Here is a 67,897-nt window from a genome sequence, read left to right as displayed (position 1 = left end):
GCTTGTGTGTGCACACCCATGCACTCATAGCCATGTGCACATGTGTGCCCTGAGCCACTCCTGGACTGGACCCGGGTCCACACCCAGGTGGTGGCTGAACCCTCTGATGCCTGTGGGCCTGTTGAAACACTCGAGAGTTTCCGGAGCAGGTTTCCTTGCAGGGCACCATGACAGAGGAGGGGGTGGGGAATGGGCCAGGGCTTGTGTCTGTGTCTGCCACCTACTGGTTACCAGTGCTGTATGACCTTGTGCCAGTTCCTCCCCTGTCTGAGCCACAGAGCAGAGACTAAAGGGACCTTCCTGGCAGGGCTGGGATGCTGGAGTGGGGCAGCATGGGGCTGCGTGGGCCTGCAGTGTGCCCACTCACTGCCACAGGACCCTTCAAGGACGGGGAGAGGTGACAACCGCAGGGCAGGTCTGAGGCTGTCCTCTACCCCGACCCCAGGGCCCCTCAGGCTGTGAGGGCTCAGGCAGGGGTGGGTACGGCCGTGGTCACTGCCCCTCCCGGAACAGCTGGAGCAGAGGTCAGAGGGGCTGTTGTGATTCTGGGGGCTGGACCCACGTGCACGGTCTGAGCTCCGCAGGCTCGCGTCTGGGCGCGTCTGGGCCACATCCTGAGCTGGCCCCTGGCACCATGGGCTCGACCCTCCGAGGGCTCAAACTCTCGGGCCGACTGTGGACCCGCCCGCGGGGACAGGGAACCCAGGGGTCCACGCCGGCAGATCCTGCTGGCCCACGACCACAGGCGCGCGGGGTCCGGCGGCTCAGCGCCCCCTGCCCCAGGTCCATGAAGACCCGGGCTGTGCGTCGCCCCCGCGCCCGCCCCCTGGTGGTCACACGCGGCATGACCTCGACGCGGGGCAGGCGGGCGGACGGAGGCTGGACCCGGGGTGGGGCGGGGCCGACGCGGCCCTGACACCGGGGGTCGCCTACCTCCCCCACCCCCCAAGTAATACAGCTCAGCACCCACCGAGCGGCGGGGCGCGCGTGGGCCACCAGGCGCCTCTGTGGCCATCGCGCACCGCGGTCTCTGACGGCTCGTCGCTGTGGTCGTGGGAGCCTGCCTGCTGGTGCCAGCGTGGCCTTCTCGCCTTCCTCCGCACCCCTTCTGTTTCGGGGTCTGATAGACGCCCCCGGCCGGCAAGACGGTGGAGACGGGCACGGGCAGAAAGGAATCCAGGCCCGGGCCTCGGCCTGCGCCGCCGGCAGAGCTGGACTGCGGGGTCCCCCGCCCCGCCCCAGGCCTGCAGGTCCCGGCCCCTCTGCCCGGCGTCACCGACCACCCTCTCCACGCGCAGCCATCGAGCGGAGCCGACGTCCGAGCCCTCGCAGTCGGAGCCCCGACGGACATCCACCCCACCCCACCTCCGCCTGCGACCCTGGAGAGCCCCAGGACTGGCCCCAATCGCTGCATCCCCCGCCAGCCCCTTCAGTGCCCCCGGGCCGACAGGGGGCGCCCTCGGACCAGCTGGGCTTGGTGGGAGAATGGGGACGGGGAGGGGGAGAGGGAAGGATGCGCTCAGCTCCTGGGCAGCCCAACTGCATGTCCCTTATCCTGCGCAGCCTTGTGTCCTGCGTTCCAACCCACCTCCCCAGCCCAGATTCACCTGCCCTAGGCCCAACACCTCCCCAGCCCCTTAGCTGTTGCCTCACAAGGCTCAGCCACTCTGCAAACACACCGTGGCCCCTTTGGGAACACTGAGAGGGGTCAATCGGCACCCTTGGTGGAGGTTTCCGCCCGACGATGAGCTCCAGGAGGGGCTCCTGAGCCCAGACCTGCATCCTTACCGAGCTCTGACAACATGTTTGGGGCATATCTGGTCAGCACCTGTCCCTGCCATGCTGTGTACTACGTGACTGGAGGCCTGGGCCTGGTCCAGGCTGGCAAGGGGCGGGGGCCAAGGGACAAGCTCCAAGGCTACAGTCAGCGCCTGAGGCCCGTCCAGGCCCTTCAAAGGGCCCGTGGGCGGTGGCAAAGTGGAGGCTCTTTATGGTTTTCCTGCTGGGAGAGGAACCTAGCTCAGGAAGCCATTGTCCCCACACAATGGACCCGGCTGGGACCCCTGAGGGCAGGGACCCCAGGCTGGTAGGGCCCAACCCTGATCTCAGCCCTGACCCTGACCTCCACCCTGACGCTGACCCATCACTGACACTCATTCTGCAGTGCCTCTGTTACTGTCACCCCAGCTGACCCTGGCCAGGGAGAGCCATGACCAGGGTGGGGAGGTGCTCCTGGGGCAGCTCCAAGGGTCCTTGAGGGAGCAGGCACCCTGCAGCCCAGGCCATCTTGCAGGCAGGGTGGGTCTGAGCAGAGTCAGAGGTGCAGATCACCATCTGTTACAGGTGCAAAGTGCACAGGGCCAGCCCACTGCTATGCTAGAGGCCCATGAGGCCCTAGCTGGACTGAGGTTGGGGCAGGCCATTGTGGGGCAGAGGCCTGCTCATGCCTAGCCAGTTGGAGGCAGAGCCCATTCTGCCAGACAGTGTGGGAATGCTCCTTTCCTTGGTGGCCAAGGGACCTTTGTGCCAGCCCAACCAAGCAATTGCATTCCCCCATTTGGAGGTCACAGTGACTAACAATGTTGTCTGCCAGGTGCCCGCCTTGGCAGGGCCTGAAAAAAATGACACTGGCCTGACCTGGCTGCGGCACATCTCAGGGGGCTGACCACCGTGGTCCCTGCCCCTAGCTACAACAGCCTAGCAGAGACAAGACGGCTGCTTCAGGTACATCCCTGGCATGGGAGGACATGAGTCAGACTGGCAGAACTGCAGTGTCCAGCAGGGCCTGACTGCAGGTGACCACAGGTCCCAGCAGATGGAGGTGGACCCAGAAGTTAAGCCCGACTCTGTAAGCAGGGGGAAGGGCCGCTTGGTCCTGCCCATCAGGCGGTGCTGCAGGATGGTGGGTGGATGCAGGGGGTGGGAGGGTGAGTCTGAGGAGGGCTTCAGTGCATGTGTTTGTGTTGCCATCCCTCTTGCAGGTTTTGCATGTGTGTGCACATGTGTGCATGTGTCTCAGTGTCATGAGGAGGGTGTGCTCCAAAACCTGCAGGAGCCTGGCTCAAGGGAGGGGGAGGCATCGAGGGAGGGCAGGAGCGCACTAAGATGGTGGTCCTTTTGCCACTTACACAGGGTGTTAACTAATGCAGGGAGGGGGCCCTGTGTGGTCAGACCGAGGGAGCCTCCCCAGGCCTCCTCTAGCCCCTCCCTAACTTCAGTTCCCATCCTTGTCCCCAGGTGCATTGGGCGAGGGGTGCATTGGGGTGAGGGTGGAGAGTGGGTTCTGCTGAGAGTCCGTAAAGCTCAGAGAGAAGGGCCATGGAGCAGGGGCATTCATGAGGGGAGGGGCCTGCAGAACCTTCGAGAGGCCCCAGGGTGGGAGTTGTGTAGGGGTTAGGCCAGGAGGGCTTCCCAGAGGTGGAGGGGTCCATGCTGGGACCTGAAGGAGGAGCTGGCCAGGCCCAAATGGGGCACAGAGGTCCCAGGCTTACAGAAGAGGCAGGTGGGCCTGCTGACCTGGGACTCAGGTGACAGAGGGCGTGTGAGGGCAGGGCTGATGGGGAGAGGCAGGCAGGTCCCCATGGTGAAGGGCTGTGAGGGCCTCTGAGAGTGGGAGGGGTTGAGGTCCCCAGAGGTTTGGGGGTCAAGCTCATTATGGGGCGGGGGACAGCCCAGCCCATGGGTAGGGAGCAAGTGCGTGGCCCAGAGGTGGTGTGTGCTTGGCTCTGGCGGGCCTTGCAGCCGTGGCCAGATGCGGGGGGACAGGAAGATGGGGCTGCCTCAGCTCGGCTGGCTGGGGTCAGGGAGGGAGGGACGAGGGCTTCCTGAAGGCGGGACCCTAAAAGGTGCGGAAGACGCTGGTGGGTGGAGAATGCAGAAGAGAAGAGAGGGAGCTATCAGAGCCAGAGCAAGTCCAGGCTGCCCGAGGGGGCCTGCTGCGCACAGCTGGGAGCTGTCGTGCCCTCCAGAGAGCGGGGCTCAGAGCGGTCCTGCCAGCCAGGTGGGGGCGGGGTGAGGCCGGGGCATCCCCATGCCTGGCTCTGGATGAGTCACTGCTGACCCGGCGTCCCGGCGCCGAGGGGTCCCAGGCTGTGCTGGCTGCAGGAAGCAGTGAGGGCTGATAAAGGGAAAGTCGGAAGCCGCCGGGCCTCCTCCTTCCTGCGGCCACGCAGTGGGGCTTGGTGCTGGGTGGGCATCTGCTCCTGAGGGCCCAGGCGTCTGTGGCCCAGTCTGGTTGGGCTCACAAAACAGAACACAAACGTGATCAGTGACCCGCCTGGCCATACCTGCAGAGGGTGTGGCGCGAGACATCCCAGTGGGGTACGAGGAGGCCGGCTGCAGCTTTCAGGCAGCAAAGGGCTTTGGATCAGGGGCAGAGTGGAGAGGACGGTCTGGGCGGGGACACTGCCAGGCCCGGGCCAGGTAGGCGGAGGGCGTGGCAGGTATGTGTCCACCTGGCCAGGCTGCAGAAGGGGCCCAGGAGTATCCAGGAGATGGGGATGTTCAGGGCATGTGAGAGGGGCAGATGGGCACCTGCTCCTTGGATGGCATGACCCCAGGCCGGGCAGCCCTGCTGAGAAGCACCTTTGCCACGTGGGCAGCCCTGTGGCACCCCCCACTACTGCAGTCTTTCTGCACCCCAGCATCCTGCCACACTGTGGCCACAGCCACCCAGTCCCCCAGCAAGGCCACAGCATGATCATGCTCACCACCACTGCCACCCAGGGTGGTCCTGTGTCCCCAGGGCCACACCCCCAACACCATCTACCAGGTACCACCATCACCGCAGTCACCCCCACGTGGCCCAACCCCAGGGGACCTGGCAAATAGTCACCACGTGGGTGCTCTCCCTGCCAGGGCTGGCCTCCACAGCCACTACCACCATCATGGCCTCAAGCAATGCTGGGGTCCCCAGGATGGCTGAGGCCACCTCACTAGAGCCTCCTTCTTGAGGGGAGGCTCTGCCCGTGGCCTGGCATGCCCTCCATCCCCTACTGTCCCCACCTGTGCTTCCTGGACTCCTTGCCCTTCCCCCATACACCAGGCTGTCCCCTGACTCTGGTCTGTACCCCTGCCACTCTTTCCACCTGCTGTGCCTTTTCTGTGTCCCCTCCTCCTCTGGCAAAGTCAACACAGTGTCACTTCCCCCAAGAAGCCTTCCTTGCTAGCTCTCCCCACCTCATGGCCCCTCTCCTGGGTCCCTGCAGTTAGCCAGCGTCCCTCTGTCCTGACTGCACACCTGTGTCATCCCTGTCCTGGGGCGGCTCCCAGCTGGCCAGGGGCTTCTTGAGGGAAGGGCCTGCCAGCTGGCAGGAATAAAGCCAGGAGGAAGCACTGTGGGCTGGAGTCTGCCTGGGGCCTTCCAGGACCGGAAGTGAGCCTGGGCCACCTCATCCTGCCCAGGAAGAAAAGGTCGGCCTCGGTTTCCCCAAACCTCTAGTTCTTGCCCCCATCCTCAGCCCCCAGCCCTAGGCTGACTTCTGTCCCCTCCCACTCCCCCGTGACTCTCTAATCCTGGGCAGCCAGGTGCTGGGCTCCTCCAGGAAGACGCAGGAACAACTTCCCCTGCCCGGACACACACACCCTGCCACTTGCCCTAATTACAGCTCTGTGCCTGCCCCACTCACAGAGCCTCCCAGATTAGGGTGGAGACGAGGTGCACCTGGGCCCCCAGAGCCACCACGGGGCTGGCTCCTGATCTCAACTCCATGGCTCAGGCCTGGGAAGGGGGGCGACTCTTCACTTGGAGCTGGCTGCCACGGTCCGGCCTCTGCACACCCAGAGCTGCCCAGGGCCCCGGGGAGAGGAGGAATCCCCAAGGAGCATCCGCAGGAGGCCGCCCGGACAGTCCTGCAGGGTCCGGGTGAGCAGGAGCGTGGCCTGTCCCTCCCGGCGGCCCTGCGGCGGAGGGTGCTGTGCCTGGGGCAGCCCCTCGCGGGCGTGAGGACGGGGCCGCCCCCGGGCACGGAGAGCCGCCGGGGACCCTCCCGCTCAGAAGGCCACGGGCCGGCCTTCCGGGCTGTCGTCCCACCCAGGACCACGCGAAGGCGGCGCAGCAGAGCGCGGACGTCCCGGACCCTATGACGTCCCGGGCTTTCCGCGGGGAAATACCGCGCGTCACGCCCGCTCCCGAGCGCGGCGTCCTCCGCGGGGGCCGGGGCCGGCTCCCGGGATTGGTCGCCGAGTGGCCGGGGAGGGCGCGCCGGCTCCCCATTGGCCCGCGGCTGGCTCGCGGCACCGCCCCCGCGCGGCCGAGCCGAGCCCGGCGCTCCCGGCCGCCGAGGTCCCGGAGCCCGGAGCCCGGAGCCCGGGCCGCGTCCGCGGAGGCCGGGGAGGGCCGGGCCGGGCCGAGCGTCCGCCCCCGCGCAGGGCGCCGCGGAGCAGGGTCTTATCGGCGCGGGCACCTGGCGGCCTGTCCCTGCGCGAGCGCCCCGGCCCAATTCAATGGCCATTGTCCGCCGGTCCCTTTGTTCAGGAGGCGGCCACTTCCTGCAGGGCTGAGCTGGGGGCGGGCAGGAAACCCTCCGAGCCCGGGCCCAGACGCGGAGGCCGGCCCAGCCCGGGTGGGAGGCTGCGGTGGACCCGCCCCGGGCCCGGGGCTGGGGGTGCGAGGCTGGGGTCCCCGCTCGGCCCGCTCCTTCTGGGTGTCACCTGCGGCCTGCAGGGCGCGCGGATGAGCCGGGATGTCGGCCCCTAGGGGGGCGGTGGCGGGGCCCGCGCTCCTGAGATGGTCCTGTGGAGCTGGGGGAGGGGCAGAGGGAGGGGAGGAAGGTCCTCAGACAGAGGGTGCCCCGCCCAGGTCTGCTGGCTTCCTCCGAGCCCTGGCAGGGTGACAGGCTCAACGAGGTGAACAGCATCAGGCGGCACTCGTTTCAGGCGGTGGAACCCTATCCCCCTGCCTCCCGTGCAGGAGGACCTACCCTGGACCTGGGGAGAGGGAGCTGCCGTGGCCAGGCTTCCTGTCCCTCCTTCCCCTGGCTCTGCCGTGCTCCTGGCCTGCTGCCTGCAGTCCCCGGGGCCCACACCAGGCCTCCCTGCTCCTGGTCCCCTCTGCTCCACGGCTGCCCACTCACCAGGCTCCAGCCAGCACTCTGATTGGCCAGGCTTTGGTCCTGTGCTCTCCCACAGCTGGGAGTGGGGTGTGTGGGAGCTGGTGGGAGAGGGGAGTTGGTCCTCAGCACTGCACCTGAGGCCACCGAGCCAGTTGGGGTAGGAGGGTCACGGCCTCTGCTCACTTTCCCACCTGCGTGCAGGTCTGTAACAGTGCCCTGGAGTCCCTTGAGAGTCCTTTCTCTGCTGCTCGCACACTGCCCACCCTGCAAAGCCCTCTCATGACTCAGTGCAACTCAATCAGAAAACAGAAACTGCCACAGGTATCTCAAAAAGCAGAATTTAACATGAGGAGTTGGTAATGAAGGGCTTGGAAAGGCTGGAGGAGCCCATGGTTGCTGTGTCCCCACAAGCTGGATTCCTGCCACCATCATCACCACCACTATGCCTGACCACCCACTGTTGCTGCCACCACTGTTGCCAGAGGCTGCCAGAAGCTGGCCAGACTTCCATGGACAGAGCCCATGAAGAAGGCAGCCAGAGAGGTGTCTGGGAAATGGGGGTGGCAGGCCTCCCTGGGGGTAGAGAGGGTCTTCCCATGCCCTCCAGCTCACTGAGCAGTGGGATTGGGAATGGCTGGCACATGGTGTTCGGCACCCCTACCCTCAGTTTCTCCCTATGAACCCAGGAAGGCTCCTGGCAAGCTGATGGCCACCCCAGCCCGGCTCCTTGTCCCTGGGGCAAGTTTCTGAGCCTCCTTAGCCATGACATGGGGTTTTGTGCAGATGAAAGGAGGTTCAGAGGGGGAGCATCTATATAGTGGTGGAACTTACAGGCTCCTTACAGATGGCAGCAAGTGTTCCTGGAGGGCCTGGGCCCCCACCAGGGAACTGTGGAGGCCGTAAGGTTTAGGAGAGGGTGGTAGGGGCCTGAACTTGAATCCCCTGTGTTAGTTCAGGTCTTCTGAAAAGTGGAAGTCAAGTCGGGATCTCATGTGGAAGACATTTAGTGGGGGAGCTAGAGAAGCAGGGAGAGCCCAGAACATGATGCAGGGACCCCCTGGGAAAGGAGGGGAGGTCGGAGGGCTGGGTGGGAAGAGCCTGAGACCTAGGCAGCCAGGCCTCAATGCCAACACCATGCGGATCCAGAGCTGGGCAGCTGGGCCGCCTCTCACAGCCCACACCTGGTGGCAGGAAGGCCCAGAGAAGGGCCATGTGTGTCCCCAAGAGCAAGGCGGTCCCGCCAGCCCTTTGTGCTGTGAGGCTCCTAAGGGAAAGCGCAGATGATAGAAGAAAGAGGTCAGCTGGGGCAAGAACCGGAAGACCAGGGCTGGAGGGGCAGCCCAGGGGCAGTGGGCTGGAGGTGGTCACTGAGCTGCCTCGTGGGTGGCATGAGCCCCTCAGCGCTGGGGACTACACAGAGGTTGAAACAGAGCTGGGGAGATGGCCTGGCAGGGGCTGGGTGCCACCGAGGAAGGTCGCAGAGCTGGACAATTGCGTTGTGGGATTCTCCCGGAACACAGGGGGACGGATGGGAGCAGCAGCTGTGCTGTCGGGTGTGGGGTCACAAAGATTGGACAGGGAGGATCAGCAGCATTGTCGTGCGTCTGTCCTTCACCCTAGTCTGGGGACACCCTCCCAGCAGGGGGTGCAGGTGTCAGATCTCCCCCTGGGGCTCTGCCCCAAACCTCTGCTCCAAAAGGGGACCCTGGGGGTGCCCTCAAAGTCCTCTACCGTGAGGGACTGTCCCCACTCCCTGGGCCACTCAGGATCACACTGAACCCAGGACCTGCTGGTAAATTCAGCTGCAGCCCCTGCATGGTGGCCCTCATCGGCTGTCACCACTTGGCTTCCCCATGTCCAGGGGCACTCCCCTGCCCCGTGCCCTGTGGTCTCCACACTCTCCCCTCGCACCCGGTCCATTCCTCTGCTGCCTCTGTCCTGGTACCCGTGGCCTACCCATGGCACAGCACCCCTTGGCATCCAAGCCCTCAGGCACCCCATTCCTGACTTCTCTGGGGCAGGGACCCCCTGAGCACTCTGCCCTTAGACCTCCTGTCCCCCAAGCAGCTTCAGTCCCCACTAGCTGCACAGAGCTGTTAGCACTCTAATCTGGGCCCCTCCTCAGGAAGCCCCCCATGCCGTCTGCCAGCCCCATTGATGCCTGTGCAGCTCTGGCCCCTCAGCCTGTGTTCAGACTGCTGGGGTGGAGCTGCAGTCCGGGAGGGTAGGGGCTCAGAGGGTGGCCGGCAGACCCTTGCCTGGCCCTGGGGGGCCTGGGGGTGGGGAGGGGCCCTCTGGGACCCAGGCCTGGGGGTGTGGGCTGGGGCTCCACAGGGCCCTCTCTTTGTGGGAGGTCTCTGCGTGAATCACCCCTTCAGACACAGGCACAAATGCAGGAAGTCGCCATTCTATTAAGCTCTATTTTCTCTCACAGAGGGGAAAGTCTGTCACACGAAGGGCATTGTTCCGTGGGCTAGTGCTTTCCGGGTGGGCTCACTGTGCAACGGGGGCTGGGGCTCCTGCCGGTGCTGGACTCTGGACTGAGCTGTTTCCCTTCGAGACCCAGGGGCGCCTAGAGGTGGGGAATGTGGGGCCTTGGTCCAGCCACCAGCCCCAGGTGACACAGCACGTCCACAAAGTGGGGTTAGGGGTTACCAGAGGCAGGGGCTGGGTCAGTCCAACTGAGGTCAGGGGCTGGGATGGGGGCCGAGGCGGGGGTAGGAGGAAGCCCCCTTGTCCTGGACACTACTTTCCCAGCTCAGCAAGCTCCATGGTGGAGCCTGGGTGTCCAGGCTGAGGAGGAGTTGGAGGTGACCATGTCTTCCACCTCTGGCCATGTTCCCTGCCCTGGGCCACTCCAGAGCCACCTCATGTCTGAGTTCTGCCCCTCAAGCCTTTGGCCCCAGATCCTGGCTATCCCCTGCTCCAGCTGGGCCAGCTCCCTCCCCTGACACACCAGAGGGCACTGGCCAAAGCCCACTCTCTGGAGAGGTGGTTTCTGCTGGGCTGGGAAGTGGCCCCACAGCCCCTTCTCCACGACCCCCCACCCTGGCCTCACCTGCCCCAGGTGCCCCCAGCTCCCCCAGCCCATTCTGGGGACTCGCTCCCAAGCTGAGGGCCATGGGGTATCACGGGGGACACCCAGAATACACGTGCACTGATGCACACTGGCTCACAGGCACGTTATCACATGTGTGCACACGCGTGCACACACACGCGCATCTCTCTATTGTGTCCATATTCCCCTGAGATAGTCAAGAACAAACAGACCGACAGAGGGTGCAAGACCAGGTGAGAACTGTCCACAAGGCAGAACGTGGCAGGTGGGCAGACAGGGCCCCCGTTCCTGGCACCACGGACCACTGCCAGCTCCTGCAGACCCTGGGTAGTAGGGCCAGAATGCCACAGCGACGTGCAGCTGGCTGTGGTGTCACCACCACCGCCATCTACTGTTCCACTCCCTGGGGCATCAGCTCACAGCCCCAGAAGAGATGGGCGCCAGGTGCCCACCTGTTCTGGGTGGGACCGATGGACAGACCAGAGAAGAAGGACCTGAAAGAGGCTGATTAAAACACAAAAAGGTAGGGGCACAGGAAGCCGGAGGCAGGAGCAGTCCCAGAGAACCGCTGGAGACGCGGATCCTACAGGGGATTGAACTGCTGAACCCCGAGGTGCCCCGAGGAAGGGATCTCATCCTGCTGCCCAGAGGAGAACAGGTCACTGGAGGTGGGACTCTTTCAGGAAACCAAGTGTGAACACTCCCCTAAAGAGGCAAGACTCGGGTGGGAGGACTCTCGGGGGCCAGGTGGGACAGCGAAAGGGGAAGGAGCTGAGTGTCCCTAGGGGACCTCCTGGGTGCACTCTGGATGGCCACTGGTACCCACTCAGCCCACCTGCACTGCTGTTCCTGGGCTCTGCTTGGGGAACCCTGGGTTTTCTCAGCCCCGCTCACTGTGGCCCCACCATGTGGTGTCTGTGTGTGGCTCAACAGGGTCTCCCCCGTGGCTCGGGCCCCTGGGCCCCACTGTGTCCTCTCCCCCACCCAGGCTCCTCCTCTCCTGCAACTGCCACCACTCTGGACGACAGCCAGCTGAAGCCCCTTGACCTACCATCTCCTGTTCCCCCAGCGACATGCAGCTGCCGTGACCTCCTGCTCACCTTGACCTTCCATGGCTCCCAGCGCCCTTGGGGGAAGCACCAAGCGCGGCCTCCCAGCCTTGGCCTCCCCGTCAGGACAGTCTTCCTTCCTCCTCCTCAGTCCTTCAGGTCTCTGGGGAACATTGCGTCCTCAGTGAGGCTGTCCCCCCACCCCAGCCCCTCGTCTATCTACCTCTTGGCATCCTTGTCCTAACTCCCTGTGACTTCAAGCCTGCAGGGCCTGCCCTGAACCCCCAGTCTGAGCACCCTGCACACAGTAGGCACTGGGTGAAAGCGTCTGACTTCCTCTGTCTGTCCTACGTTTCCATCTCTGAGCAACTCGCCCATTCTGTCCCCAGCTCCCCGTTTACAGTGTGTGTGGATAGTGCCCTGGTGGCATGGCCCTGGCCTAACGGGAGGGCCCCAGAGCTTGTGGACAGCTGGGGCTGGGTGGCCAAGCCAGCATGGAATGTTCCCAACAGTTTCACTGATGTATGTTTTTCTTTTTTAAAAAAATTGAACTGAAATTCACACCACTGTTTTACAGGGTGCGCTTCAGTGGCTTTTTTTCTTTATTGTGGGTGACTGGTACAGGGAGCCGAACCCTTGACCTTAGTGTTCCCAACACAGCGCTCTGACCAGCTGAGCTAAGTGGCCAGCCCTCAGCAGCATTCAGTACATTCATAAGATCGTGCAACCGCCACCAGAACATTATCTAGTTCCAGAACATTTTCTTCACCCCAAAAGGAAACCCAGTTCCCGTTAAGCAACCATTCTCCATTCTCCTGTCCCACCTCCCGCTCCAGGCAATCCTAGCCTGTTTTCTGTCTCTATAGATTTATCTGTTATGGACATTTCAATAAACAGAATCATATTGTATTAGTCCGTCTCTTGCTTATAAAAATATACCCAAGACTGAGGAATTTATAAAGAAATAAAGTTTATTCTTTACAGTTTCAGAGGCTGGGAAATCCAAACTCCAGGGAACATATCTGGTGAGAGCCTGGTTGGTGGATGGTGAGTCTGCAGCCACACACGACATCCCATGGTGAGTGGCCTGAGCAAGACAGCTGACCTGCTCTCCTGCTCTCCTTATAAAGCCATCAGAACCACGCCCTTGACCACCATTAACCCATCAACTTATTACTCCAGAAGTGGATCAATCCATGCACTAGGGCATGATCCTCACAATCTAATCACCCCCCTTTTTTTTTTTTTTTTTTGGTGGCTGGCCAGTATGGGGACCCGGAGCCTTGACCTTGGTGTTCCCAGCACCGCGCTCTCCCAACTGAGCTAACCAGCCAGCCCTTTGTTCACCTCTTAAAGGCCCCACCTTTCAATTACCATAGCAGGACTTCCCACCCTCAACGCTGTCACAGGGGGGACTAATACGTGAAACTCTGGGGGACACAACTCGACCCATATCACATATATGACCTTTTGTGTCTGCCTTGGTTCACTCAGCATAACATTGAGCTTCATCCACCCTGTAGCAGGTATCAGATTCCACTCCTTTTTATGGCTAACAGTCCCTTGTATATCTATACCACATTTTCTTTATCCATGCATCTAGTGATGGACCTGGGTTGTTTCCACCTTTGGCTACTGTGTACAGTGTTGCTATTACAGGTACCTGTTTGAGTCCCTCTTTTTGATTCCTTTGGGTGTACACCTGGAAGTGGACTTGCTGGGCCAGAGGGCAATTCTATGCTTCGCTTTCTGAGGACCTGCCAGGCCACTCCCACAGCAGCGGCACCTTGCTGATATTGTGACACACGCACTCTGCAATCTACACTGCGAGCCACCTCAGCTTGGGTTAGGAGGAAAACGTCACTCCCTGGTCCCAGTATGAGGAAAAGAGTGCTGTGGGGAGCTGCTGGCTTTCCCAGGTGCGCCTCACTGGGCGTCCTGCTTGGCAGGCCCAGGTGGGCTGGCTGAGGGCAGGCGGCTCCCCGGCCCGTGGGGCCATGCCCGTGCCCTTGCCTTAGCCTGTGATCTGCCCTCCTCCTCCACACAACCACAAGCAGGAAGTGGCCTGGGCTCAGGGAGGGAGCTGCGTGCACAGGAGGAAGGGACCCCCTGGCCGTTGGGTGGGGTGGGCTGGCTTCCTGATGGGCTCTCTGGTGGGTGGGTTGGCGGGCTCTCTGGCCCCTGGGACACTAGGTGGTCAGGCCAAAGCTGGGAAACACAGCCCCTACAGAGTGACGGGAGGCAAGGGGTGATAGTGTCTTGGATGACGGCGTAGGCACCACGCTTCCCAGTGTTAAGACCTTGTGACGTCCCCTCTCCTTGAATTTGGCTGGCCCAGGATTTCTTTCTGACCTACAGGATGCGGCAGAAATGACACCTGATGACATCCCAGGTCGGGTCATAAGAAGCCTAACAGCTTCACCTGACCTGAGAAAACCATACTGTGAGGAGGCTCAAGCCAGCCCTCAGCTGTTCCAGCCACCCAACCGAGGTGCTAGAGACGGGGAGAACCATCCTGGCCGGTCCACCCTGTGTGGCCTTCAGATGACTCCAGTCCCGGCTGAAACCTGATTACAACTACAGAGAGACCTCAGGCAGAGCTGCCTCACTGAGCTGGGGCAATCCACACTCGGGGAGAGATACTAACGAATGGGGGCTTCGAGTCACTAAGTTTTGGGGTGCTTTGTTACATTGCCATAGTTGACAGGAACATGGGAGTCAATTTCACGTCCAGGTGTCCAGCCCCACTTGGGCCACCCCCCTGGGGCCAGAGTTCTGAGAGCGGGCGTAGGTCAGGGCTCAGAGACAGCTGGGGGACTCAGCTCCCCGCCCCACCGTTTTTACCTATCCCTGGGGAGACAGTGGTGGCATTTGGAGGGGGTCCTTGGGATCTAACCCCAAGGGAGAATTCCAGCTGCCTGGGGCCCTTCCACAGCAAGGGCTGGGTGTCAGGGGGCAGGACTTCTTGGAAGAGGGACAGCCCCAGAGACAGACTGGCGGCTCCTCCCAAATGGGCAGGTGCACAGGTAAAGCCAGCCCCCAGCTCCCCTCCCCCAGGAACGGCGAGGGGAGGGCGCGGCTCTGCCGTCCTCTCTCTGCAGCCCCTCTGGCCTGGCCCTCCTTCCAGAGCCGTCTCTTCCGATCGGCTTGGAAAGGTGTCTACACTCCCCTACCGCGCGCAGCCCCGAGTTCTCCTGCTGTCGCCCGGCTCCGCTCGGCAGCCGTGACCCCGGGGCCGCCCCGCCCCCGCCGACCTAATCCCGGGGTTGCGGTCAAGGCCCGGAGGGGGAAAGCGTGCGCTCGGCTCGTCTCCCGCCAGAGCTGCAGGCCCTCGGCCCCGACCCCGCACGGGGGTCTCCGCACCCCGAAGCCCTCGCTCAGCCCACCAAGGGGTCCCACGTCCCGCCCAAACGCCGTGCCCGGCCCGGCCCTGCTCGCACCCGCTGCGCCGCCGCCCCGCCCCCGCCCGGCCGCGCCGTCCCCGCCATCCCCGCCGTCCCCGCCCCGCGCGCACTGGGCATGCCCAGAGCCGCAGTCACGCGTCCGCCGGCTCGTGTCCGGGGAGGACTCTGACACGCGCGCCGCCATGGAGCGCATCGAGGGGGCGGCCGTGGCCCGCTGCGCCGACTCGCCCTTCCTGCGGCCGCTCACGCTGCACTACCGCCAGGTGAGGCCGCCGCCCGCGCCCGCGGCCCGCTCGCCCCGCCCCGGCCCGCCCCGCCCCGCTCGCCCCGCCCCGCTCGCCCCGCCCCGCCGCGGGCCCCTCCCCTCCCCAGACCACGCCCCCTGCCCGGCACCCCGCACCCGCCCGGCGGGACGGAGAGATGGACATCCGACGGGGACCACTCATCCCTTCGAGGAAGTATTGCTGGGCCCGGGCCCTTCCTGCCCTCGCCATCTGTCCCCTTTTGCAGTGAGACTCATTGGTTGCCCTGGGGATTAGGGAAGGAAGGCTTCCTGGAGGGGGTGGCTTTTATGCTGTGACTTGAGGGAGGAGATAGCTGGGCAGAGGAGAAAGGAGAATGGGGCGCAGAGGCTGGGAGGGCAGAGGCAAGAAAGGGAGCCTCTCAAGGCGGGCTTCCTCCTGGCGGGGCTTGCGGGGGGGGGGGGCATCTCCTTGGATTCTTCAAGAGCCAAGGACACCTGGGACAGCAAGGCCATGCTGCCTGGCTTGGCACTGGGCACAGAGTAGAAATATTCCTTGGCCTCCTCCCGCCACCCTATCTAGTGATTTACTGAGCCGTAGCGGTCTTCCTCCTAAACGCCTCTCCATGTCCCCCCTGTCTGGGTAGGACCCCCACCTGCTGTGTGCTGGCTCCGCCTGCACCCGGCGTATGGCCTCCTGCTAGAGTCCCTCCACGCCATTTCTCTGCAGACTTCCCAGCCACAGCCAGTACTGCTCCTTATTGAGGCTCCGGGTCAGATCAGGTGGTCCAGGTCGTTGGTGCCCCTCTGCCTGCCTGCGCCTGGAGCATCCTTCCTTCTCCGTCACACCCAGGCCCTTGTCTCTGGCCAACTCCGTGAAGCTCTCTTGACCCCAGCCCTGTGGCCCTCACTTCCCCTGTTGCGGTAGTCCTGTTGGCTCCGAAGGACAGGGAATTCCTCTGTCCAGGATGAAGCCAAGTTGGCAGTGCTGGCCTGGGGGGCAGCTGGAGTCAGTTGAGAGACAGAGGGTGGGGACATTGGACCGCTGCCCTTTTCCTTGATGTTGGCCTGCGGCAGGGGGACTGGTGGACGTGGGAGTACCTGATTGTGGCTGCACAGCCCCCAAGGGCTGAGGTTCTGGGGGCAGCAGGTGGGTGCAGGGTGGGCCAGGCAGGTGCCCACCGCAGTGCTCTGTCTTCTGCCTCCTGTGAAGTGCCGCAGGGCAGCCTGCGCAGCCTCGTGGGCAGCCCACCAGTGCATTTCCACTGATGGGCGCGGGTCACCACAGCTGAGCTGGTGCTGGCGGCAGGCTATGGTGGACAGCTGGGGGGCTGGGGCAGCATTCCCTCAGGGTCCGAGGGACATAGACTGGGCAGTGTATGCCACCAAGGGGCATCTGCAGCCCTTGGTTATTTGCCACATCTTGCTGGGAAGGCCTGGTGGACAGACAGACAGCCCAAAGGCAGGGGACCTTGTGGCTCTGAGGGGATGGGGCCATGTTTACGCCCCAGATTGGTGCCTCCTTCCCAGGGCCTCAGAGCGCCTCTCTGGATTTTCTACTACACCTCACCCTGGCTGGACCTAAGGGTCTGATAAAGTTTTTGGTCTTGAGCTGAGAGGGTCCCTGAGACCACCATGGGATGACACTGAGACAGTCAACGCGGGGGGCGGGGGAGGACAGCAGGCTCATGGCAGACTACAGGGAGGTGGGGGGGCAGGTCTTCCCTGAAGCCTGTTTTGGGTGGGTGGCTGGCCCCGGGATGGCCGGATTTCAGGCAGGCCTGGACTTGCCTTGCGGAGGCGGTGCCTCAGTGGCCTCCTGGGCAGCCTGACTTGCTCAGGACATCAGCTGTCCCCTCCCCTTGGAAACCCAGGCTGCTACTACCCCTCCCAGGACACCTCTGCCTCCAGAGCAAGCTCAGGCAGATATTGCTAACTCTCCTTAGACCCTGCCTGGAATGCCCTTCCCTGGAATGTCACCTCCTCCAGGAAGTCCTCACGGAGGCTGTCCGTTAGTGTCCTCCCTCTTCTGCAACCCCAGATGCACTTTTTGTGTCTCTGGTGCTCGGGCCTATGTCCATTTCATGGTCTGGAAAGATCCCCCAGCATGGGGCAAGCAATTGGCCAGGGCCTCAGGGCCTACTCGGACCAAGTGGCAGATGGGCCAAGCATGCTGGAGATGGTAGCCAACAGGGAAGGGCCCTAGGGCCCTCGTCCAGCCCCCAGATGGGATCCTGTCTTGCCCAGTGGTATCCAGCTGTTGGGATTTGGGGCTCCTCCTACCACCTGCCTCATACCCAGATCCCCACTGGCAATGGTCCTGTCTGCCCCAGCAGGCCCTGCTTCCTCCGTTCACTGAATGCTGCCCAGGGTCCTGGGAGCCTGCTGGGGCAGGGTGGGGGAGCAAGAGGGTGGAGGGAAGGGGCAGAACAGCAGGGCTACGGGATGCGCAGGAGACAGCGTGAGCCTGAAACCATGCTGGGGACGGGGAGGGGGTCCCACTGTTCAGGCACCACATTGAATCACCACGTCCTGAGGTGTGATCTCTCACCTAGCTTGGGTGCCACCCTGCCCCAGCTTTTCCTGGTGCTGGCCCCTCCTGTCCTGTCTGCTTCTGTCCCGTGGCCCGAGGGAACTCCAGCAGTAGATACCTGACTTCTGCTCTGCCCACTTGGGATGCTCTGTGCCCTGCTGATGAGGCATCATGTCCATGGTCCTTTCCACACTTGGTGACAGCATATACCTCCTTGCAGCCCCTCACACTCAGCCTGTGCCAGGTGGTGGTTCGTGCTGTGACTAGGATGCCTTTTCCTGCTCTTTGCCCTGGTTTTCTGCCTCACCCCTCTGGAGAATCAGGTTGTCCTTGACCTTCCTGCCCAGCCCAGGCCACTTCCTCCACCCCGCCTGCTGCAGCTCCACGCTCCCCATAGACCCCGGCCCTGAGCAGGTCTTCCTGGTTAGGATCTGGCCTCCTCCGCTCCCCAGAGCAGCTCTAGCCACGCTGGCAGTCCTCTGGCCCATTCTGACCACTGCCCTGCCTCTTTCAGAACGGTGTCCAGAAGTCGTGGGACTTCATGAAGACACATGACAGGTGAGAGACTGGCCTCGCTGCTGGGGAAGCCCCAGACTGATTCCCATGCAGACACCGGGGCCTGGGGAGATGGGGCCCCACCTTGCCCCATCTTTCTGCTCCTCTCGTGGTCTCCTAATGTCCTCCTCTCGGCTCAGCCTTCGGTTTTCCTTTCACGGAGGCTGAGTCAGGTCCTGGCTCAGGCTGCCTGGACCATGGTGGCCAGCAGGGCCTCTTGGAGCAGGGAGAGGCCATCCTCATGCTCTTGTCTCCCCAGCATGTGGATACGGGCTGGATGGCGGTGTGGCTCCAGGAGTTTGGCTGTTAGGCAGCTGTCCAGCAGGGGCCGAATGTCCTGTCAGTCACCCGGCCTCCGCTGCTGCCACCCGTGACCTACCCAGCTGCCCACGTGTCCCTCCCTACCCCCCACCCCGTCCTGTCCTGCCAGCTGGAATATTGTATGTCTAAGTCCTGGCCTGACTGTGTGACTCTGGCCATCTCTGGCCCTGCCTGGGCCTCAATCTCCCCATATGAGTAAGGGGCCCAACTTTCTTGGGCTGTTGTGGGGGAGGTGGGATAGGCATGCTGGGAACAGGAAGAAGGGAGCCAGGGCCCCAGGGAGGTGAGGTGCGAGGGTTGCTACTGTGCTTAGCACTGTTCCCTCACTTCCAACCCTTTGTAGCGTGGCCATTCTTATGTTCAACTCTTCTCAGAGGAGCCTGGTGTTGGTGAAGCAGTTCCGGCCAGGTGAGGCACGCTGGGGTAGGGCGTGGGGGTGGAGAGGGGGGCTCTGTAGTGTTACCTTCAGGCCCCTGTGGTCCTGAGGGTCTGAATGCAGATGTGAGGAGGGGGCTCCAGGGGAAACTGAGGCCCGGAGAGGGGTTCTGGTCCAGAGTGGGTCACATGGAGGTGGCCACTACATGGCTGTGACCATGGTCTGTCTTCCTCCACCCAGCTGTGTATGCGAGCGAGGTGGAGCGCCACTTCCCAGGGTCCCTGGTGGCCGTGGACCTGGATGGGCCCCAAGAGCTGCAGCCGGCACTGCCAGGCTCCGCGGGGGTGACGTTTGAGTTGTGCGCCGGCCTCGTGGACCAGCCTGGGCTCTCGCTGGAGGAGGTGGCATGCCAGGAGGCGTGGGAAGAGTGCGGCTACCGCTTGGTCCCCTCTGAACTGCGCCGGGTTGCTGAGTACAGGTGAGGCCCAGGGACAGGACAGATGCCTGGGAGGGAGTGAGCGCCCCATCCCCTGGGGGATGCAAGCACATGGACGGCTCCGTGTCTTTCAGCATGGGACTGGGGGAGGGTTGGATGGAACGCGCCTCAGATCTTAAGCCAGGCCGGAACCTGGGGCTCCGGGGCTCCTTCTGGAATATGCTCTGCCCCATGCCCCCACCCTGCAGCCCCCAGCCGCGTGGGGCCAGGCTCCGGGTGGCAGCTGCTGCTGACAGATGCCTCTACTTCCTGTGGGATTAAGCACCGGGCGCTGGGGGTGGGGGTGAGTCACAGCCCTGCTCTCAGACAGTGGCCCAGGAATGGGGGAAAGGCCCAGTCCTGGGCTGAGGAGGGTGGCTCCGGCTCTCCTGGGGAAGGGGAAGAAGCCGGAGCCTGGGTTTCAGGACCTCCTGACTCATGCCCCCCATGAGGCCTGCCGCTGGGGCTGCCCTCCTAGGACAGGATGTTGGGGTGAAGCCCATCTCCTGCCCCAGCTGAGGGTCTCACAGTGCACCCCCAACCCGAGCGCCAGCCTCTAGCAGCCTTCTGCAGAGGCCGGGGCCCACTCCCTCTGGGGGAAGGGCTCAGGGATCTCTGCCATCCCTCAGCCCAGCACTTGGGGCACTCAGTGTTGGGCCTGGAGCTCTCCTTCCTCAACAGCCCCAAGGACCTCACCCAGGTTACCCCTGGCTGGGGGGTGGGCTCCATGTTAAAGGCAGGGTTTCCATGCTAAAGGGCCAAATGTGTTGGATGTGAAAGGCAGGACTTGGTTTTCTGCAGGTGTTCTCCTGCAGTGTGGCTGGCAGTGCCCGTGGTACCCTGGCCTCCCAGCCCATGGTACTGGAGGTGGGAGGATCCCGAGGGGCCTGACCTTGCTTAGGGCTTTGGCTAGTGGGCCAGTGGGGCAGGCAAGGATGGAAGGCAGGTGGGAGGCACTGGGGACGGTTTGGGGTCCTCCTGGAGGAGGTGAGCCTCGGTGGAGTCCTGGCAGAAGGCCACATGCCAAAGGCCCACAGGCAGGCCGGCCCGTGGCTCACTCGGTAGAGTGCGGTGCTGATAACACCAAGGCCACGGGTTCGGATCCTATATAGGGATGGCCGGTTTGCTCACTGGCTGAGCGTGGTGCTGACAAAGGCCCACAGGCGAGTGGACAAGCAGCCCTGGCTGTGGTGGTTCCACAGGCAGGGCCTTGGGGCTGTGGCCTGATTCTGAGGGTGCTGGAGAGCCAAGGAGGGCTCTGGACAGTGGGCATCCTACTCAGATTTGCATTTTGGAGAGGAAGGTGTGACTGTGGGGAGGCAGGACCAGAGGTGGGGGTGCGTAGAGGTCAGGGCAGCTGTCCCTGTGGGCTTGATGGGGCGCTGGACAGACAGCGGAGCCCACCCAGCCTGTAGCAAGGCCCGTGGCTTCCTGTCTGTGGTGCCTGAAGTAAGCCAGTCCACTCACAGCTTGTCACAGGTGACAAGGGAGGCCGGGGACTCGTATTGAGCACCCAACTCAAGGCAGTATGGGATCGAGTGAGGGGAGAGCCCGCCCTGGGAGGGAGCAGCATCCGGCTTGGCCAGGCGTTTCCTTCTTGGGCTGGGCCAAGGCCCGGTCTGTCTCCTTCACAAGCCAATGGAAGCCGGGGCTGGAAACCCCACAGACCCCCTGCTTCCATCAAAGGTGCAGGTGTGGCCACTGGTAGAAACGGGCCATCAGGAAGGGGTCCATGGGAGATAGGGGGCTGGAGGATGAAGAAGCAGCAGGGGTGAGGTTGGTCTGGGTGGGCCCCGTGCCTTGGGGATGGGGAATGGAAGCCCCCAAATCTGCTCCCTGCCCCTTGTGTTAGGCCCTTCTCTGAGGGTGGCCTCCACCCTGTAAGCCACTGGCTGGCCTTGGCTTATGCCAACCAACACCCCTCCTGGGGCGAACCAGGCCTCCCTTGCCCTGCACATTTTCCCAGACACCCATTGATCCTCCCTTCTCCCCAAATCCATACCTGGCCCATCCCCTCCTATTCCAAAATGCAGCCAGGCCCCTCTGCCGCCCCATCCTCATGGCCAGCAGTCACCTCTGCCCACGCAAGTCTGGGCAACTGCCCTTGGCCTGTGTGCCTGTCCCCTCCTGGCTGCGAACAACCTTCCTCTCAACACTGCCCACTGAGGGAGGGGGCTCCCTCTCACCCCTTCACCTTGGAACCAAGGGGCCTGGCCCTGGGGACCTCCCTGCCACCCCACTAGCCACTGCCATGCCGTGAGCCCTGTTCCCAGGCCTGGGCCTCCTTGACACATGCTGTCTCCAGTCTGGAACTCGTGTCCTGCAGGTGCCTGGTGGGGTCCCTTACAGGCCTCATGGGTTTGTACTTGGTTCCCAGCCAGCCTGGAGACGTTGGGTGCAGACTGGGGTCTGGCACGGGCCTCAGCAGCCTGGCGAAGGAGGGGACAGTGGGTTGGGTCCACCAAGGGTAGGAGGCCCTGGCTGGGGACCCAACAGGAGTGGAAGGCAGGGGCTGTCTGTGCTGCAGTGCAACATGCCACAGACTTAGTGGCTTTAGGCAACACCTGTTGACAGCCTCACGGTTCCCGTGCATTGAGAGTCTGCGTACGGGGGAGCTGTGCCCTCTGCTCAGGATCTCGCTAGGCTGCAGACAAGGTGTCAGCTGGATTCACGATCTCAGCTGGGGTGTGGGGTCCTCTTCACACAGTTGTGGCAGAATTCAGCTCCTGTGGCTTGGACTGAGGGCTCCATTTGCTTGCTGGCTGTTGGTAGAGGACTCTCAGCCCTTGCAGGCCTCTGCTGCATAGCCTCTCACCACATGGCCGATCACTCTGCCTGCAGGGCCAGTGGGACAGTGTCTCTCTGACTTCCTCCATCTCTGCCCTGGAGAACCTCTCTTGAGAGCTCACCTGATTAGGTCAGGCCTACCCAGGATGCTCTCCCTTTTGACTGATTCAAGTCACACGATTAGGATCTTTAACCATGTCTGCAAAATCCTCCACCTCTGGTATACAACATAGCCTTGTCACAGAATGAGGACCCCAGCATGTTCCCAGGTCTCCTCCACTTAAGGGGAGGGGTTACACAAGCATGTACACTGGTGGTGGCTGGGGAACCTTGGGTGGGATAGGGCATCCCAGAGTCCTGCCTACCGGAGGGCTGGAAGGAGTGCAGCAGAGAGGGTGGGGCGGGGGCTGTGGAAGGGGCAGGGGTGGCTGGTGGGGCCACCACGGGTGGCTCAGCAGACCCTGTCTCAATCCGTAGGTCTGGAGTGGGACTGACCGGCTCCAGCCAGACCATGTTCTATGCGGAGGTGACGGATGCCCAGCGTAGCGGCCAGGGTGGGGGCCTGGCTGAGGAGGGTGAGCTCACCGAGGTTGTGCACCTGCCCCTGGATGGCGCTCAGGCATTCGCAGACGACCCTGACATTCCCAAGACCCTCGGTGTTATCTTTGGTATCTTTTGGTTCCTCAGCCAGGTGGCCCCCCGCCTGGGTCTCCACTGAGTCTCCAGGTGGTCTGGACAGAGGCCAGTCTTGGCCACCTGCCCACCTGCCTTGCAGACCCAATAAATGTTTGCATAGCTCTAACCTCTGTCCCCTGGCTTCAGGATCTGTGGCCAGGGGTGGGCTTGGAGAGGACTGGGGGTGGTGCAGGGTGGGGTCTTCCCCAGACAGGCCTTGGGGGATGTTAGGCTTTCCTCTGGCTGCAGGCATGCAGGTGGCCGCTTGGGAGAGCAGATGCTGGCAGAGGGATAAGGACAGGCTGGGGTGATACCGCAGGACGAGTGGCCAGAGGCAGGACAGGGCAAGGAGAGGTGAGATCTGGGGCTTGACCTGGCTGGATGCTCAGGGAGGGCAGTGTGACAGGCCAGGGATTGGGCCCACTGGTCACTGGACCACAGAATGGGCTGTGTCCATGGGAGTGGTGGCTGAGCCAGCCCTTGGACGTCAAGAGGAGTGGACAGTGCTGCAGGCCGCACATTTGGAGAGCGTGCACTCCGTGCTCCTGGGGCAACTGAGGGGTTCCCCGCTCTGACTGGGGCTGTGCTCCCTCCCGGAGCCTGGAGCCAAAGCTGCCCGGGGTCTGGCTCTCAATAGTCCTTCCCTGCCCCCTGGGCCATGGGAGTCTGAGGGGTCCTCCCTCAGCTTGCAAAGCAGGCAGAAATGTCTGTAGGCTTGCCTCAACAGGAGGGGTGGGGGCTTGTGGTGGGGACACAAGGCCAGTAGTGTCCTTGATGTGGGTGAGTCCCTGGTGCCAGCCCAGGTCCTGGCCCTAGGCACTCTGCAGAACTGCCTCAGCCTGGCCCAGGACCCCAGCGTGGGGGCTCGGCCAGTCTGTGTGTGGCATGGCTTGCCAACCCCACAGGACCCCTGCCCCACACACTGCTGGCCTGGCCCTCTGGCCCATCCTGAGGGTTGGGCTGTGAAAGATGCAGGCAGCTTAGAGCTGCCCTCCCGGTCCCCAGAGTGTCCAGGATGGCAGGAGGCCCACTGCCCGCCTGTGCAGCTGTGTGGATTTCAGGCACATGGTAAGGGATCTGCATGTGAACAGTGTGCTGAGCTGGTGGGGAGCATGCACTAGACATGTGCCTTTGAGGGAATGGGGACCCAGCCTGACCCTTTCTGAGGGTAGTGACCTGCCCCACCCTCCCCAGAGCCTCCAAGCCCTCCAGTCAGCCCCTCGGGCAATGACCTGGGGGATGGGTCAGGAGGAGCCTGGGTCATGGCCCACTGGCACTGGGGCTGTGAAGTATCCAGGAGATGCTGCCCCCACAGGCAGATGGGGACCGTGGAACAGAGTGACCAGGGGCTCTGCTATGACCTGACATTGTGCTCTGTGCCTCAGCATCCCCTTGGACTAGGCCCTGGGCTGATGGAGTCCTGGTTGTGAGAGCCGAGGCAGGGCATCTTGCCTCTGGCTCCTGCCTGGACAGGGGTGGGGCACCTCGCGCTGGGCCAACGTCTGCCTGCCCTCCTGTTCTCCCCTGCCCCGCCCCAGGCTGGCCCCAGGCAGGCAGGCGCTTTGTGTGACTGAGCATGGAGGGACATCCAGGTGTCTCCCCTCCTGCTGGCCTGGGCTGCGGCCAGAAGGGCGCCTGCAGCAAGTGCTGGACAGCCCTGGCGTGGGCCTGGCATCTGAGGCTGCCGTGAGGAGACTGTACCGCAGGGGCCCACTCAAGCAGCACCACCTGTATGCAAATGCTGGCTGAGAGCCAGGTGGAGTCCTGCGGGAGCCCAGCCTGGGGAATAGCATGGCACGGCCACTGGGGAGGGGCCCTGACTAGCCCTAGCTCTGCCCTGCCCAGAGGAGGCCCCAGCAGGACATCAACAGGGCAGCGTCCACAGGACAGGAGCTCTGCAGCCCACAGCCGCCCCTGCCTGCCTCCCTCACCTGCAGCTGGCCTGATGCCACCATGCCAGCTCCGTTGGCCCTCTGGGCTGACCTGCAGGTGCTGCCCGCTGCCCTGGAGTATCTCTGGCGGGCACTGGGGGGGTCTGGTGGCTCTGAAGCACCCTGGGGAGGGCTCTTGGTGGGAGGGGGCAAGGGACAGGGCACCTCAACGTGGGTGCAGTTCAGCGCTTCATCTGATCTGCAGCCCGATGGGGCAGGTCAGCAGGCACCGCTGCTGGGCCTAATGGAGATGGCATTGATCTCCCGGTACTGGGGGGGCTGTAACCGGAAACTCCCCTCCCTGGCCGCTATATTTAGCACCACAGGACACGGGCGGAAGCACAGCTCACTCCCGAGCCCAGCTGGCTCTGTCCAAACCCCAGGCAGCCTGGTCCCCAGTTTGGGCCCCTGGAATGCCCTCTGGGGCCTGAAGCCCTCTGGCCAGGCTGAGTGGCCCCACCCTGTGCCTTCCGAAGCCCAAGCTGAGCACCCAATTCAGAGCATGGCTGAGTTCCTGATGCTGGGAATTCAGAAAGGGTGCCCCCCAGGCTGGGTGTGGGTGCAGCTGGGAGGCTGCGGAGTGCCACGGACCATGATAGAGGCCTTCCTGGAGAGTCAGAGCAGCCTGGCCTGGCAAGGATGGATGCAGGAGCCACTGGCACCCACTGGGTCCCCAGCCTCTTGACCCCAGCCAGGTGCTGCGCCAGGGAAACAAGTGCGTTATTTGACATCTGCATGGGGGGCAGTGCTTCCCACTGCTGCATCCCAGGAAACCACATGCAGAAGTCCTTGCAGGCAGGGGACCCTAGGAGGGAGCAGTCCCCCTCCCCAGTGTCTCCAGTGCCCACCTCCTCCCCGAGGCCACCTTCCCAACCTTGATTCTCTCCTGCACACCATTAGATACAGGCTGTGGCTCCTAAGAATCAGGAGGGGACAGGGACCACGAGACGGAGGGGGCTTCTGTACCCTGCAGGGAGGTGGGGACTGACCCCTTGGTACTGCTGTGAGCTGTGGGGACACTGATCTCACTCCCAAGGACCTGGACGGAGGCAGATGGGGCAGACCAGCCTCTCCGTACCCCTGAGGCAGGACAGTCCAGCAGGCAGGGCCCCAGGATGGCTGCAATCGTGCCTGGCTGAGCTTGAGGAGGAACAGGCATCCCTCAGTGGGGGCCTCCGAGCTGAGACAGCTCTGAGCAGGGGTAGGCACGGCTGGAACGCACTGCTCCCGCTCGTGAGCGAGCCCCATTTGTCAGCCACGCCACTGTGTGGACCGGGCTGGTGGGTCCTTTCCTCCCACAGCTGGCCCAGAGCAGAAAGCCAGGGAGGTAGACGAGAGAGGGGCATGTGGAGGGATGGTTCCCTGGATCCCCCTTTTCAGCCCCTCCACTGCCACCACCCCTCTCACCTGCACTGTGACCATGCCCTGACCTCACCCCTGCACCCTCCCCTCCCGTAGCCAGGGATCTTTGTGAAAACGTAAGTCACCATGCAGCCCAAGCCCGCCGCCTTTCAGTCCGTGACTTCCCGTTGGTCTTACAGGAAGACTCGAAGTCATACCAGCAGCTTTGGGTTGGCTGCTGTGTCTTTCTCACAGGTCCTTATTAGGGTCTGGCTACTTTGGCCCCAGGGCCTCGACACATGCTGTTCCCAGCTCCTCACCTGGCTTACCCTTGCCCACCCTCTGAGTCTTAGCAGGGACCCCCGCGCTGGTTTTGTCCCTGTCTACTTGGCCTTACAGTGTGTTGCTTTACGTTTTCTCAGTCCCCTGCCCACCCTTGACCAGGGGCTCCTTGAGGGTGGCAGGGGCTGTGTCTACTTTGTTCACTGCTTGGCTGAGGGCCTGGCAGAGGCACTGGGGGCCTCCCTGGGTAGGGAGGTGGTGGGCATGGGCAGGGATGGAGCCCTGGGCCCTGGGAGCTCTTCTTGGGTCCTCCCTCTCTGGAGTACTCAAGAACCTGCCTTTAGGCCAGAGCCAAGAGGGGCATCTCCACAGGGAACCCCTGCCCTGCAGGAGGGAGGCAGCTGGAAGGTCTGAACACAGCTCGAATTCCCTTATTTGGCGAGAGTCTGTGTGTGGCCGTGCCTGGCTTGTGTCTTAGGGCTCAGGTGGGGGTGGGCGCTCTCTCAGTGGGCATGGGGGACTCCGGCCCACCCCTTCAGGGGCCTCCCGCTGCTCCTATAGGCCTGGATCCCGGAGGGCGCTGCCACATAGGGACGAGGCAGGTGAGCCCGGTGTGGGTGTGTGTGGCATTCCCGGGGCATTGGTTCCTTTACACAGGCTGCACTGGTCCATCCCAGAGAGGGTCCTGCTCTGTGCCTGCCTGCATTTTGCCAGCACCCGGCCCAGGGTCCAGGGCACATTTGCTGGAGGAGCCAGGGGGAAAGAAGATAGTTCAGTTATTGTGGGGGTGTGCCAGGGGACTCCTCTGGACTGTATGGGGATCTGTAACCACCAAGGTGACTACTAGCTCCGAATGGGACCCTGCTCAGTGGAGGAGATGGGATGTTTGGAAACAAGGAGCCCTTGGTATTGACCCGGCGGAGGAGAGGCAGGGTCACCCAGAAAGACGGCAAAGAAGTGATGGCAGAGGGGTGGGGCGTGAGGTCTTGGCGACCAGGGCAGCGGGAAGATCCTCTTTGGGCAGCCTTAGGACGTTCGCCACCGGCCTTTATCCCCCCGTTTCCCGTCCCCCGAGGTTGGACCTCTGGCTTGGGCATTCCTCGAGGGCGTGGCCTGGCGACCCCCGCGCCAGTGTCGGGCTGGGCACACAGCCTGCACCAAGGAGCATTTGTTGACTGTGTCCTAGACTGACGCGCATTGTGGAGGCGAGGGCAGGGGCGTGCGGGGCTGGGGCTGAGGTGTCGGAGGGGAGCAGCGCCCCCTGCAGCCGGCGTGGAGGCGACGGGGGCTGCGCGGCGCGGGGGAGATTCCCTGGGGAAGTGTGGGGTGCGCAGCAGGGGCTGGGCCCCGCTCTGGTCCCGGAGCCGCGCCCGCCCCGCGTGGGGGCCGAGCCCTGATTTGTGCAGGAGGCGTTATCTCCTCTGAGACGCCTAGGAGAACGGCGGTGGCGCACCGATGGGAGGGGGACTACGGCGGCGACCTCGGGGGCGCCCCACCCCCTGGTTCCTGACACCCGGCGGGAACTCGGGCGGAGGGGAGGCCGCTTTGCGGCGCCCGCCCCGCTCCGCCGGGCTCGGCCAGAGGTGTTAGTGGAACCGCCGCGCCCCCGCCGCCCGGGCGCCCTGGGAGGCGCGCGCCGGGCCCGGGCGCTGGCAGGCGGCGCCCTCCACCGCCTTTAAAGCCCCGGGCGCCCCCGGCCCCCCCCGGCCCCACCCCGCGGCGCGACCCCGCCCCCTCATGCATATGCAGGTGCGCGGGTGACGAATGGGCGAGCGAGCTGTCAGTCTCGTCCCGAACTTGTTGGCTGCGGTGCGGGGAGCGCGGGCGCGCAGAGCCGAGGCCGGGACCCGCCGCCGTCGCCGCCGCCGCCGCCGGGTGGGAGCCGGGCCGGGCCGCCGGAGCGCGGCCGCCAGCGAGCCGGAGCCGCCGCCGCCCCTGCACGCCCGCAGCCCAGGCCCTCGCACCGCGGCGCTGCGCCCGACCCCGCCCGCGCCGCCGCCGCCGCCGTCTCTGCCGCTGCCGGCGCTCAGAGGGCGGGCGGACGGGCGGGCGCTGGGAGGCCGGCGCGGCGGCCCGGAGCCGGGCGCGAGCGGCGGCGGCGGCGGCGGGACCTGGCGGGCGGGGTCGCGGCGGCGATGCGGGCGCGGGGCCGGGGGCGCCTGCCCGCGCGGCTGCCGCTGCTGCTGCTGGCGCTCTGGGTACAGGTGAGCGGGGCGCCGCGGCGGTGGCGGAGGGGGGCGCGGACGGGGCGCACCGGGGCTCCTTGGGGCCGGGCGGGCACCGCCTGCGGCCGCCGCCGTTCGAACGCCCTCGAGGCTGCGCGCGGCGGCGGGGGTCCGGGCGTGCGTGCGCGGCGGGGTGGGGGCGGGGCGGGGCGGCGGGGCTGTGCCCCCACCTCGGGCGCTCCGGCTGGCCGACCCCGGCCCGCGCCTCCCTCCGCTCTCCCGCTGCCTTATTTTTAGGCGGCGCGGCCCATGGGCTATTTCGAGCTGCAGCTGAGCGCGCTGCGGAACGTAAACGGGGAGCTGCTGAGCGGCGCCTGCTGTGACGGCGACGGCCGGACGACGCGCGCGGGGGGCTGCGGCCACGACGAGTGCGACACGTACGTGCGCGTGTGCCTTAAGGAGTACCAGGCCAAGGTGACGCCCACGGGGCCCTGCAGCTACGGCCATGGCGCCACACCCGTGCTGGGCGGCAACTCCTTCTACCTGCCGCCGGCGGGCGCTACGGGGGACCGAGCGCGGACGCGGGCCCGGGCTGGCGGCGATCAGGACCCTGGCCTCGTCGTCATCCCCTTCCAGTTTGCCTGGCCGGTACGTGCGCCCCCTCCGCCGCGCTCCAGCCCGCCCCTCTCCCTCCGTGCCTTGGCGCCCGCCCCTGCCCCGCGGTCGCCCGCGGCCCCCTCCAGCACCTGCGGCTCGGGCCTTGCGCGCGGGCCGCGCGCGCCCAGACGGGGCGGGGCCGACAGGGGGCGCCGCGCGGCGGGCCGGCTCCGGGCGCGTGCTCCGTGCTCCTGGTCCGCGCCCGGCCACGTGGGCGCGCCGGGGCCGTGGGGCCGACAGGGCGCGGGGTCGTGGCGGGGGCGGGGTGGCCGCGGCAGGAGTGCGCGGCGGCCCTCGGCGTGTGCCTGCGTCGCCCCGCGCGTGTCTGTCTGGGTGGGGAGGCGCGGCGAGATGCCCCGAGCCAGGGCAGGCCGCGCAGGCATGTGCTCTGCGCGTGCTGGGGCTGGTCTAGGGCAGGTCCTGGCGGAGCCGCCCCGGGCCCGCGGCCAGCCTGCGCCCGCCCTTTAGTTTTCAGGATGCCCGGGGGGCACGGGCAGGCGCCTGGGCCCTGGAGGGCCGAATGTGTGTATGTTGGCGCAAGCCCCCGCTGCTGTACCAAGATCCCCAGGGCACCCTCTTTGGCACTGTCTTGTCTGCAGTTTTTTTGGTTTTGTTATTTTTTTGGAGGGTGGGAAGCTGAGTCAAGGGGGTTTCTGGTCTCCCTTGAGGAAGTGACTAGGCAGGTTGGAGTAAGGGGTGGGCCGGAGACCGGGTCATTGGGAGCCAGGTCCTTCACTCCTGTGGGCTGCTCTGGGTCTTGGGTGAAGGCTGGGGACGGCCAGGCAGGGAGCAGTAGGTTGGCGGGCCCAGGCTTCACGGTGCCTGACTTTCCTGCAGGAGGCCCCTGGTACTCAGAGGTCCTTACCTCCCTGGTCGTTGTGCTGCAGGCCTGGAATTGGGTGGGAGCAGGAATGAGAGAGGACCCTTTGCGTAGGTCCCCAGTGTGGTGAAACAGGTCTGGGTAGCTAGGTTCGGCCTGGAGGAGGCCGAGGAGATTGGCCATGCGGCCTTGCAGCTGTGATCAGGGAGTGGATGGAGCAGGGTCCTTCTAAGGACTCCTGGCTAGCTCAGCCAGCAGGAAGCACAGGATATGTCCACCTGGTGCCCTGAGCCTGAAAGAGATTGGGAGTTGGGGCCAGGTCCAGCTAAGGTTGGGCCAGCAGGGCCTACTCTGGCGGGGCGGGGGGTGTGTGTGTGCTGGGCCCGCTGCCCCGCCCTGACTCTGATCCCAGGCTGCAACTTCTCCTACACCTGGACCAGGCAGCCTTTCTCACTGCCCCATCTTCACCCTTACCGAGCTTCACCTGTACAGGGAGGCTGGCCATGGCCTCTGTGGCTGTGCCCCTTACCCCTGAGTTCCCTGCTGGGTATCCCTTGACCCTAAGGCTTTGAGGCAGGGAATGTGTCCCCAAGATGGAGAGGGCAGGGGCAGGCATGGGAGGGGCCCCGGGCAGTTACGATAAGCCCGTCCCCCCTCGCCCCCACAGCGGCACAGCAGGCAGGTCTGAGCAGGGCCCGCAGCCTGTCATCTGCACTTGGGCCTGAGCCAGTACAGCTCTAAATCGCTACCTGAGGATGTGTTTTCTGCTCGAGTTGGCAGCAGTGGGCATGGGGGCAGGGAGGCCTCGGAGGAATGTGGCGGGCCAACGCGTGTCCCTCGTGGCTCTTTGCCCCGCTGGCCGGCCGGTCTAGTGTGGGACGGGATGGGGCAGGCCCTTACTTTCCTTTGCATCCGGGCACGGGGTCTCGGGGCCATCTCACCTCCCTTCCTCCTGTTCCTGCTCCCAGCTGGTTCCCTCAAATACAGCAGGAGGGGTGGGGGCCTGCCCCTGGGCAGGACCAAGGCCATGGGGTAGCAGCATGTTTGCGGGGTAGCAGCATGTTTGCGGGGCAGCTCTGGTCTCTCTCCTCCTCTCCCGTCGTGCAGCCTGGCTGCCAGGCGTGGAGTCGGTGGGGTGATGCCAGCGCCCTGGTATTTCCGCCTGGTCGGCAGCAGCCCCGCAGCCGTGTTGCCCCAGCTTGCTGCAAGTCCAGCTTCATCCCGTGAGCTGGGGCATGTTTGGAACCCAGACGCCCACTGGGGTGCTTGGCTCCACCTGGGGAATGCAGGACTGTCGAGCCTCCCTGAGGACTGAGGAGGGGGCTTCAGCTGGGAGGGTAGAGTAGGGTCCTTCCCAGGACCAGCTGAGATTTTTGGGGTTCCCTGGAGTAGGTGTTCTGAGGAGGGCCTTGCAGAAGGATGGGACCGCGTGGAAGGAGGACTGGGAGCGAGACTGGGCTCTGAAGCTGCCCCCACCCCAACCCCGCCCCACGAGTGACCTTCCCACCTCCTGGTCTCTGCTGGTAATCTAGGCCTGGCTGGGCGGCCTTCTACACCCTGACCTGGTTTCATGTGGCCTGGGTCTTTGAGCTGGCTCTGAGCTCTGGTTCTGTGTTGGTCTCAGTCTCAGCCCACCCAGGTACGCAGACTCAGGGTCTTGGATGTGCTGAAGTAGAGGATGACTTGCTAGCACTGCCTAGGTGTGGGGACTGTCCCTCCTCTCCTGGCCTCACCTGCACATGCCTCCCAGGAGGCCGGTGACACCTGGGGTGGCCCTGGTACCTGGCCTGTAACTGGCAGGGTGGAGGCCACACTTACTGGTATGCTCGTGTGTGTGCACGTGCACACAGGAACGCTCTGTGGTGTGGCAGGTGGCTGATGGAGGATTTAGAGGGGAGTGGGAGCCTTGGCTGGGTAAGTGGGGAGCTTTCCTTTGGGGCCTGGTGGGTGGTGGGCTCGAGAGGCATCTGCTGGCTGAGGGAGGAGCAGGTAGGTCAGCAGTTGGCTGCGACCTGGGCAGCTAGAGCCCTGCTCTCAGGGCCCTGTCCCAGGAAGAGAGGACCAGCCATCCACTTTCTGTTGCGCAGGATCCCTGCCCGCAGGCTGAGGGCCTCTTCCTTGGTGCTTCCTTGGAGACAGACACGTTCCTGCTGCATGCACTCTGGGTTCCACTGTGTGGCACTCTGCATGGCAGATCTGGACTGTGGGGAAGACCGAGGTGGGCGGGGGCCCTGCAGATGTTGGAGGTGGCCTGGGCTGACCCCACGTCTGACAGCTCAGGGGCCTGAGGTCCTGGCCTGTCAGCAGGTTCTGGAGGCTGGCTTTCCTCACCTTGAAATGGGGGCAGTGGTGCCTTTTTACTGGGGTTTCACGGAGGCTGATAGGACCACAGGGTACCGAGCTCAGACCCTGCTGAAGCCCCCAGCCTGGCTCCGCTCCCCTGCCCTGCCCTCCCCTCCCCTGCTGGCTGTCCAGCAGAAGGGCCAAGGTCCCCCAGGGCCTGGTCTGCTTAGGGGTGGGAGGAGAGGGCTGGGCAGGGGTGCTCCACCAAGTGGGGAGGGATGTCTAGGTTGTGAGTGCTGGGGAGGGGGTGGGGAGGGAGGTCTGGTGGGGTGTGGACACAGGGCCTGGCCCCACTGTATCCAACTGCATTGGGGCTTAACCACGTGAGCCTTCAGCCCAGGTGGGCCAGCTGGGGTCTGCCTGGGGGTGCACCTAAGCTGTTCTTGGCAGACGTGTGCCACAAGCTTCCCTGCTTCCTGCCGCTCCTGAGCTCGGGGCTGGGGCTGGTGGAGGCCCTGGCCTCCTTCCCACCCTACCTCCAGGCCCTCCACTCTGCACACTCAGGGCCCACCACCCCCTTCCTTCCCACACCTTCCCCGTCCCAACCAGGAGTATGCTTGGGTGGGGCTCAGGACAGGTCATCTGCCTTATATGTCGGGGGTCTTGCTCAAGGCATTGGTACTGGGGTCGGGCAGGGCTATCAGTGCCTGTGCGAAGTGGAGATCCCGGGAGGTAGGGGGGCTGCCCCCTCCAGTGGAGGATTTGGAAGCAGGTGGGAGGCTGTCCCTGGGCCTTGAGGGGGTGGGTTGGGGAGCAGGGCTGCAGCGTGATAGGAAAAGGGTTGCTGGAGGTCTTGCAGCAGGAGCTGGGTGGGAGGGGATTCGGGCTCTCAAGGGACCCTGTCAGGCTGCTGCATGGTGTCTGGATGGGGTGGAGGAGGGATAAAGGCTGGAGGCTGGGCCAGTGAGGGGTGCTTCAGGAGCCAGGTCAGGGCTTGAGGTGTTTTTGGGGAGACATGGGTCTCTAATTTCATTCCCCAAGCAGGGTCCCCATACCCAGACTCCAGGCCTATGAAGTGTCCCTGTCCCCAGACCCAGACCCCAGTCCTGAATGAAGTTCCTATCCCCAGACCCCAGGCCTAAGCAGGGTCCCTATCTCCAGACCCCAGACCTGAGTGGGGTCTCTAACCCAAGACCCCAGGCCTGAGCAAGGTCCCTAATCCCAAACCCCAGCAGGCCTACAAGGGGTTCCTATCTCCAGACACCAGGCCTGGGTGGGGTCCCTAGCCCCAGACCTCAGGCCTAAGCGAGGTTCCTAACTGCAGACCCCAGGCCTGAGTGGGGTCCCCATCCCCAGGGCTGCAGGCCTGCAAGGGGTTCCTAACCTCACACCCCAGGCATGAGGTGTGGCTAGTCCTCCAAGATCCCCAGGCTGCAGGCCCAGGCCTGAGCTAGGCGCAACTAGGGTCAGTGCAACTCTGGGTTTTGCTGTAGCAATCTGTCAGTGGGCAACCCTGGGCTGCTGTCTTCACAGTAGGTGCCGGGGCTGAGGCCTAGAGGGGGGCTGGGTGGGGTGCACCCAGACAAGGCCCTGGCTGGTGTCAGGTGTGGAGCGGGGGCATCTGGCTCCTGCGTGGAGTGGGCCAGTGCTCTTCTGCTGCTGCAGCCCTGGGGCCCAGCACCTTGGGGGGGCTGCCCCTCCCCCTCCCTCTGGTGACAATGGCGGCAGAGGCCTAGCCTCTCTGAAGCTCAGGTTTCAGGAAATGTATCTGTGCTTAGAGCTCCTGGCGCCCGTACCAAGTGCTGCACTCCATCGGGGGCTGGGTCTCTGCCAGGGATGCTGAGGGAAGGAGACCAGGTTGGAGCCTTGTTCATGGGGCAGTGGGCCCAGGAGGCTATGCTGACTTGGGCACGGGACACCCTGGGCTGTGGGGCGCCCTGGGCATGGGGCACCCTGGGCATGTGGCGCTCCGGGCATGGGGTATGGTATATCCGGTCCCGTGTCTGCCTTTTTCATGTCTTTGTGCTGCTGTTCCTCCTGTCTGGGGCCAGAGGAGAGATTTGGATCTAACCGTGGGGGTCTGGGCTGGGGAGGCAGGCAGATGGTGAGGGGATGGAGTCGGGCTGGGGTCTGCCTGCGTGATGGGGGTGGGTCAGGCCAGGCTTGTGGGAAGAGGTGCGGCTGGGCCTTCCCGCTGGGTGGGCCTCTGGAGGCAGGGCAGGCAGTGGCCCAGCTAGGTTGGCCTGGGAGGAGGGACCGGGTTCCTCTTCCTGCTTGCTGGGGAACCTGGGCAGATGGTGGGTCTCTGACCTGTTCCCAGCCCCTTTTGGCCCTGCTAGCTCCCTGGCCCCCAAGTCCCCACAGGCCCCTCTGCCCATCCCTAGAAGGTCACAACACCCTCCCCCCCACAGCCCAGGCCACATTGTCCTTCCTGTTCTATAGAGGTTTGAGGTTGACAAAACCCTGTCCCAGACCACAGCCCGCCAGGCAGGAGGGACAAAGATGGGAGGCTGCTATTGGCAGAGGAGGAAACTGAGTCCTGGAGGCTGGGCCAGGGACAAGGCAGAGCTGGGAGGGCCAGCAGGTGGGCTGATGGTGCAGGTGCCGCCCCGCCCTGCTGGCTCAGGTTCTCCCTGGGTGACTTCCTGCCATCCAGGTGTAGGGAGCCCAGCTGGCGGGCGGTGGGGCCCTTGCAGGCGGGTGGGCGGGTGCATGTCCCCGCAGGAGCAGGTAACTGGAGCCACTCGGGTGAAGGCGGCAGTAATCCTACCTGAGTGGCTGGCGTGGGGTTTCCTGGGAGCCAGGAGGAGCTCCCTGTTGTCCCTGAAGCCCAGCTGTGGCCGTGTCGGTAGATGGGAGGCCGGGCTGGGGCTCTCCTCTGCCTGCCCTGGGGACAGAGCCCTTGGTGGTGGTGTCAGACCCATCCTGGCCTTTGCCCTCCGCCTGCCAGAGCGACTTTCAAAGCCCTGTTCGTCTCAGGTCTTACTCAGACCCCTAGCAGCTACCCATTTTGCTTAGCAACAGGGACAAAGTCTGCCCAGTTTCTGGTCTCCATGACATGACCCACTCTGTCCCCATGTCCCATGCTTCCCAGCCCTGTGGGCCTCCTCGCTGGCCCTTGTCACTTCTCTGGCCCTGGCCTGCCACTCTTGCTTGGAATGCAGCCTCTGGCTCTGCAGTCTCAATCCCAGCATTGCCTTCTCCAGGGCCTGCCCTGACCCCCAGTTAGAACAGCACCTCTGTCCCCTGCTGACTTATCCATCCGCCCCTTTCCCCCAAGCTCTACTGGAGCAGAGATTGTTGTCCCCTGTGGCAGAGCTGTGCCTGGTGCACGCTCAATGTATGAATGAATGAATGAATGAGTGGACGAGAGAAGGGATAAAACAGGTGAAGTCTGGGCAGGAGCTGGATCCTGCAGCTGTCACCAGGGGGTGGGGTAGGACTTGGCCAGGTGAAGGTGGCCCAGCAAAAGCCCTGAGGGTGGCGTTCCAGATGGATGGGGTGGGCGTGCTGGGTGGATGGCCGGGAGGAAAGTGGGAGCTGCAGGGGCTCTGGGCACTGGGGAGGTGCAGGCAGAGATCTGGGCATCATTTGGGCTCCTATGGACAGGAATTTGGAGGCCCCAGTGGTCCCAGGGAGCCCTTGGAGTACACGGGTAGCTGCTGGGTGGGTGGGAAAATGGGTTTAAGGGAGCCTTAAGGTGGGATTGAGAGGCCTTGTGACAGCCCCACAGGGCCAGGGAAGGCTCTAGAAAGGGCCAGGCAAGGGTGCCTGCTTCCAGTCTGTGTTCCCAGGTGGTGTGGGCCCTTTGGGTCACCCCAGGGTGTCCAGGAGGCAAATGCTCAGGGAAGAGCCGTCAGTGTGGATGTGGCTGTGAGTAGAGCCCAAGGTGGGCAAGTATGTCATAGAACCCAGGGTGTCCGAGTTTCAGGGGCAGCCAGAGGCATGGGGTGGGGGACCAGGAGAGAGCCCTGAGGACAGGCTGGGTGTGCGGAGGCTGTGACTGTGGCTGGGTGTGTCAGGCGGCCTGCTGGGTAGGGGAGTGGGCTGGGATATGGACTTTCCACCTTTTTTTTTTTTTTAAAGGTGACCGGTAAGGGGATCTTAACCCTTGACTTGGTGTTGTCAGCACCACGCTCTCCCAAGTGAGCCACGGGCTGGCCCTTGGACGTTCCACCTTCTGAGGAGTCCTGAGAAGGCCTGTCCTGGGCTGGGGCAGGCATTGGGGAGGAGCGGCAGGGGTGCTGGCAGACGTGGGCTTGGGCATCAGTGGGAAGATGCAGGGGCCGTGGGGATGGCCTGGGGTGGGGCCCTCAGCAGGGAGGTGTAGCTAGCTGTCCCCAGGCTGGACAGATGGGGGCACCGAGGGATGGGAGCAAGTCTGGCCTGCCCATGCTGTGTCCACTGGGGTGGGATGCCAGCAGGCCTGTGACCCCAGAGGTAGCCCAGATGCAGCCCTGACCTGCAGGCACCTGCCCAGATGGAGCCAGGGTGGACACAGGCGTCATCAGCTTGTGTGGCTGCTCCCAGGATGGAGTCCAGCAGTGTGGGTGGAGTCACGGGGGTCCTGGACAGTGAGGTACTAAAGGCTGTGGCCGCAGTGTGCCCTGTGCTGGGCAGTGAGGGGTGAGGCTACTCCCTGTAGCTCAGTTAAGCTCTCACAGGTGCAGGCCTTGTGGTTGCTCAGGTGGTGGCTGTGGCCTGGGGCACAAGGGACAGAGTGTCCTGGGAGGGGTAGGGGAGTGGCGACCTCGGGCTGAGGCTGTGTTGGGCAGTCCCAGAGCTTCTTGGGTCTCAGTTTCCTCATCCATACAGCAGGGGCCCCTCATGTCCCTTTTCCTGTTCTGGGGGTGGAGGTGGATTTGTGGGTTTTGCCTGTTTTCTGTGTACCTGCTGTGTACTGGGGCAACAGCACCTGATCTTAGTGATGGGGCATGTCTTTCTAGGGTGGGCTTGTATCAGGACGCCACCTCTGCCCACTTCGCTGCCAAGGTTGACCTCCTTTCACTCTGTGCTGACTTGAGCCGGCTCAGGGCAGGCAGGCATGGACCTCTGGGGCCCAAGAGTGAGGGGCCCGAGCCCTCTGGGCCCACATGGTGGGAGAAGTGGTCTCCCTCCTTTGAGCTGGGTCATCTTGGGATCTGCCCAGGAGATGTGGCCTGAGAATGAGGGGAAATGGGAGAGTGTGATGAGGGCCCTGGGAGGGGGGTCCCCAGCTGGGGAGGAGGAACCAGAGCCTGACAGGCCTGGAGCAGAGTGGGAGGCTTGTGGCCCTGCCCCACCCTGTGCAGCAGCAGCAGGCAGGTGGGTGCCTGAGGCACCTGACTGGTCCCCAATGTCTGCAGCGCTCCTTTACCCTCATCGTGGAGGCCTGGGACTGGGACAACGACACTACCCCGGATGGTGAGTAAGCCCCTGGCCGGGTGGGCTAGGGAGGACCGCTCTCTGGAGGCTGGCCCCCTGGGCCGCAGAGATGTGTGTGGCCAGGCTCCTGGTCCTCTGCCTGCTGGGAACAAAGCCTTCCTCTATCCCAAGGATCTTGTGTGCAGTTTCCCTTATTACCTTGGCTGCCAGGAGGCTCTGCCATGTTTGTGACTCAGAGGCTCTGTGTGCACTGCCCTCCTGCCCCGTCCTGGCTTCGTCTATGTTGTTCTCCTGTCGGGAATGTTCTTTCAGGGCCACGTCAATGACATTGTGGAGTGGGGCACCACTGAGTGGCTGTCTCTGGCTCTGTGGACCCTGCTCTGCCTGTCTGGTCTGTCCTGGAACATGGGTTCTGGGGTCCCTCTTCCCCAGGCTCACCTGCTAGCTGGCCGGCCTGTGAATAGGGGCCTGCAGGGCCCTGCAGCAGGAAGGCGAAGAGGATTTTCCATGGATGAAAGAGGATGAACTTACAGGCAGAGGGAGCAGTTTGTGCAAAGGCCCTGGGGCAGGAGCAAGCTTGGTGTGTTTGAGGAGCAGCTCATGGGGGGACTGATGCGGTCAGTGAGGCTGGGGTCAGATCGTGGAGGCTTTGTGGGCCACTGTGGGGTCACTGGCTTTTTCCTGGAGGTGATTTCTCAGGCTTCCATTGTGGAGGGTCGACTGTAGGGCCAGGATGGAGACCAGTGAGGAGACTGCTGTGTGAATCCAGGGGACAGCAGGGTGACACGGACGAGGGAGCCTGAGGGGATGAGAGGGGCCCTGGCTGCTCTCCAAGGTGGAGGCTCGGGATTGGCTGAAGGGTAGACATGCGAGAGAGCCCATGGGTGGAGGGGCCGTTATGGGGTGGGGACGACAGTGGCGGAGCCAGTGAGGGGCGGGAACGCAGTTTGGTTGTGCTGCATCTGAGGTGCTTGTTAGGCATCCAAGGCCGTGTGGCATGGGAGGGCGGGGCCGAGTCAGGCTGAGCTCTGGGTCCTGCTGGTGCCAGTGCTGGGGAGGCGTGGAGGAGCCAGGCTGGGGGCAGCGGCTGGCGGGAGCCCGGGTGGCTTGGGACAGGGGTGTTCCTGGGAAAAGGTGGCAACGGGACAGGTAAGCCAAGGCCTGAGCAAGGCCATCAGAGACCTTGGCAAAGAAGGGCCTGGGATGCAAGGTCCCACTGGAGTGGGCCAGTGGAGGGGACCCATCTCCCCAGGCCTTTGCTTAGCGCAGCGGGAGAAGAGGGTCTGGAGGATTCGTTAGCCTTTTATTGTGGAAAATTCTGCACAGGTACTAAAGTTTAGGGAATGGTGTCAAGGCCCATTGTACCCAGCTCACGGAAACCCCCTGCCCCTCCACCGCCCACAGCTTGTTTTAAAGTGAGGCCCAGCGGCTGGGTCATTGAATGCACGCGTGTCTTGGGGTGTGAGAGGAACTTGCTCTAGGATGGGGCAGTAGTGGTGTGTTTGGTGCTTCTGAGAGCAAGTCACGAAGCAGGAGAGAGAGAGTGGAGGGTGGCTGAGTGACATCCCTGTGTAGGTGAGGGCCGGACACGATGTCCAGTGGGGCAGGGCTCTGCCATGGAAGGGCAGTGGGTGGGCACGCGGAGCTCACGCCCTGCAGCCTCTGTGCCTTCTTTGCAGAGCTGTGGTTTCAGCCGCCAGCTGGGCCCCTCCCTCACCCCCTCTGCTTTGGGGATGGGCAAGGGGCTGGCTCTTTGTGGCGGCCTGTCTAGTGTCCCTACTGTCCCCAGCTCTGCTGTCCACCGTCCCCCTGCCGGGCTGGGTTGGTTTCTCTGGCCTGTGCTGAACTCCCAGGGGGCTGGTGGCTGGGCTGACTCCACTGCCTCCCCAAGAGGAGCTGCTGATCGAGCGGGTGTCGCATGCCGGCATGATCAACCCCGAGGACCGCTGGAAGAGCCTGCACTTCAGTGGCCACGTGGCGCACCTGGAGCTGCAGATCCGCGTGCGCTGTGACGAGAACTACTACAGTGCCACCTGCAACAAATTCTGCCGGCCCCGCAATGACTTCTTTGGCCACTACACCTGCGACCAATACGGCAACAAGGCCTGCATGGACGGCTGGATGGGCAAGGAGTGCAAAGAAGGTGGGGGCCACGGGGCAGGGCCGTGGGGCAGGGCCTCGGGCCAGGGTGGCCTGGGCTGGCTGCAGCTCTCCTTCCTGCCATTTGCAGCCGTGTGTAAACAAGGATGTAATTTGCTCCACGGGGGATGTGCCGTGCCTGGGGAGTGCAGGTGAGTACCGGGCGCCCGCCCCTTCTTAGCCCTCGTGCCCGACGCCGCAGACAGCTGCCGGCATAGGCCACTCGGTGGCAGAAGCTGGCTGAGCACCTCCTGCAGCCAGGCGCGGTGCCCGAGGCCAGGCGCACACTGGGAGGCGGGCCCTGTGCTTGGGAGGCTTAGTCAGTGTGGAGCAGGCGTAGGTCCTGAGCGGGGGTGTCCCGTGGCGGTAGCCCATGAAGACAGTGAGAGGTGACTGAGAGGGTGGCTGGATGGGCACACTGCCAAGGGGCAGAGGCCTAAAGCCGACAGCCACCCAAGGACAGGTCGTTGGCAGAGGAGGAGCACATGCAGGGGACACTGTGGAACTGCCCATGGGGGGATAGTGACGGCCAGTGAGCAAGCCTGGCAGAGCAGATGGGTTGAGGAGACGAGGCCTGCGGGACCCTGGGAGGGTGGCACTGGAGGGTTTAGAGCCGGGCAGAGTGTGGTGGGAGAAGCTCGGCAGCTGCTGTGTGGGGAGGATCTGGGGTGGTGGCTGCTGCAGGGGTATGGGGGGTAGAGGCAGGGTAGGGGGTAGTGGGGCAGTGAACCAGCGGGAGTGGAGGGGGGGTGTGTCCTGCAGACAGGCTGGGGTGGAGCCTAGGGATCTGTGAAGGTGTTTGGTATAGGGGTGAGAGGAAGAGTGTGGGGTCAGGAGGGCCCCCAAGGCTTTAGCGCGAGCTCTGGAGCAGTGAGGCCGCTGGGATGGAGGGCATGGCTGCGGGAGGAGCAGGCAGGGGTGGAGGAAAGTGGACGATGTTGGAGGGTAATATCTGCCCTGCCCCTGGAGGCGCTGAGAAAGCAGAAGGAGGGGGTTGTGGGAAATGCCTGGCCCGAGACACGCAGGGGCACCTGTGGCATATGGGGCTGTTAAAGCCCAGAGGCTGGAGGAAGATGGAGAGGAGAGGCCAAGCAGTCCTGGCCTCCAGCAGGTAAAGGCGCACAGAGGCCGCCGGGCTGGCAGAGGCTTCCATGAGGGGGTGTTGGGGGTCCCGCAGCTGAGCGCACACAGCCGAGGCCACTGGAGCTTGACCGTGACGTTGAGGGGATGGTGGGGATTAGGCCAGATTGGGGTGGGGTCAGGAGGGATGGGTGGGCAGCTTTGCCATATGGTGGGCAGAGAAGGGGGCAGCTAGAGGGGCAGGGACTGAGGACTTGGAGTGGGCAAGGGGCTTCGAGCTGGGTAGTCATAGAGTGTGTAAGCAGGAGTGGGCGCCGTGGGGAGCACGGAGGAGGCCCTGGGAGAAGGAGGTTGGGGAGCGGTGGAAACTCTCAGTGGCGAGCCCTTGTGAAGGGTGTCAGGCTGGTGGGGGTGCAAGCCAGTGGGGGCATGTGAAGCCCCTCCACGCCAGTCTCCGATCTCCTTCCGTGTGTGTTTTTCAGGCAAGGACACTGAGGCATGGTAAAGTTGAGTAACTTCCACAAGGTCGCACAGCATGGAGTCTTGCGGGGGAGTGGCAGGGTTTGGGACCCGGCTAGCATGGGGGCCAGGGTGCGGATGGGCTGTGGGGCATGATCCTTCCTCCGGCACTGTGGTTGCATCGATCCAGGAGGTGGTGTGAGGAGCAGCCCTGGCCAGTCCCAGGGTAAGCAGGCAGGGCAGGGCAGGGACCTGGGGGCTCACCTGCCAGGTTGCTTGCACACGCTGGGATTTCAGACAAGTTGAGCGAGCCTCAAGGCAGTGCAGGGAGCGTGGCGGGGGGGTCGCAGGTGGCGTCTTGCAAGGGGCACCCCCAGGACCTATAGCCTGGGTGGGTGTGGGACACGGAAGGGCCTTGATCCTTCAGAGCTGGTGCTCTGCCCAGGGCATGGCCTCTCCAGCAGCTCTGCCCTTTGACCTGTGTGAGGGGTGTGAGAGTGGGGATTTTGTGCAGACACTGGTCCACGGAGAGAGCTCAGGGTCCGGGTCTCAGCCTGCACCTCCTGTGGCCCTGTGTGTAGTGCACAACCTTGACAGCTGTACCAGTAGCCCTGTGACTAGTGGCTGGGCAGCCTGAATGTCCCCACTGAGGCTAGAGAAAGGTGGAAGAGAAGTCGCCCCCCCAGCCCTACCCCCACTGGTGGGGGCAGTGTGGGAAGATGAGGGGCAGTAATCCCGGGATGGAGGCCTGATGGGGTGGTAGGTGAGCCCCACCCACCCCTTCCCCGGCCCTGTGGGCGAGGCCCAGCTCAGGGCTCAGGTTTCAGTGCAGCTCAGGGCTCAGGTTTCAGTGCAGGACCCCCCCACTCCGGATGCTGCGGAGATGGCCGTGTCTTCCTGCTGCCGCCTCTCCAGGCCCCAGAGCTGCTGGCTGGAGAAACCAGAGAGGTGGGGGCCTGGCGTGGGCTGCCCCACCCAGGGCCAAGATCACGCCCTTGGGATCCCAGCCTGGCTGTGGCGTTCCCTGGCGAGTGACCCAAGGCACGTCAGAGCCCTGCCCTGAGCCTTGGTCTCCCCATGTCACCTGGAGGAAGGATTCCAGGTGGGGATGTGAGGCCCATGAGTGTGGACCTGCCAGGCACATACTGGGCTGGGTACGGAACCGCCTTCTTCCCGGCCTCAGTTTCCCTGTTATCACGCCTGGGTGAGCTGGGCCAACATCCCTTTGGTCCTGCCTGCGTGGCTTGAGGGAGGCTCCGGAAGGGCCGTGGCTCTTTCCTTTTATAAAAATAAATTCATATGGCGGGTGCTGGTGTGGAAGTGACGTGGCCTGCACGTCGTTCCCATCCCGCAGGACCTGAGAGTTGTAGGAAGGGGGCCCCCGGAAGTCCCATCCAGGGCCTGGAGGGCAGCCCACTGGGCCTGGGGTGTCCACCGAGCACACCAGGCTCTCCCCCCGGCAGCATCATGCCTGAAGTAGGCCAAGCTCTGCCCCCGCCACCTGCCCACTTCCTGAAGGACTCCCCAGAGGGGATGCTGGCGACCATCGGGGACAGAGCTAATAACCCTTCGGGTCATGGCCTCGGAGACAAGAGGCCTCTTGAGGTCATTTTCCAGGGTGCGGCTAGAGTTCCTCCCAGGTCAGGAACTGTCCTGAGTCTGGCCTCGAGCAGGGCTGGCCCAGGGCAGCCTGTGGGCCTCTGTGTCCCCATCTGCGGGTGGGCACTTGTGGGGCTTTGCTGGCAGGAGGAGTTATTGCCCTTGAGTTACAGGCGAGGTCATCCGCAGTGCCCAAGGTCACGTGGCTGGGGCGGGACCCAGAGCCCTCTCCTGATGTCCCACTGGCCTACCCAGGCCCTGGTGCTGCCCAGCCCTGGCAGCACCTGGCCAGTCTGGGCCGGCACTCTCTTCCCTGGGGTCCCGGCAGGGCCTTCCTTTCCTGGCGCCTGCTCTCGGGGCCCAGCTCAGGGGTGAGTCCCAAAATAGCTCAGAGAGGAGTGACGGGACAGCTGGGGCCACCCGTCCCCAGCCAGTGGCTGGGAGTGCCCATGACAGTGGGGCGGGCCGGCGGGGCTTCCACCCCTGCCTGGATCAGGGCCACTGCAGTTCAAAGGCCTGAGGCCGCCGGCCCTGGGGGTGGCCCACGTGACTCACTTGCCTCCCCAGCCACCATCTCAGCTGCCACAGCTCACTGGGCTCCATGTCCCTCGGCCTTCCAGGTGCAGCTATGGTTGGCAGGGGAGGTTCTGTGACGAGTGTGTCCCTTACCCTGGCTGTGTGCACGGCAGCTGTGTGGAGCCCTGGCAGTGCAACTGTGAGACCAACTGGGGTGGCCTGCTCTGTGACAAAGGTACCCGTGGGCAGCGGGGCGGAGGCTGGGTCTACAGCTCAGCCACTGAAGGGTGGGTGGGGAGCAGGAGGTGGGGTCTGTCCCCTAAGCATCCTGCCTCTGCCCCCAGACCTGAACTACTGTGGCAGCCACCACCCCTGCACCAATGGGGGCACGTGCATCAACGCCGAGCCGGACCAGTACCACTGTGCCTGCCCGGAGGGCTACTCGGGCAAGAACTGTGAGCGAGGTATATTGGGGGCCTGTCACTGTGTTCTGGCAAGGCATGGCAGCATGGCACTGGCTCCCTGGGGAGCCTGGTCAGGCCCCATCTCTCTGGCCTCCTTGTGCAGTGGGAACTCCCACTCCTGGCCTTAGGCCTTGTCAGCTTGGGGAGGAGCACTTGTGGGAAGGGGGCACCTGGCTGCCATACCCGCCCACCCCCGACTCTGGTTCTGCAGCTGAGCATGCCTGTGCCTCCAACCCGTGTGCCAATGGGGGCTCCTGCCACGAGGTACCATCTGGCTTTGAGTGTCACTGCCCGTCGGGCTGGAGTGGGCCCACCTGTGCACTTGGTGAGTGCCATGTATGTGTTTAGGGGGCTCCAGGCATCTGAGGGTGTTTGGGGGCTGGGGCAACATACTGGGGATACAGGTGGAGTGGTTGAGTCAACATATGTGGCCATAGACATTGAGGCCAGGAGACAAGTGGCTGGAAGACCCAGGTATGCAGTCCCACCTCCCCAAGTGGGACCTTGCCTCCCCACACAGACGATAGTCCCACGCCTCTTACTCCATCCTCTGCAGACATTGACGAGTGTGCCTCGAACCCATGCGCTGCAGGCGGCACCTGTGTGGACCAGGTGGATGGCTTCGAGTGCATCTGCCCTGAGCAATGGGTGGGGGCCACCTGCCAGCTGGGTAAGGGCTCCACCGGCACCTGTGTGCATGGACTATGTGCTGTGCATGTGGCGGCTGCTGGTGCTGCTGGAACTGTGGGCGCCTGGCACAGGGTGCAGTGGGCAGGTGGGGCCCGAGCCCCATGGCTCCCCTTGTCTCGTTCACAGACGCCAATGAGTGTGACGGGAAGCCGTGCCTTAATGCTTTTTCTTGCAAAAACCTGATTGGCGGCTATTACTGTGATTGCATCCCGGGCTGGAAGGGCATCAACTGCCACATCAGTCAGTACGGGTGGGTGGGCCGCAGGCGGGCAGGGCTGGGCGAGCTCAGAGGACCCCTGCTCTGACCCTGCTCCTCTGCCCTTAGACATCAATGACTGTCGTGGGCAGTGTCAGCATGGGGGCACCTGCAAGGTAAGGTGGAGCCGGCCACCCTGCCTCCGTGTGGGCCATGGGGCTGGAGGGGCCTGCTGGGGGTGGCTGGCAAGGCTCAGCCTGCCCGACCCTGCCCCGCCCCAGGATCTAGTGAACGGGTACCAGTGTGTGTGCCCGCGGGGCTTCGGAGGCCGGCACTGCGAGCTGGAGCGGGACGAGTGTGCCAGCCGCCCCTGCCGTGGTGGTGGCCGTTGTGAGGACCTGGTCGACGGCTTCCGCTGCCACTGTCCCAAGGGCCTCTCTGGGCTGCTCTGCGAGGTGAGGCCTGTGGGCTTGGCCGCCTGCTCTACCCGCTGCTCTGGGGGCTGCAGGGCACAGGCCATCATCCCTGGACATGGCCAGGCCTGAGTGACCAGGAAGGCTGTGGTGGGGATTGTCCCCACAGCATCCCTATGTTGTTCTGGACCTAGTGAGACCCAGGCCCCAGAGTCCTGGGTGTGGGGCTGGGGGTTCACAGGGTCACTGAGCTCAGGCTCCTCTGGTCCGTTTGTCATGATGAGCCCCTGCCTGTGGGGTAGGCCGGGAGCCTTGCAGGTTGCTGGCTGCAGAGATGCCCCATCTGTCCATTCCCTTGGGGACTGGAGGGCAAAGGGCTTTGATGGGGCAGTCTGCATGGGTGGGGCAGGTATCTGATAGGCTGAGGGCATCCACCTGTCGTGGGAGGGTCCTAGGAAGGAGTGGGTGTCATTCCCTGTGGCTGAGGCCACACTTCCCTCCGACCCCATCTGATGGTGCCTGGCCTGCCCTCTCCTGACCCTGCCTCCACTGAACCCGCCTCCCTCCGTCCCCACCTCCCTCCGTCCCCACCTCCCTCTGTCCCCACCTCCCTCTGAGCCCAGCCTTTGTACAAAGGGTGGGCCTCCTGCCCAGTGGGCTTCTTGGGGCCCATGGCAGGAGTCTGGCCTCAGGTCCAGGGACCATGGTGTGGTGGCTGGCTGTGGGAGGGACTCACGGCCTTGGCTCTGAGGGCGGCCTGGCAGTGTGGGGGCTCAGGAGCTGGCCTTCCTGCCAGCAGGAGGGGCCAAGGCCGGATGCCGCCTGCGGGAGGCAGAGGAAACTTGGCTGCTGTGGAGGCGGGGCAGCGGGAGGGGGCCTGGTGGCCCACAGGTGTTTCCGCCCAGCTGATGAGGCCGGGTAGGTCTCGGGTAGGTGGGGTCATCAAGCTCCAGCTGGCACTGCACGGCCCAGGGCTGAGGGCCTGGGTGCCCAGGCAGCATAGGGCCCAGCCTTGGGCATTCCCAGGGATCTGCCGACATGTGTTTCCAGTCTGGGCCTGGGCTCTCATGGATGTGCCCCCTGCCCTGCAGGTGAACGTGGACTTCTGCGAGCCAAGTCCCTGCCAGAATGGTGCTCGCTGCTACAACCTGGAGGGTGACTATTACTGCGCTTGCCCTGATGACTTTGGCGGCAAGAACTGCTCCGTGCCCCGGGAGCCGTGCCCTGGTGGCACCTGCAGAGGTGTGGTGTTTGGCAGGTGGGTGGGGGCCAGGGGGCCTGGGTGAGGGCAGTCCTGACCCCCACCCGCCCATCTGTCACAGTGATCGATGGCTGTGGGTTGGAGGCAGGGCCCAGGGTGCCCGGCGCGATGCCTTTCGGTGTGTGTGGCCCCCATGGGCACTGTGTCAGCCAGCCTGGGGGCAACTTCTCCTGTGTCTGTGACAGCGGATTCACTGGCACCTACTGCCATGAGAGTGAGTGGCTGTGGACTGTGGGCTGGGCCGGGGGCTGGGCTGGCATTGGGGACCCCAGCTCACCTGCTTTCCTCCCCACAGACATCGACGACTGCCTGGGCCAGCCCTGCCGCAACGGGGGCACGTGCATCGACGGGGTAGACGCCTTCCGCTGCTTCTGCCCCAGCGGCTGGGAGGGCGAGCTCTGCGACACCAGTGAGTGGGCAGGCGCCTGCCGCCCCCGTGTGCCCCTGACCCCTCTGAGGTGGGTCACTGGCTCCGCCCGGCAGGCCCAGAAGTGTTTGGCTGGATCGTGCTGCCACCGCAGACCTGTGCTTGGGGCCTGGCTCCCTCTGCCCCTCTCTGTCTCCCCCTGGCCCAGCTCCCATGTGTTCTCCCCCGGAAAGCCCTCCCTGAGCGCCGGTGACCCCCAGCTGACCGGCGTCCTCGCCCCCAGATCCCAACGACTGCCTTCCCGATCCCTGCCACAGCCGCGGCCGCTGCTACGACCTGGTCAATGACTTCTACTGCGCATGCGATGATGGCTGGAAGGGCAAGACCTGCCACTCGCGTGAGTGCCCATGGGCCCCGGCCATGGGGGCTGCCCCTGCCCCACCCCAGCCCCGACCCCTGCCCCTGCCCCACCCCAGCCCCGACCCCTGCCCCTGCCCCGACCCCTGCCCCTACCCCCGCCCCGACCCCTACCCCAGCCCCCGCCCCGGCCCCGGCCCCTGCCCCGGCCCCTGCCCCTGCCCCTGCTGGTCTGGAGCCTACCTGCTGAGCAGCCTGTGTGCCTGCAGGTGAGTTCCAGTGTGATGCCTACACCTGCAGCAATGGTGGCACGTGCTATGACAGTGGGGACACCTTCCGCTGTGCTTGCCCCCCGGGCTGGAAGGGCAGCACCTGCACCATCGGTGAGGAGCCCCAGTGCCCCTGCTCCCCCCAGCATGGCCCCGCCCCAGCAGCTGCTCCCTTGGGCATGCTGGGCCGAGGAGTCTTTTTCAGAGGGCCACGCCAGGCCCCTGCTCTGGGGTCTGTCTGCTCTGTGTGGGTTGGGGGTGTGGCGTGGAGAGCCCTGGGCCTGCCCAGGGCCAAATAAGCAGCCGCCCTTCCTCCTCTCCTGCTCGCAGCCAAGAACAGCAGCTGCCTGCCCAACCCCTGCATGAACGGGGGAACCTGCGTGGGCAGTGGAGACTCCTTTTCCTGCATCTGCCGGGATGGCTGGGAGGGCCGCACCTGCACGCACAGTGAGCTGGGGAGGGCTTGGCCGGGGAGTGGTGGTTGTAGGATGAGGTGGCCATTGGGTGGTGGGAGGCCTGGGGGGTGGGCCCACTTCTCTCCACCTGGCCTACAACCCCAGCCCCAACTCTGCCCCGGGGACCTGCTCCTTCCATCCGAGTCCGTGTGAATCCCCCAAGACTTGCCTCTGCTTCCTGCAGGGCTGTGCCCTTCCCCCGTCTCCACTGAACTCCTGCCAACCACCGCCATGCAGCCAGGCCCCTGCTGAGATGCGGTCCCCACCCCCATATCCTCTAGGGTCCACGTCCTCCTCAGGGACCCAGCCCAGTCTCCCAAAATCCTGACCCTCCCCATCCCCATCGCCTGGTCATGCCAGGCTGGTGTGGACAGCGCAGTGTCTGCCTGTCCCCCAAGTCTGGGGCATGCAGGCCTGGTGCGGAGGGTGCCCCGGGCAGGTGGATGCTGTGCTGACCTCTCTCCTCTCTCAAATCCAGACACCAATGACTGCAACCCTCTGCCTTGGTGAGTGGCAGTCCTGAGGCTGGCGGGGGGTAGGGCTGGGCCTGCTGGGTGGTGTGGGGGGTAAGGGGGGCGGCGGTCTGCCTCATGCCCACCTTCTCCCCTGCAGCTACAATGGTGGCATCTGCGTTGATGGTGTCAACTGGTTCCGCTGTGAGTGTGCGCCCGGCTTCGCGGGTCCTGACTGCCGCATCAGTGAGTGGCCTGGGATGGCTGGGGGGACCGGCGGGGATGGTGGGCCTCAGCCCTGGGAGCCCCTCCAGCCCAGCCCAAGTGTCAGGAGTTGGGGGACATTAATGTTCACAGCCCCTGAAGGACAGCGTGGCCACAGCCACTTCCTGCCTCTCTTGATCCTCAGTTTCCCCACATGTCTGTGCCCTGCCAGGTTCCTGGGGAGTACCCTGCCAAGTGATGAAGTAGGAGTCCTGCTCTGGGGGTCCAGCCTGAAGCCATGGGAGGGAGGGGGATGCGAGCCATCGGGGCTGGAATGTGCAGCCTGACCTGGGCTCTTGTGTGGCCGCAGGGCTGTTGTCCACGGTGTTGGCCTGGACCACCCATTCAGCCAGCAGCACAAGCTCCCTGTGCCTCATCCTGACCCCATCAGCTGGGGGCTGCCCATGAAGGGATAGACCCCAGGGGCCCCTGCACACCCATGTTGCATAGGCAGATAGATGTGTGACTAGGAAGTCTTGGGCTGGGTGACAGTGACAGGTCCTGCCCCATGCCACGCCCTGGGGCCTGCGTGGGGGTGTGGCCTGCTCCCCGCTGCTGAGCCCTGGCCGCTTTCCCTGCAGACATTGATGAGTGCCAGTCCTCGCCCTGCGCCTACGGGTCCACGTGTGTGGACGAGATCAGCGGATATCGCTGTATCTGCCCACCAGGCCGAGCTGGCCCGCGGTGCCAGGAAGGTAGGCAGGGCAGGACCGCATTGGGTGGTGGTTGTGCTGGGTGGGGCCCAAGGTGACCTGGCCTCTGGGGCTTGGCCACCTGTTGCCGAGCCTTGGTTGTCTTCTCCCTGCAGTGATCGGGTTCGGGAGGTCCTGCTGGTCCCAGGGCACACCGTTGCCACACGGGAGCTCCTGGGTGGAGGATTGCAACAGCTGCCACTGCCTGGAGGGCCGCCGGGACTGCAGCAAGGTGCGTGACCCCACCTGGCAGCCTCCCTGTCTTGCTCTGCCCTGTGCGGCCCAGTCTGAGGTCATGCTGAGCCTGAGTGCCCACAGTCCTGACCCTCAGTCTGTGAGGTCCAGAAGCTGGTGCTGAGGTGGGGTGGGCCAGGAGCCGTATCCGCCCACCTCTGCGGGACATTCTGGGAGGAGGCGACAAATGTGAGGGGCTTTGGGTACAACAGGCCCCACCCTTTGTTGTACACTTGGGGAAACTGAGGCCCAGCAGGGTCCTGCCTATCTCTGCCTGCTCTGGTGGAGAGTCTTGTCTGGCGAGGAGCTCAGCCCACCCCCTGGGAGCCCTGGGTGGCGGGGGACGGGGCAGGGCCCTGGGATGTGCTGACCCCAACGGCATGTCTGTGTCTCCCCTGCATGGTGCCTGCACCTGTTTGTGGGTCCTGGTCCATGTGTGCCCATGTCTGCCTCCTGTGCATACCTGCCCCAGGTGTGGTGTGGGCGGAAGCCATGTCTGCTGACTGGCCAGCCCGAGGCCCTGAGTGCCCAGTGCCCGCCGGGGCAACAGTGCCTGGAGAAGGCCCCCAGCCAGTGTCTGCAGCCACCCTGTGCAGCCTGGGGGGAGTGTGGCACCGAGGAGCCCATGCCGCCTGGCACCCCCTGCCTGCCACGCTCCAGCCACCTGGACAACAACTGCGCTCGCCTCACATTGCGCTTCAACCGTGACCAAGTGCCCCAGGTGAGGGGTCCTGGCCTTGCCCACACATCTGCAGGGCCCAGATGCCGCTATCTGTTCCTGGAGGGGCCACTCTGGCTGTGGCTTGGCCCCGGTGGGGTTGATGAGAGGGAGCGTTGAGCCTGGTAGGGCAGGCGAGGCTCGGGTGCCCAGTTGTGCAGCCATCCCGGGGGCGTGGACTGAAGGTGGCTGTGGGCTGCCTGCTCTGGGTCCGGGCCTGCAGCTCTGTGCGCAGTTTTGTTCTGGCCGAGGTTCCATTTGTATCATCATCTGGGCACTTAGAGCTGACATGCCCCTGACCCCTAGGAGCAAGGAGGCTCGGACCTAGGCGAGGGCTGCCCTGTCCTCCCTCCGGCCTGCAGGTGAAGCTACTTCACCATAAGGATGGGCGGGGTGGGGACTGGCACCTCCGTGCCCCACCCAGCCCTGACCCAACTCCCCAGTGGGCACCAGTGTCTCTGCTTTGTTCCCCTCCGTGGGCTGAGGCGTGTTCTGCCACCTGCCCTCAGTGCTGGCTGAGGGGGCAGTGGCCCTCAGGCCCCACTCATATGCTCCCGCCTCTGCCCAGGGCACCACCGTGGACGCCATCTGCTCTGGGATCCGCTCCCTGCCGGCCACGAGGGCAGTGGCCCGGGACCGGCTGCTCGTGCTGCTCTGTGATCGGTCCTCCTCAGCGTCCAGTGCCGTGGAGGTGGCCATGGTGAGTGCCGGGCAGGGCGGGGTAGGGAGCCGTACCCTGGGGTAATGCCCCCAGGGTACCCTCCTGTACAGGCTCCCGACAGTGCTGGGGGCAGAGGGCCCAGGTCAGGCTTGTGCCAGGTGTTCAGGGTGACCTGCAGACACAGGACTGTCTCCGTGGTGCAGCTGTGCAGGATAGGGCTGTGCGACCTCCCGTACCATGCCGGAGGCCTGTGGAACCAAGGCAGGCTTGAGGAGAGGAGGCGTCGGCTGGGCAAGGGTGGGAGGGTAGAGCAGTGGGAGCCACGGCCGGGGGCTGGACACTCAGGTGTCCACCCAGCAGGTGGCTGCGGCTCAGCAGGGCCAGCCAAGAAGGCCAAGTCCACCACTGGCCAGCACTGAGGCCATCTCCGGGGACAGCAGGGAGGGCAGAGGTGGGACAGGGAGGTCCAGGGAGCAGCCTTATGGTCGTCGGCAACCTGTGGGGTCAGCATCTTGAGGGACAGGGAGCAGAAGTGTGAGGTGGGGTCACCAATCTTGTCTTCTGATGTGAGGGAAGGGTCCAGAGCAGGGCAGCAGATCCCAGGAGAAGGGGTCCATGCGAAGCTTGTCTGTGGGAGAGGTGGTGGGCAGTGGCCCGCAAGGAGTGGAGGGAGGAAGGGGACACTGATGTCTGGGCAGAGCCCATGGGGACGAGGCAATGGGCAGCAGGTGACAGGACAGGTTCCAGATGCAGCATGGGCAGTGACAGCTGGGACCCCTGGCTCAGCCGTGGTACAAGCTCATTCCTGTGTCTGGTGTCTGAAGCATGGAGGTCAGGGCTCTGAGCGGGGTCCCTGGGAGTGTGGGAGGCCCACAGTGACAGCAGGAGTTGGGGTGTGGAGGCAGTAGTGGAGAGGGCAGGAGAGGGATGGGGGCCGTGGGTGGACAGTGACAGGGTGCCATTGGAGGGTCCCTTGAGGGCAGGGGGAAGCAAGGGAGCTCTGAATTTGTGCAGAGCAGCCGTGTATCGTGGTGGGAGGGGAGGCGGTGGCCGAGTGCAGGAGGGACAGTATTGGAGCCCCGAGGCCACCGGAGTGGGGTCAGGGTGGCACTGACATTTGGCAATAAAGGGGCAGTGGCGGGGACAGTGGGAAGAGGTGAGGAGCATGAAGGATAGGCGGCGTGGGGAGGGGCCTGGGGGCTGACCAAGAAAGGACAGCCATCCGTGAGCAGGACTTGGGGGAGGTCAATGGAAAGGACAGGGCCAGGCCACACCCACCTCCCCTTGAACTGCTTGGTGGAGTGTCCCCACCACAGGACCCCATCCAACAAGCCTCCCGAGAAGCCCTCCCAAGGCCGCGCTCCAGTGCAGCCCAAGCTGTGCGCCTGGGGGCTGGGGCTGACTCCCAGGCTGCGGGCAGGGGTCCCTCAGGGCCAGCCCCTCAGCCACAGTTTTCTGCCACAGTCCTTTAGCCCTGCACGGGACCTGCCTGACAGCAGCCTGATCCAGAGTGCGGCCCATGCCATCGTGGCTGCCATCACCCAGCGGGGCAACGGCTCACTGCTGCTGGCCGTCACCGAGGTCAAGGTGGAGACAGTCGTCGTGGGTGGCTCCTCCACAGGTGAGTGGGGAAAGCTGGGGGCTCCTTAGACACGCGGGGCTGGTGGGAGCCTGCTAGGCAGACACGGCTCAGGGGTGCAGCCAGGCCAAGTGAGGGGACCCTGGCACCTGCTGCCCCCAGCCCCCATGAGCGCCCTGCCCAGCCCCTGTCCTGGGACCCTCCCCCAGAGTCAGGAAGCAGAGGAGCAGCCCTTGGCCGCCTGGCTGGCAGGGGCCTCCTGGACTGGCAGGTGGCCGGCGCCCCGAGGCCCCCCGGTCTCCTGACGCCGCTTCCTGCCAGGCCTGCTGGTGCCCGTGCTGTGTGGCGCGTTCAGTGTGCTGTGGCTGGCGTGCGTGGCCGTCTGCGCCTGGTGGACCCGCAAGCGCAGGAAAGAGCGGGAGCGGAGCCGGCTGCCGCGGGACGGGAGCGCCAACAACCAGTGGGCGCCGCTCAACCCCATCCACAACCCCATCGAGCGGCCAGGCGGCCCGGGGGGTGGCGGGGGCCACAAGGACGTGCTGTACCCGTGCAAGAACTTCACGCCACCGCCGCGCAGGGCGGACGAAGTGCTGCCCGGGCCGGCGGCTCCCACGGGTGCCGGGGAGCATGAGGACGACGAGGCGCTGGGCCGCGGGGAGGAGGACCTTCTGGAAGCCGAGAAGTTCCTCTCGCACAAGGCCACCAAAGAGCCCTGCTGCTCGCCGGGGAGGCCCCGCTGGGCCTCGGGCCCCAAAGTGGACAACCGCGCGGTCAGGAGCGTCAGTGACGCGCGCTTCACCGGCAAGGACTAGGGCGACCGCTGCCAGCTGGCCCGGGACCCGGGACCCTCGCCCGCGCCGCGCCACCTGCCGGACCACGGGAGGCCGAGGCCGTGTGCATAGTTTCTTTATTTTGTGTAAAAAAAACACCAAAACCAAAAAACAAATGTTTATTTTCTACGTTTCTTTAACCTTGTATAAATTATTCAGTGACTGTCGGGCGGGAAACAGTGGAGTATTCTCAGATAGTTGCTATTTTTGTAAAGTTCCCGTGCGTTGCACTCGCCGTGTGGCAGGAGAGAGCTAAGGGTGTCTGTGCGCTCACCGAATCGTGTAACGTTTGCTACCAGAGGTTGTGCACTGTTTACAGAATCTTCCTCTCTATTCCTCACTTGGGTTTCTCTGTGGCTCCAGGCCAAAGAGCCGGTGAGACCCATGGCTCTCAATGGGACCCATGGCTGTCAGTGGGACCTGTGGCCATCAGTGTGGCCTGTGGCTGTTGGTGGGACCTGTGGCTGTCAGTGTGGTCCATGGCTGACGGGGTGGCCTGTGGCTGTTGGTGGGACCTGTGGTGGTTGGCATGACCCTGGTTATTGGTGTGGCCCTGGTCGCTGGCATGGCCCATGGCTACTGGTGGCATCTGCGGTTGTCAGAGGCTAGAGGTCACGGGCATGGCCCGAGGCCGGCGCATGGGCGAGGGCCTGCCCCTCCAGCCTGCCGTCCTTGCTTCCCCCTGCCCAGAACACTCACTGCAGAGATCTCTCAACTGTGCTTTCAGAAGTGCCCTTCCCGACTGCTCTGTCCCCCTCCTGGGGCAGTGGCAGTATTGAAGCTTGTGACAAGTGCCTTCACACACTCTCCCCTCGCAGCTGTCAACGTTTGCTGTGGGCACCCGGTCACTGCCCACCTGCCGGCTCCGGCACCCCCCTCGTGAAAGTGCATTCTTGTAAATATGTACATATTAAATGAATCACTCTGTATATTTGATTTAATAACTTAAATGTTTTGGCTTCCCTGTTCTTGGGGTGTTGTTCCTTATTTGGAGTTGGGGCAGGGGTGGGACTGTGCTAGCAGATAGAGATGCGGCGAGGGTGGGTGTGGGCTGGTGTCAGGCCATGGGCCACGAGGGGTGACATCCTGCTGACCCCAGGGCCTCCCAGGACCCCCGTGAGTGCGTTGCTACCCTGTGGTGGTGGATGTGGGCCTGGTGGAAACCTTCCTGGAAATGGGCGTGAGGACAGTCTTGGTGCTTTGCATCTGACTCCTACTAAAACCAGCTTTAAATAAAATAGTTTTAAATCGCTTAGCAACGAACAGCTAGCAAGGTTTTAAGGAGTTACCAGGCCACAGTTTGAAAGAATGAAAACAGAAGTAAGCAGCCTTTTGAAGTGCCTGATCGAGTCAACTGGAGCCTCGCCTGGTGGCCACAGGGCCACCCAACAGGACAGACACAGCACTGTCAGTGGATGAGCCGCTCACTCCCTGTGAGGGGGCAGGGGGTCGACTCAGCTGAGGAGCAGAGCCAGGAGCCAAATGTGTAAAAAAAAAAAGGAGAAAGAAAACCTGCTGCCAGCCCTGGGGGGAGGTCAGCTGACCTGCTGGTGGCTGCAGAGATCACTCCGGACACCTGGCCCTGAGCCATTTCTGCAGTGGCTTCTCTGGAAAGCTGATCTCCAGAACGCCTGCCCTGTGACCCCATCAACTCCCCCGTGTGGCAAGGCCAGGTCTGCAGGGACGTGGGAGCACGTAGGAGATGCACTCACAGTTGGCTGGACCTGAAGACTTGTGCCCTTAAGTTGGAATGGGGGTTAAGCCCTCCTCCTACCTTGTCCCTGAGGGGGTGCATCAGGCATCGCAGAGGGAAAGCCTGCCCCCGGGAGTCGTGGTTGACGTCCTGACTTGTGTGGATGTGAGACCCATGTTCTCACTACCAGGATGGCCAGAAAGACCCCAAGCTTCCAGTTTCCTTTTGAATGGTGTTTACCTAATGGGTGGTCCCCGAGGCTCCTGGTAGAAACAGATGTGAATTGCCCTGTCCTAGGCCTCTGCCTGCCTCATACATGTTTTTTTCAGGCCAATGAGCCAACCACAGTCAAAAGAGCCAAGCACAGGTAACCCTGGCACCGTGATCAGGAGCCACGACAGCAGACCTGCGGAGTATCAGGTGTGTGTCCTGGGATCCTCAGACATGGGTAACAGAACAAGTCTGCTCAGCTGCTCAGAGAACCAGGCCTGGAAAAACCGACAGGCCTAACAGAAACGTTAAGATAATAACTTAGCAGATTTGAAAAAGAACCAAGCAGAACTTTTGGAAGTGAAAAAATATAACTTCCAAAGTGAAAACTCAAGAGCAACTTAGCAGCCATTCTCAGACACTGCCAAAGAGAGAATCGGTGCACTAGAAGACATGTCAGAGAAATGATCCCAAACACAGCCCAGAGAGACGACGGTAAAAAATGCAGCAGCAGCCAAGTCAGGGAGCTGTGGACGGAGGGCCTGCTGGTAGATGCTCTGAAGCCCACCAGAGCCCACACAGAACCAGGGTGACAGAGTGAGCAGGTGTAAGCAGGTGCAGCAGGCAGGGCTGGGGTGTGCTTCGGCAGGAAGCACACTTTAGTCTTGCACCTGCCTGGGAAGCCCCTCTAACCTCTAGGGGGCTGGTCTTGTTCGGGGTCTCTGGGGTTCATGGGACACAGCCAGCCTCTGTGGCTGCTTAGGGATGAGGCGGCTGTTGGGGGCAGGAGGGTGTGGCACCCACAGGGGCATCTGTGTGCTGAGTATGCATGGGTAGAGCTGGGGACCCCCACAGTCACCCATGTGTGCATACATGCATGTGCAGGCCTACCCCTTGCCCGGAGCCCACCACCCCATGCTCCACTCAGGCCTGGCCTGCTCAGCAGCTGCGAGCACCTGCCCAGGTGACTTGGTGCCCTGCAGGGGTGGGGCAGGGCCGTTCATGTGCCTTTCCAGGCCTGGCTGTCACCTCTGTCCTAGCCAGCTCATGTTGAGGCCACATGGTAGAGGCCCAGCCAGGCCGGCAGCCCTATACATCTGTCTTGTGCCCACATTGCTCCTGGATGGTGGCCCCTTTCCACGTCCAGGGCTACCTCCCCCACTCTTAGTGTAGTCGTCACTTCTGCTCCTGAGCTCCCAGAGTGCCGGTCAGCCTGCCTCAGCTGAGTGCTGCCATTGAGGCTGGGGCCCCACCGGCAAGGTCAGGCCCCACCTGAGGGCCTTGTTCCCTGCTGGCTGGGTGGGTGGGTAACCAGCCTCCAACAAATCCAGCCAACAGATGACACACTCACAGCACCCAGCCAGGGGCTGCCCCACAGCCAGTGAGGTTGGTGCCGGGCACTCAGGGTTACCCCAGCCAAACGAGGAGCGTGCCATGGCCATGGGGACTGTCAACAGCTCCCCACTGACTGCCTGGCTGGGGCCCTCTGCCGTGCCTCGGTTTGCCCTTTGAGACTGCACACACTCTCCCGGCTGCCCAGATAAAAAAAGAACGTGAAGTCGGGAGCAGTTTGCGTACCCGCCTGCGGGCACACCCTGCCCACCCCTCTTGGCCTGCTGTGCTGTGCTGCTGTCAGCTGTGGACCCTCGCCTCGGCGGGCCCCTCCCCCGAAGGCCAGTCCCTCCACTGCCCTAGCTATCTCTGTCCCCATCTCTTGTTCCTCCTGGTTGACAGGTCTGGAGTCTGGGCAGGGAGAGTCGCTCCACAGTCCCTGGGGCGTGTGTCACCAAAGCAGGTGCCTGGCCTCCCTGAGCCTGATAGGCGGTGACCTTTGGGACAAAGGCTCGAGGTGTGGGCCTGGGTCAGGGAACTCCTCAGAGCTGACTGAGCCTGGCCAGGGTTTGTTCCAGGCCCTTGGACCTGCTCCCAGCCGGGGTCTGCGAGGCTGAATGCCCAGCAGCGTATTTGTGTCCCCTTGTTTGCGCCTAGGGCCCAAACGCTGTGCACTTGGGAGAGGATGGCAGCGGGGTCAAAGCACCAAGGGGGGGTTCAGACTGCACTGAGGCCCAGGGATGTTCGGGGTCCACTGCAGAGATGGTGGTGGGGGCTGAGGCAGCTGAACAAGGATCACCCTGAGGTTGATCAAGAAGAGCTTCTTGGGGCCCAGCAGGTGTTGGCCACATGGCTCGGGGATGGGGAGCGGTCTGGGTGCAGAAGCAACTTTGGGGTTGCCCCTGAGACCCCAGGGTGGGTGCCTGACTGGGCGCCCTGGGAGGGGCTTGGAGGCTGAGGCAGCTCTGGGCAGTGGGTGCTCAGTCCGCAGGCAGAGGAGACTGAGAGACCCACCACCATCCCAGCCACCGCCGACCAGGGAGAGTGACCTGTGCACAGCAGCCGGTGCTGCAGGCTGGACAGCGTGGGTGGGCCGCGCACAGCCTGGAGATGCCGCCTCCTCTGGGCTGGGGTCGGATCGCCTCTCCCACCTCTTCTCATCCCCACACGGTCAGAGCAGGGGGCAGAGACTCGACCCTGCCTGGCCTGGATTGACGGGTGTGTCCCGACTGACCAGTCAGACCACGTCCCAGCAGGCGGTGTGCTGTGGGTGCTGAGCAGCTCAGAGGCCACGAAGCAGCACCTCTTGCACCCGCCACCACGAGGGCCACACTGGCACCTGGCCGCCTGGGACTGTGCCAGCGGGCTCTGCTTGGCGACAGCTCTGACTGCCGTGTCTCCCAAGAAACCAGGCCCCAGGGGGCAAAGAGGAGTTTCCTCATAGGAGCCTGGTCCCCAGGTGGCCAGGCCCATTAACTCCTGCAGGCCGGGTGGCTGGCAGGGCTGGTGGCCTCGTGATGGCTGGATGCCCCATTCCAGCTGTCCCAAGACCCAGCTTGGCTCGCTTCTTCCTTATCAGACTCCCGGATACAGGTCTTCCAAAGAGTGCAGGTTGCGGGAAGCTTTGAGCATCTCAGATTGAGAGCATCAGGATGCCAGGGGCTTGGACACCACTATACAAAAAGGGAAACTGAGGCTATGGAGGAAGGGATCAGCCTTACGACATTCTTTGTGGCTCCCCTGGCCCTGGAGGATTCAGGAAGCCCGCCACAGAGGTCACTAGGATTCGGGTCTCGGAGACGGTACCCGAGGGGGTGGCATTTTCAGAGGAGTGTGCAGGCAGGAGGACGGGGAGCGGGGAAGGCCTTGCTGGGAACGGTGGCAGAGAGGAGCCGTGGAGAGTTCCAAGGTGGCAGGGGCTCCAGGGAGCTTGCTCCAGGCTGGAGGGTGTGGCCCTCGGCAGTCATTTGTTCAAAGTGTTGATCAGGAACAAGCGTTTGCTTAACAGTATTTCACAGAAGAAAGCAAAGCAGGCTGCAGCGAGGCCCCTCGGGCTGCGTGCACCGGCCATCGCTGTTTTCATGGAAGGGCCAGGCCACTCCCTTGTCCATCAGCAGGTTTTCAGGTGCTGAAGGCTGGCAGGGCTGGTGCCCACGAAGCTCCGGACGAGGACAGAAAAGGGCCCTGGCCAAGGGGAGGACATCCTCCCTGGTGGGAGAGACAGCTCATAGCGCAGGGTGGGTGGTGTGGCAGGCCCTGCAGAGCCAGCCTCCCTGACCACGGCCTGCCGGGAGCACTTGATCCCCCACCCCCACATCGCCATCTCCACGGTTAGATCCAATCCCGCTCTTCACCACCCCACCCCACCTGCATCTGCACCCAAACTTCGGGATGTGGGAGAAGAGCCTCCATGCTCGCCACCCCCACCACATTTTAGGCTCCCCACATGCCTGTGACACTGGCCTCCAGAGCCACATACTTGACCATGGCCCTTAGGGGGGGCTTCGTAGAGATGGGCTCTGTCAGGACCCACAGTGCCTGTGCTGTGTGACAGAGCTGCAAGGAAAATGACCACACACCTAATTGTCAAAGAAAATGTGTGTTGGAGGGGACCAAAGTGCAGCTCAAAAGGGCTTCCTGGAGCTCAGTGTGACACCCTGCCACGCATTTCCACAGCAGAAAGCAAGCCTGGGCAGCTGGTCCATGTGACGCCTTGAAGATGCTCAGAGTGCGGGTCTGGGGGACACGGAGCTCCAGATGCAGTGAGGACCAGACAGCGGATGAGATCGTTTAACGGGAAAGACAGCATTCTCTGAGCTGAATCGGGGCCGAGCCTGCAGGCAGGAGGGCTCGCTCGGGCTGTGCTGGTGAGGAACTCACGCTTGGCAAGGCCTGGAGGAGTTCCTGGAGAGCGCCAGCCTCCCGGAGACCCAGGGAGAAGAGCCCAGTCTGCAGAAGGAAGAAAGGTCAGGGGGCGGCAGGCGGGCAGGGGTGCACAGACAGAGCTGAAGGAAGGGTAAATGCTGCAGTCGTTTGGGAAAGCACCGGCAAAGCTACTGGAATGTTCCATGGTGCAGCAAGCTGGGAACACCAGCGGTTGGGGTCCTGAGGCTAGGAGCATCTACAGCAGCACAACCTCAGTGGCAAAGAACCAGTGGCAAACGGGACCTACCCACAGGGGAGTGCCACCTGAGTTACCACCTGCCACAGAACAGGACAGTGCGCGGTCTCATCAAGAATGCGCTGAAGCTCTACCCGCAGATTGGTGAGATTTCCCCCCTAATGGGTGGGTTGGAAAGATTCAGAAAAGAGGTCACGACATGGTCTGATTGTGTGGTTTTTTCACTTTTTAAAAAACTTCTTACTTTTTTATTGTGGTAAAATACACATACCATCACCATTTTAGCCACTTTTAAGTGCACAGTCCAGTAGCATTAAGTACATTCCCGTTGTTGTGCAATCATCACCTTTTTAAAAATTTTCGATTGTGGTAAAAAACATACAACAAACTTCTGACCTAACCATTTTTAAGCATTCAGTTCAGTAGTGGTCAGTATATTCCCGTTGCTGTGAAGTGGGTCTCCAGAACTTTTTCGTCTTGCAGATCTGAAGCTCTGTACCCGTAAAACAGCAACACTCCATTTCCCTCTCCCCCAAGCCCCTGGCAGCCCCCACTCTAATTTCTGTCTCTGTGGTTTTGACTACTTTAGACACCTCGTGTAAGTGGAATTATACGGTATTTGTCCCTTTGTGCCTGGCTTATTTCACTCAGTATAATGTCCTCAAGGTTCATCCACGTTGTGCGCATAGGAAAGGATTTCCTTCCTTTGTAAGGCTGAGTAATAGTCCCCCTGTATGCATGTACCACATTTGTTTACCCATTCATGTGTTGATGGGCATTTGAGTTGCTTCCATCTCTTGGCTGTTGTGAATAATGCTGCTATAAACACGGGTGTGCAAATATCCCTTTCAGATCCTGCTTTTAATTCTTTAGGGTGTATACCCAGAATTGGAATTGCTGGATCATATGGTAATTCTGTTTTTAATTTTTTGAGGTCCTGCCTGGTTTCCACAGGGGCTGCACCATTTGGCGTTCTCACCAGCAGTGCACGAGTGTTCTAATTTCTGCACGTCCTCACCAACACTTGTCATTTTCTGTTTTGTTTTGGTTTAGATAGCAGCCATCCTAATGGGTGTTAGGTGATATCTCATTGTGGTTTTGATTTGCATTTCTTTAATGATTAATGCTGCTGAAATGATATCTGTTCTTTTAAAAGAAATCATGATTATCCATGTCATACATGCATATACATCTATATGTATTATGCAGAATAATGTGACCTCATAGGTATGGAGAGAAAATAAGGAAAGGACACATAAGTTTTTATACGGTGACCTGGTGAAGGTGAGGCTGAGATCAGACCAGGTAGGATTAAGGAGTGTAATGCTGGAGGAGAAGCTGGATCAACAAGGAAAATAGAAAAAGACAGGCTCTGAGATAAATGTGTATAATCCAATGACATTTTTTTCTTTTTTTCATATAATCCAATGACATTTATGCATCCATGTAAAATCAGATGTGTGTTTATGCATAGAAAAGTAACAGCAACGGAGCACTCTGCAGCTGTGAAATCACAAAATCAGGGCCCAAAGAGCAGTCAAAAGAAGATACATGAAAAAGATTAAAAAAAAAAAAAAAAAAGAAAAGAAAAAAATTAAAAACAAAACAAAACAAAAAAAGAAATAAAACAAACAAAAAAGAAGAAAATGCATGAGATTGGTAGGGGATTAGAGAAGAGAGACACCGTAACAATTTAAGAATAATGGGTGTTCTTCGAAAGAAACTAAAGGACACCTAAGCAAGTGGAAAGACAGTCATGTCCATGGATCCGACGGCTCCCTGCTGTTAACGTGGTATCCTGCCTGAGTAGATCTACAGATTCGACACGACTCCTATCAAAACACCCCAATGGATTTTTCCTCTCAGAAATTGACAAACTGGTCCTAAAACGTATATGGAATTGCATGGGACCCTGAATATTCAAAATATTTCTGAATAAGAAGACTAAAATAGTAGGACTCACATTTCCTGATTTCAGAACTACTACAAGGCAACAGTAATCAAGACAGTGTGATCCTGCATAAGGACAGACAGACTGACCAACGGAATAGAGTTGAGAGTCCAGAAAGAAACCTTCACGTTTATGGTCAATTGATTTTTGACGAGGGTTCCAGGGCAATTCAGTGGAAGGAAAATAGACTTTTCCAACTGGGAATCCGCATGCAACAGGATGAAGTTGGATCTCTACCTCGTACCATACACAAAAGTTAACTCAAAATGATCACGGACATAAATGCAAGGGTGAAACTGTAGAATGTTAGAAGAAAACGTTGGAGTAAACCTTCATGCCCTTGGATTAGGCAATGGTTTCGTAGATATGACACCAAAAGCACAAGCAACAAGAGAAAAGAATAGATAAATGGGACGTCATCAAAATAAAAGACTAAGGACATCATCAAGGAAGTGAAAAGAAACCACAGAATGGGAGGAAATATTTGCAAATCGCATATTTGATAACAGGGTTGTGCTAGAATATATAAAGACTCAATAATGTGAGGACAGATAACCCAATTGTAAGGTAGACAAAGGATGTGAATAGACATTTCTCCAAAGAAGACATACAAATGTGCAACAAGCACATGAAAAGGTGCTCAGCACAATTAGCCATCAGGGAAATGCAAATCAAAACCACAGTGGTTAGAGCGTGGTGTTAGAACACCAAGGTCAAGGGTTCGGATCCTGAGCCAGCCAGCCACCAAAACAAACAAACAAACAAACAAACACACCGCAGTGAAGCAGCACTTCACACCCCTTAGGATGGTTTAATAAAAAACAGACAGTAATTGGGGCGACCCCATGGCTCACTCGGCACTCCTGCTGCGGGTTCGGATCCTATATAGGGATGGCTGGTGTGCTCACTGGCTGAGTATGGCGCGGGCGACACCAAGCCAAGGGTTGCGATCCCCTTACCGGTCACAAAAAAACCCAACCCCCCCCCAAAAAACCAGACAGTAACAAATGTTGACAAGGACGTGGAGAAATCAGAGCCACATGCACTGGTGACGGGAATGTAAAATGGTGCGGCTGCTGTGGAGAAGTCTGGTGGCGCCTCAAGCAGTTATACATGGAGTTAACAGGTAACACACATAACATAACCCAGATGTTCCATTCCTAGGCGTATACCCAAGGGAAATAAAACATGTGTTCAAACAAAAACTTGTGTATAAATGTTTACCACAGCATTCGTCATAGCCAGAACCTGAAAACAGCCCAGACATGAAGGGGTAAACACCTGTGGTCTATCCATACCGTGCAATCGCTGTAGGAAGGGGTGAAGCGCTGACACGTGCCACCCACGTGGGTGAGCCTTGAGAACACGATGCTGAGTGAAAGAAGCGGGTCACAGAAGGCCGCATGCTGTGTAATTCCCTTTACGTGAAATGCCCAGAACAGGCAAGTCCATACATGCAGAGAGTGGATTGGTTGCCGTGGGCTGGGGTGAAGGGAGAGCAGGGGGTGACTGCTCGTGGGGCACAGATTTCTTCCTGGGGTGATAACAAGGTTCCACAGTTGACTGTGGTGATGGCTGCGCAACCTTGTGAATGTACTAAAAACCAATCAATTTTACGCTTACGATGGGTGAATTGCATGATGTGTGTAAAACATCTCAAAAAGCTGCTGCCAACAGAGGCTCCTGGGGTAGCTGGCCTCTGAAGCTGCTGATTGTGGCGTGGGCCTCTGTGGGTTTCATATGAAGGTAGAACTCAAGATACAGAAAACCACGTTCAAGCTGCTAAAATTGTTTTCCTTTCTCAAACCACTGAAGTCTTTCCTCTTTTACTTCCTGGGAATAAAGTTGTATAAGCTCTTAAATAATCCAGCTAAAAAAAGAGGCATTGAAACACATAAAAAGGTTTTTTTTCATCTATCTTTTATGTTAACTTTTGAAAAGAAGTGAATGGGGGTGTTTGACAGTGGCATCGGTGCCACGTGGCAGTGAGGCAGCCAGGGAGCCACGATGCGGTCTCAGGGTGGCCATCCCAGAGGTGGCCCAAATGGGGGTGTCCTCTTGGGGTCTCCTGGGGCCCTGACTCAGTTTGCAAGCCCGATGTCTCTGCATACGTAGCCCTGCATGTTCACGTGACGTATGATGAGATCATGTGCTTAGGCAGATGTTGCTGGACAACGAAGAGTCTGTTTTCTTCACATTGTGCTGACAGAGGCGTGACTGGGATGTAGCTGTGTTCAACACTGGGAGGCAATCGCCTCAAGAAGGCTTCGATTTCAGGGACATAAACACCCGCGATGCTTTCTTGCTTGCACTTTTTGGCTGTAAGAAGCATGTTTTGTCCTAAACAGCAGAAAATGCATATATTTGTGGATAAATTACTGTCACACACTCTTTATTTTAAAAACAACTTTATTGAAGTATAGTTGATGGCCAATCAACCACACATGCTTTGTGTCTTAGTCTGTTTCCGTTGCTTATAACAAAATACCCGGAACTGGGTACATTATAAAGAAAATGAAATTCATTGCTTACAGTTTCCAAGGCTGAGAAGTTCAAAGTCCAGGGAACACATCTGGTGAGGGTCTTGGTGATGGTGACAGTGACTAAGGGTCTCACATAGCAGAAATATTGGAGCAGAGAGAGAGACTAACCAACCTCCTCATCCACTCTCTTTTTAAAGCCCTCAGAACCACACCCCTGACCACCATTATTAATCCATTCACTATGGCACAGTCCTCACAATCTAATCACCTCTTCAAGGCCCCACCTTTCAGTTACCGCAATAGGATTTCCCACCCTCTTACTAGTCACAGTGGAAGCTAAGTTTTGGGAGAGCATTCAACCCAAAGCACTTGAGATGCACAGTCTGGTGAGTTTTGACATATGTACACACCCACAAAACCATCACAAAAATAGTGTGTGTGAGCGCTGCCATCATCCTCAGAGTTCACGTGCCCCTCGGCAATCCCCCCCCCAGACCACCTCTAATCTGCCATCTGTCATGGTAGGTGGGATGGCAGTATCTAGATGTTACCTAAGTGGAATCGTACAGTGTGTACTCTTTTCCAATGTGACTTCTTTTGCTCAGCACAATTATGTGGCAATCGGTCCCTGTTGTATGAATGAATAGTTGCATTGCCTTTTTACTGCTGCGTAGTATTCCATTGTATGGATATACCATCATGTCTTAATCCATTCACACTTGTTGGTGGACATTTGGATTGTTTTCAGTTTTTTGCTCTTACAAACGAAACTTCTGTTAACATTCATGTACAAATCTTTGTGTGAATGTTTATCTTTTATTTCTCTTGGGTGTATACCTAGGAGTGTAATTGTTGGGTCATGTGGTGACTCTACGTTTGACTTTTTTGTTGTTGTTGTTGTTGTTGTTGTTGTTGGTTTTTCATGACAGGCACTCAGCCAGTGAGTGCACCGGTCATTCCTATATAGGATCCGAACCCGCGGCGGGAGTGTTGCGGCGCTGGACTCTACTGAGTGCGCCACAGGCTCGGCCCTACGTTTGACTTTTAAAGAAGCTGCCAAACCGTTTTCCAGTGGTGCACAACGTGTTGCATTCCCACCCTCAGTGCATGAGAACTCCAGTTGCTCCTCACCCTTGCCAGCACTTTCTATGAGCAATCCTTTTAGGGTTAGCCACTCTGACAGGTGGGTGGTGGGAGATCGTTTTGTTATAATTTGCATTTTCCTAATGACCGACAATATTGAGCATCTTTTCATGTGCTTGTCACCTCCATATTTTCTTTGATGAAATGTCTGTTCAAATCCTTCATTCACTTTTTCTAGGATTGTTTGTGTTTTTATTACTGAGTTTTGAGAGTTCTTTATATATTTTGGATACATGTTCTTTTTTTTTTTGGTGGCTGGTGGGTACAGGCACCTGAACCCGTGACCTTGGTGCTATGAGGCTGCGCTCTACCCGGCTGAGCCAACCAGTCAGCCATGGATACACGTTCTTTATCAGATATATGATTAGCAAATATTTCCTCACAATCTGTGGATTGTCTCTTTTCTACTTTTAATGGAGTCTACCAAAGAACTAAAGTCTTTAATTTTGGTAAAGATCAATTAAAAATTTTCTTTTATGGATTATGCTGTTGATGTGATAGATAAGAAATCCTTACCTAACCCAAAGCCACAAAGATTTTCTCCTATTTTTTAAGTACAAATTTTTATAGTTTATGGTTTTGTTCTTAGGTACATGATCCATTTTGAGTTAATTTTTGTGTATGGTGAGTGGGATGGATTGAAGGTCACTTTTTTTTTTTTTTTTTGCACAGATACTCAGTTGTTCCTGTACTATTTGTTAAAAAGATCATCCTTTTCCCACTGAATTATCTCACACATTCGTTAAAAATCAGTTTTCTCTTTGTCTATCTTAATATCAATACCACATTGTTTTGATTACTGTAGCTTTGTTACAAGTCTTGAAATCAGGTTCTTTGTTCTATTTCAAATTGTTTTGGCCATTTTAGGTCCTTTTCTTTTCTTTTCTTTTTTTTTTTTTAAATGATGACTGGTAAGGGGATCTTAACCACTGACTTAGTGTTGTCAGCACCACGCTCTCCCAAGTGAGCTAACCAGCCATCCCTATATAGGGATCCGAACCTGTGGCCTTGGTGTTGTCAGCACCGCACTCTCCCAAGTGAGCCACAGGCCTGCCTAGGTCCTTTGCTTTTCTATATGAATTTTAAAATCAGCTTGACAGTTTCTACCCCAAGAAACAATTGGGGTTTTGTTTTGTTTTTTTTTTAATTTTTAATTTTGAAATAGTTATAAACTCATAAGAAGTTGCAGAAATAGGGCTGGCTGGTTAGCTCAGTTTGTTAGAGTGTGGTACTGTTAACACCAAGGTACAGAGTTTGATCCCTGCACCAGTCAGCTGCCAAAAAAAGAAAAAGAAAAAGTTGCAGATATAGTACAGACAGGTCTGTGTACCCGTCCTGCCCTGCCCTCCCCTCCACCGCACTGTGCTGGCATCATACATAGCTATATGTATTATCAAAACCAGGACATTTGCTGGCATGATGTAATTACCTAGACCACAGACCTTACTCAGGTTGACCAGTTTTTGCAGACACATGTTTTTTTGGTGTGTCTTGTGTATAATTCTCTGATGTTTTATCACGTGTAGAGTCATACAGCCACCACCACAATCAAGATACAATCAAGATCACCATCACCACGAAAGAATCCATCTGCTGCGCTTTACAGTCACGCCCTTCCCAGCCCCTGACTAATCTGTTCTCCATCTCTATAATTTTGACATTTTAGGAATGTTGTACAAGTTGAATTGTGCAGTATATGACCTTTTCAGATTGGCTTTCTTCATTTAGCATAATGTCCTTAATATCCATCCAAGTTACCATGTGCATCAATATTTCATTCCTTTTCGTTTCTGAGTAGTTTTCCATTGTATGCATTTACTGGAATTTGCTTAACTATCCATCGATGGAAGGACATGTGGCTTGTTTCCAGTTTGGGGCTAGTACAGATGCGGCTGCTTCCTACATTAGTATGCAGATGTTTGTGTGAACATAAGTTTTCATTTCTCTGGGATAAATACCCCAGGAGTGCACGTGCTGGGTTGAACGCTAAGTGTATATTTAACTTTTTCTTTTAATGAATAAACTTTATTTTTAGAGCAGTTTTAGGTTCACAGTGAAACTGAGCAGAAAGGGCAGAGGATCCCCACGTGCCGCCTGACCCTGCACACATGGCCTCCCATTACCAACCTCCCCTCCAGAGTGTACATTTGTTGCAAATGATGAACCTACGTGGACATGTCATTGTCACCGAGAGTCCACAGTTTACATTCAGGGTTCACTCTTGGTGTTGTACATTCTACGGGTTTGGACAAATGTCTAATGTCACGTATCCACCGCAGTGGTGTCGTACAGAGTAGTCGCGCTGCACTAAAACTTCCCTGTGCTCCACCTACTCATCTCTCCCAATCCCCTAAGGCCAGGAAATCAGTGATTTTTCATGTCTCCATAGTTTTGCTTTTTCCACAATGTCATATAGCTGGAATCATACAGTATGTGGCTTTTCAGATTGGTTTCTCTCACTCAAAATCTGCATTTAAGCTCCCTCCATGTCTTTTCGTGGCTTGATAGTGCATTTCTTTTTTTTTTTTTTTTTAAAGATGACCAGTAAGGGGATCGTAACCCTTGACTTGGTGTTGTCAGCACCACGCTCTCCTAAGTGAGCAACCAGCCATCCCTATATAGGGATCTGAACCCGTGGCCCTGGTGTTATCAGCACCGCACTCTCCTGAGTGAGCCACCGGCCGGCCCCATGCATTTCTTTTTAGCGCTGAAAAACATCCCGTCGTCTGTGTGTGGCCCAGTTCACTCATCCACTCACCTACTGAACGGCGTCTCGTGGCTTCCAAGTTTTGGCAGTTAGGAATAAAGACCCCATAAACATACGTGTGCGGGTTTTCGTTTTTAGTGCGGGACATGCGTTTTTAATTCATTTGGGTAAAATACCAAGGAGTGAGATTGCT

General features: G+C 61.1%; 2 protein-coding genes across 3 annotated transcripts; both read left to right on the top strand.

The window, feature by feature from the left end:
* Positions 1–14,686: 14,686 nt before the first annotated feature.
* Positions 14,687–22,653, top strand: NUDT14 (nudix hydrolase 14). Its single transcript, XM_063091556.1, has 5 exons — positions 14,687–14,826; positions 17,852–17,895; positions 18,557–18,621; positions 18,830–19,067; positions 22,329–22,653. Exons 1-5 carry the CDS (start codon positions 14,746–14,748, stop codon positions 22,567–22,569), a joined length of 669 nt encoding a protein of 222 aa, XP_062947626.1. The 5' UTR covers positions 14,687–14,745; the 3' UTR covers positions 22,570–22,653.
* A 5,555-nt stretch (positions 22,654–28,208) lies between these two features.
* Positions 28,209–54,022, top strand: JAG2 (jagged canonical Notch ligand 2). 2 transcript variants are annotated; one of them, XM_063089186.1, is made up of 26 exons: positions 28,209–28,284; positions 28,543–28,893; positions 37,351–37,408; positions 39,261–39,512; positions 39,600–39,660; positions 43,267–43,397; positions 43,507–43,626; positions 43,838–43,951; positions 44,183–44,296; positions 44,443–44,556; positions 44,642–44,688; positions 44,794–44,967; positions 46,017–46,167; positions 46,248–46,400; positions 46,482–46,595; positions 46,837–46,950; positions 47,180–47,293; positions 47,510–47,626; positions 48,113–48,140; positions 48,247–48,332; positions 48,932–49,045; positions 49,159–49,274; positions 49,749–49,997; positions 50,563–50,694; positions 52,120–52,276; positions 52,556–54,022. In XM_063089186.1, the coding sequence occupies exons 1-26, from the start codon at positions 28,216–28,218 to the stop codon at positions 53,044–53,046; spliced, it is 3,741 nt and encodes a 1,246-aa protein (XP_062945256.1). In that variant the 5' UTR covers positions 28,209–28,215; the 3' UTR covers positions 53,047–54,022. The 2 variants fall into 2 exon arrangements, with proteins under 2 accessions (XP_062945256.1, XP_062945257.1); XM_063089187.1 differs by lacking the exon at positions 44,443–44,556.
* The last annotated feature ends 13,875 nt before the right edge of the window (positions 54,023–67,897 follow it).

The sequence above is a fragment of the Cynocephalus volans genome, chromosome 3 (assembly GCF_027409185.1).
Source record: "Cynocephalus volans isolate mCynVol1 chromosome 3, mCynVol1.pri, whole genome shotgun sequence".
NCBI lineage: Eukaryota > Metazoa > Chordata > Mammalia > Dermoptera > Cynocephalidae > Cynocephalus > Cynocephalus volans.
Note: the sequence above shows the minus strand (reverse complement) of the source record. Positions and strands in the feature narration are given on the sequence as shown.

Excerpts from the sequence above, each read along its gene's own strand:
- NUDT14 (XM_063091556.1), top strand. The coding sequence starts at position 14,746 with ATGGAGCGCATCGAGGGGGCGGCCGTGGCCCGCTGCGCCGACTCGCCC. Across the intron at positions 14,827-17,851 it reads TCACGCTGCACTACCGCCAG|AACGGTGTCCAGAAGTCGTG; the intron begins GTGAGGCCGCCG and ends TGCCTCTTTCAG. Across the intron at positions 18,622-18,829 it reads GGTGAAGCAGTTCCGGCCAG|CTGTGTATGCGAGCGAGGTG; the intron begins GTGAGGCACGCT and ends TCCTCCACCCAG.
- JAG2 (XM_063089186.1), top strand. The coding sequence starts at position 28,216 with ATGCGGGCGCGGGGCCGGGGGCGCCTGCCCGCGCGGCTGCCGCTGCTG. Across the intron at positions 44,557-44,641 it reads GGGCATCAACTGCCACATCA|ACATCAATGACTGTCGTGGG; the intron begins GTCAGTACGGGT and ends CTCTGCCCTTAG. Across the intron at positions 50,695-52,119 it reads GTGCCGTGGAGGTGGCCATG|TCCTTTAGCCCTGCACGGGA; the intron begins GTGAGTGCCGGG and ends TTTCTGCCACAG.